Here is a 72,089-nt window from a genome sequence, read left to right on the forward strand (position 1 = left end):
TAAGCTACATCATTATGGCCACATTTAACACATGCATCCCAATTGTGATATTTTCTTCACTAATTGGTATTTGGACCAATCACATCAGATCTTTTTCAGAGTTGATCTGATTGGTCAAAAGACCAACTAGTGAAAATAAATATCAGAATTGTGCTGGCTATATATACGCAGCCCATGTCGATCAAATTGGTTGAGCATTCAAAAGAGTGAGTAAAGAGAAACTCTGTGTTTGTAGCCTTAGAGAGAGAGAAACTGAGTGAGAGAGCTCCTTCACTGGTGTAAGGAGTGGGCTTTGGTGTCAGGCTCCTGGATCCAAGTGCTCTGCCATTTTCTACCACTACAATGAGACCAAAAGCAAAATCAACAACCCACATCAAGATATGTAAAGTAAAATATGTTACCTAACTTTAACAACTAACTTACATAATTCTCTGCAATGCCATGGAATATACTGTGAAGGAAGATTCTGTTTGTGCTTTTCTAATAACCAATTCAACTGGGTTCATGCCAGTGACTGATTGAACGTACCTGGGAGGAATCCTCACCATCAGTATAAGCAATTTGGCAGTACGCCTAGAACATTGCTTTGAGAATGGAAAGGGATATCTCAGCTTGGAGAGAAGAAGCCTCTTGAGGTATTGGTCGATCACATGCATGAACCAAAAGTTAATGTTGAATTGTTATGAATAAGGGAAATCATGCAATATAACTTTTCTGTGTAAGCAGTATATAAGAGGACTAACGGGACTGCCCCGATGGCGTTCCCGACCATGTGTACTATGGTGCATTAAGTTTGTTGAAACCTCACCAGCTTGCTGATAATAATGTCCATAGTGGTTATTTACATGACAATTTGGCCTCACAAACTAGATTATTGATTCTGTCTGCAGTGCTTTCCAGTGAGGATCTGCGAGGAAAAACCAGTGGCACATTTTATGAAGGGCGAGGGAAATTCCCGTCTGACCATAAGACGACGAGGACCCGCCCAGACCCTTAATGTGAGCTGCCCAGGAGGAGACACATCATCTGCAAACATTTGAGGAACACGGCGAATGAATTTCAGTAAGTCAATTTAAATTAATTTGCATAAAAATAAAACTATAGATACTGAGGGACTACAGATGCTGAGGGACTGTAGAGACTATAGAGGAACCGTTGAAGATAAATATGACAGAAGACTAGAGCAAGTAATGGTACCATGGGAAAGCCCCGCTGGCAGCTGTCTGTAGGCATTTATTTGAAGTGTCTACGTGGTCTGCAGCCACTGATAATAGCACAAGGTGTTATTGAGCACAAGGTCTTATTTTATATGTATAGGAAGATACATATGGTGCATAGGAAGTAAAGACGAGAATCATTGAAGATGCACATGGAGTAATAAGGGAGATTATGGAGTGTGTTTGGAAATAGTACTAAGTGAATGTGAGTTGTGTGAGTGTGGAATGGACGTGTTAAGCTGATTTGAAATCTGCATAATAAATGGGTTGAAATTTGGATATTAAGCTGATTTGGATAATAAGAGATTATTAGTGTTAAGAGATGGAAATTTGGATAATAAGTGGTAAGCTGAGTTCAACAAAATATTGAAATTTGTAATAATAAGAAAATTGAAATTTAGATAAGAGATTTTATTAGTACTTAATAGTGAGTGAATGAGAGCTGTCAGGGGACTAGCTCCGGTGTGAAAGAGGTGCGTGTCTAAATGAATACCCAAACCAGTTCTGTGTGAGCTGAGTTTTTCGACGATAACGTTATCTAGGGATTCTGTCTGCTACCGCCCGTTGATCTACAGGTAGTGAGCACTGACAGGAGAAGCCATTGAAAAGTGTGAGAGGGTATCAGTTGAGATGGGTAAGGGTTGTTCATTGATGCCCTCGGACACTGTGATTTCCTCTAAAATGGTATGTGTACCTCTCTGGCTGGGTGCGCTATGATCGTTGCTGGTGGTATGGATGTAAATACCTAAGTTGATTTATAACGTTATATAGGGATTCTGTATGTGAAGTTATGCACTGCGGCCATCTCAGCAATAAAAACATTGACGTGTAGAGTGTACTCTACTTCCGATTATACAACTTCCGCTTTGTGGGGGACTGTCACCCCTTACAATGACACTAATGGCATCAGTCCCGCAACTGACCTGATAACTCCCACTGCTGAAACACTTTGCGATATCAGACAGATATCCTCGTCTCAGTTCGCAGGTACTGAAGAGGTTGGCACACGCGGACGCTGTGGTGACTGACAAGCCTCGACAGCCACTGAGCGTTTTGAAGTAGAAACACCAGGAGATTTGGTTGAAAGGTTACAACCATTCTTATAACAACATGGCCGCTGACAACTTGTACATAGGGTCCGACCTTTTCGTTTGTGCCTCAGATACTAACACCAACCGCTGGTGGGGGGGTCCCGAGACACAAAAGGGAGGCATAGTAGGCCAGACCCATGATGAGCTTCATCAAGGTTGGTGGGGGGGGGGGGGGTCGAGACTACGTGTTGTAAACTTCCCCATGAGAACAGAGGAGCGGATAAGCCCCTCGACGGGGATAACCTTAGAACACATCTAAGATATCACTGGGGTGTACCACACTCGTCGTAAAAGAGGTCCAGTGGACTTTCCACTTCCAAAACAAATGGCAAAAATAATAATTCCTTACTATGTGTAGGTTCAACTACAATGCAACTAGTAAAATGCTCTAATCATGTGTTCCGGTAGGATAACATTTCAATATAAAATGGTAGGATAACTGGTCCCCTTGAGTATCAGTACCAATGTCAGCACAGTCAGTCCAGCCACAATCAGTAAGAAGGTTAGAGACCTCAAGTCAAATTGCTATTGATAACAGCGACAGAGGCATTAGTAGTCACTCAGATTGCAACACGTGTAAGGGAATCTCCAGAACACTCTTCTGATTGTCAACACACATGCCACTAATAAATAGAACCCTCCATTCAGGAGGAAAGTTATTAGAAGTCAGGAAAACCATTATCATACCGCGTACAACTGGTTCAGTGTGTAGAGTACTTCCGTCATGAGGTTAGCTCCTCCGTGGATAACATAGCTATGAAATAGACTCCTTCATACCCATCACCGCTACAATGGTGTAAGCACAAATGCACACGTACAATGGAACATTTAATGATTATTTATGCTCGGATCACTTAAGGGTCCGAACAAAATACCGGCCTTTGACTTTACAGCTACACTACTCACCAGTTTTTCCACAGAGGTCCATAGGTCATCCCTGTAGACTGCCTGAAGCTGGTGCCTTGCAGCTGTAGACTTATCATGTAGTTATCAATTTAGGATAGTGCCCTAAGCAACACACCGTGAATTGGGAGCGTCCTAGATATGACATTAGACAATGCCATGATAGGGTCATTTTGCTAAGACCTTGGATGTACAGTTGAAGTCAGAAGTTTAAATCAAATCAAATGTATTTATATAGCCCTTCTTACGTCAGCTGATATCTCAAAGTGCTGTACAGAAACCCAGCCTAAAACCCCAAACAGCAAGTAATGCAGGTGTAGAAGCACGGTGGCTAGGAAAAACTCCCTAGAAAAGCCAAAACCTAGGAAGAAACCTAGAGAGGAACCAGGCTATGAGGGATGGCCAGTCCTCTTCTGGCTGTGCCGGGTGGAGATTATAACAGAATATGGCCAAGATGTTCAAATGTTCATAAATGACCAGCATGGTCAAATAATAATAATCACAGTAGTTGTCGAGGGTGCAACAAGTCAGCACCTCAAGAGTAAATGTCAGTTGGCTTTTCATAGCCGATCATTGAGAGTATCTCTACCGCTCCTGCTGTCTCTAGAGAGTTGAAAACAGCAGGTCTAGGACAGGTAGTACGTCCGGTGAACAGGTCAGGGTTCCATAGCCGCAGGCAGAACAGTTGAAACTGGAGCAGCAGCATGGCCAGGTGGACTGGGGACAGCAAGGAGTCATCATGCCAGGTAGTCCTGAGGCATGGTCCTAGGGCTCAGGTCCTCTGAGAGAGAGAAAGAAAGAAAGAAAGAAAGAAAGAAAGAAAGAAAGAGAGAAAGAGAGAATTAGAGAGAGCATACTTAAATTCACACAGGACACCGGATAAGACAGGAGAAATACTCCAGATATAACAGACTGACCCTAGCCCCCTGACACATAAACTACTGCAGCATAAATACTGGAGGCTGAGACAGGAGGGGTCAGGAGACACTGTGGCCCCATCCGATGATACCCCCGGACAGGGCCAAACAGGCAGGATATAACCCCACCCACTTTGCCAAAGCACAGCCCCCACACCACTAGAGGGATATGTTCAACCACCAACTTACCATCCTGAGACTACAAATTATTAACATGGAACAGGCGCTAATAGATATTTTTTTCTCATGCTTATATGATATCTAATTTCTATTGAGGGAATTCATTCTGTATATATTAGTAAAGGTTATGTGAGTAAATACGCTCAAGGCCGTGAACCCACTCTCAGAGGGATATGCAAAAAACACATGCATATTAATACACACTTGTATATGTGTGAAATAGGAAAAATATCAGCACCCACCAACCCTCTCCATAAAGGATACACTTACTCTACAAAAACTGAAGCTGTGGCTCTTAGTGACAAATTTGTTTTAAGAGTTTTTTTGTGCATTATCATCAATGAACAGCTTTTATTAAAGCTAATCTAGTACTTTTTGGGGAATAGGTTAGGTAGTTTAGGCAGCACACTACCACTTCCACACTCCATTCCCTCAGTGGGCAACAGCAACCTTAACTAGGTGTTGAGCCTGGTTGATAAGCACATCAGGTGCTGCCAATTAAGGATCGTCAGTCAGTGTCCCAGCTTGCGAGCCTGCTGGTTCATTTCGTGGCCATGAGGCCTTTCGTTAGGATTTTAAATCCTTAGTTTAGGCATGCATGTTTGTAGTTTTCCTTTTTGTAAATATCTGCATCCGTCACCATCTGAACATAATATTCCGCTTGGGCTCGGCCAACCCAAAATAGGTCAAAAGAGACAGAGCTGCCCCTGGACCAATGTAAGGTTCCTGTCTCCCTAGGAACATGCACTTTCAACACCTAGGCACTGATTATTCACATAGATGCACATCTTAAATCAGGTTACAGACCAGTGTACTAAGTTTTGTAACATACTGAATACAAATTCTAGTCATCTAAACCAACCTTAAACTTGACAAGATATTAGCATACTTCTCCAATCAACTAGCTAATTGTTTGGATTTGACTACTAGCCTAGATCTCTCATCTCCTGGACCAAAGATTAAGAAGTGGCAGCAACTTTCCTCCACTACAAGGATTCCTCAGATGTTTTGAACAGATTTAAACAACCCTGTAAATATTTCCACCCACAACTGTGGACACACATTGTCACTGGTGATGTCCCTGTCTCTGACTTGGATGTCATCAAGCTAGGTGTCTCTTACAAGTCTCTGACCCCTCCAACTCCTCCCCAAAGAGGGACATTAAATTCCTCAACCTAAGGAAACTCAACCCATCCCTCTTCCAGGAACACATCCAGCTCACCTTTGAGTTTAATTGCAGTGAGCTGGCCCTCGATGACATGGTCAATCTGTATAAGAGCACTCTGAGTAATACCCTGAACATCCTTGCCCCTGAAAAAACATGTGAAGTAACATTCCAATTCTCGTCCTCTTGATTCACTGATGAACTGTGCAGGATGAAGACTCATTGCTGTAAGCTTGAGAGACATTGGAGAAAAGGATGGTCTCACTGTCCACCTATAAAGACCACCAGGCAAGCTACTCTGCTGCCTTAAAAGCAGCACAATTGGCAATATAACAGGTAACCCCAGAACCTTGTTCTCAACCATCAACTGCCTTTTTAACCCTTCAAACTCATGCTCTCCTGCAGCCCCATCTGAGCAGTGCAATCACTTCTCAGATTTCTTTTTCAAGACAATGATTGACACCATCAGGACAAACATCATGGCCTCTAAGACGACCTGCACCCCACCTCCTCAACACCCAACCAAGACTGCCCCACCCATCAGCAACTTTACAGAAGTAATTTCCTCTGCTGTGCAGTGAATCATGTCTGAAATGAAGGCCACCACTTGCTCCCATAACCCTACCCCACATCCCTACTCAAAACCTGCTCATCTAGCCTACTTATGTTTGTCACCACCCTGATCATCAAGTCCCTGCTGACCGGAGAGCTATCATCGATCTTCAAAACAGCAGTCACACCCTTACTGAAGAAACCCAACTTTGACCCGGATATCCTATCCAACTACAGGCCCATCTCCAACCTCCCCATCTCCAATAGGAAGCAATACATCACTATTGGAGAGTCCAGATCTGAGTAGACTGCAGACATGCGGCATCCCACAGGGGTCAGTGCTGGGGCCTATCCTGTTTTTAATTTACATGCTCCCTCTCGGGCCAAATCCTCAGACTATAACAACTGCTACGCTAACAATACCCAGGTTTACATTAACTCCACACTGGACACATCTCTGCTCCAGTAAAACTCAGCAGCTGCCTAGGGCATGGATGAGAGAGAACTTCCTCCAGTTGAACAGTAGCAAGACTGAGGCTACGCTTATTGGGACACCCAAGCAGGTCACCAGTGCTGGAAACACTTGCTCTACAATCAACGGCCAGACCATCTATCTGTCCTCTCATCTCCAACCTGGGAGTCAGGTCTGAGCCTTTGTCTTTCGATGCCCACATAATGAAATATGTAAAGTATAAGTTTTCCTTCTAAAAAACATTGCCCGGGTCATACCATCACTCTCCCAGCCAGATGTGTAGAAACTCATCCACGCCTTTTTCTTCTCTCAGAACGACTAAGGCAACATGCTGTTTTGAGGGGGCCACACTACAGAGGCTCCAACTAATCAAGAACAGTGCTGCCAGGGTCCTGACTAGGACCAAGAAGTCAGACCATATCACCCCGATCCTGGTCCAACTCCACTGGCTACCGGTCAACTACAGGATCGACTTCAAAATCCTCCTGCTTGTATTTAAAGCCTTGAACGGATTGAGCCCTACCTATATCACCGACCTCACCTCATCGAGCCACCTTGCACTCTCCGCTCCAGCCAATCCCTACTGCTTCAAGTCCCCAAGACACGTCTCTGAACTATGGAGAACAGAGCCTTCTGCTCCCTTTACCCTCGCCTTTGGAATACTCTCCCTGTCCATCTGAGCTTTTAAAACGGGCCTTAAAGCCAAATTCTACAGACTCTTTCTCATAGTCCTAGTCCCAATCTGAAATGTATTTAGTGCCATCCCACTATTGCTATTTTACCTGCCTTGATTCTAAATGTGTTTTATTGGGGAATGGCCGTGGATGTCCGGCCTTTTCTGTGCCTCCTTGGGGACCAATGGGGGACGGAGAACCCACATCAATAGAAACCCTCCGAGCAGGGTGGGATGCTGGAGCCTCAGACACCCTCGAGGCCTGATGTGAGAGGGAGCCCAGGGGTAGAGGCTTGTGGTAGAAACCCCCTGGACCCTCAGGAGACAGGGTAGATGATGGAGCAGGAAATCTCTGGAAGCAGGTGGGCGAAATGGTTGGTCAGCAGGATGTCCAGCTCAGACATATTCCTCAATAAGCTGAGTTTCCACATTGGAAATTTGGCCAGTCAATTTTATCCCGGAACTGTGCAAAATAGATGCAGCTCCTACATGGGATGAAACGTTCACCGTAGCCTCGGAAGGTGGTAGCTGCCAATCTGGAAAAATCAGCATGATCATTACACAGGTGCACCTTGTGCTGGGGACAATAAATGGGCAGTTTTGACAACGCCACAGATGTCTCAGGTTGAGGGAGCATGCAATTGTCATGATGACTGCAGAAATGTCCACTAGAGCTATTGCCAGATAATTTAATATGAATTCCTCTACCATAACGTAGTTTGAGAATTTGGCCGCATGATTAACTGGCCTCACAATCGCAGACTACGTGTAACCATGCCAGACCAGGACCTCCACATCCAGCTTCTTCACCTGTGGATTGTCTGAGGCCAGACAACTGATGAAAGTGTGGGTTTGCACAACCGAACAACTTTTGCACAAACTGTCAGAAACCATCTCAGGGAAGCTCATCTGCATGCTCGCCATCCTCAGCCGGGTCTTGACCTGGCTGCAGTTTGGCGTCGTAAGACTTCAGTGGACAAATGCTCACCTTCAATGGCCACTGGAACGCTGGAGAAGTGCGCTCTTCACGGATGAATCCCAGTTTCAACTGTACCAGGCAGATGGCTGACAGTGTGTATGGCGCTGTGTGGGCAAGCAGTTTGCTGATGTCAACGCTTTGAACAGAGTGCCACATGGTGTGGTTATGGTTTGGGAAGGCATAGGCTTCGGACAATGAACACAACTGCATTTTATTGATGGCAATTTGAATGCAGAGATACCGTGATGAGATCCTGAGGCTCATTGTTATGCCATTCATCTGCCGCCATCACCTCATGTTTCAGCAAGATAATGCACGGCCCCATGTCCCAGTTCTTCCATGGCCTGCGTACTCACCAGACAGCTACCACTTTCAATTCAAATGAGCTCGAAAAAAAGTGAATGACATTTGTTTTGTGTGACTATAGAGACATGTTCTAATTGAGTGAGGCGTCAAAGCGGACAACCCGCCCGCCCGGCTTCAGTTGGGTCATTAAACTCAAAACAATACATTCTAAAATAAACCTTGCACACTCTCCTTTGAGTTTAGACCATTTGTTTTTAGACTATCCATAGAAAGGCTTGCTGTCCGTGGTGCTGAAATCAATTGCTGAAATGCTGCATCTATCAACCAAAAATGCTAATTATTTGTGATGCTTTATTACACAGTATCTCTTTAGTAAACAAAAAATACAATAACATTTCATTAAAAACCCATGCACAAACTGCACCCTGTACTTTTTCAGAGACAAATTGATATAATGGAACTTTCAAGTGAATGGAATAATCAATGCTGGATCGCAAATCAATCAACAACAAAAATCGGGGGGGGGGGGGGGGATATTAAAATTAATTTTCTGAGTGAGATGGAGTGCAAATAAGACACGCGAACCTTATTGCCTAACACTAACAGAGGTGAGTAGCCAGTTGCTATCTAAAACAGCACTGTCTTTATGAAGCAGGCAGAAAATATGGACATGCTTCAGAGCTATTATTATTGCCCTCAAATAGTATTTTGTGCACACATCAGGTCTTCAGTAGAAAGTGTCAGGTCAAGTCCATGGTAAGAAGTTAGAGTGCAGTGCCAGGCCCATAAGCCAATAGGAGATGAAGTACCCTAGAATCCATCGTGTGGGGATAGAGCATGTCTTCCAGCGGGACAGTAGATGAACAATGGGGTTTTGGGGTAAGTACAAGAAGACAGTCCTGGGTGTCCTCCGCTGCTGCCCCTTATTGGATGTGGGTGGTGACCTTCGCTGAAGGAGAGGCTCGTAGAGTAAGAGCAGGTGGGCACTGATCCAGAAAGGTACAGGGGAGGCAGAAGACAGAAACCGGGTCAAAACCTGGAGAAATCAGTAAAAGAGAACATTAATTGACTAGATGAGCTGCCTGTATTTCATAAATCTTCAAACACGCAATTTGTTTAACAATGTGATTGGTTGATCCCCAACTAGACCTGTTGAAATCCCCTTACATAAACATTTTCCACTGATTTGTTCCTTACCTGCACATGCATGCAGAATGTTCCAAATCCCAGGAGCATTGTAGCATGCACCACATGTAAAAACACCCCGGGGCTGTAAAATCCAGGTGTGGGTTTGTCTGGCCGTTTGTTTGTCCCACAGCCCCAGTCTCAGACACCTGGCTGGGTTATCCCTATAGTACATGTAGGCTGCCACCATGCCCAGAGTTGCCATGGGCAGCGCCAGCAGGAAGTTGGGTATCTGCTTAAGCTGGAAGTAGCGCAGGAAGCCCACATCCCAATACACATCCTGGATATGGGAGTAGAGCAGGGGGAGGGGGTCGCAGGCACCAGAGGGGTGGGGGTGCGTTTTCGTCAGGGACCCTGTAGCCTTTATCCTCAGCAAGCTGGATGAGGGCAGGGGAAACCTGCTCCAAGGAGAGGGAGGGTGTACAGAACGCCCTGTACCCATAGTACTGGAAGACCAAGAAGGGGAGGGCAATAACTGCTGTGCCCAATGCAGCCGTGAACAGGTGACGAGCGATGATCCAGATGTAGTGGAGGCATTTGCTGTGTCTGTTATTGTCCTTACGCAGTTCCCCAGATCTTGTAGAGGGCCTGTTGCAGGGGCAGATACAGCAAGAATCCTACATTCACAAGTCCATTGGCTCGTGCAGCAGTGGCTATACTCAGAGCCAGGCAGGCTCGGAGGGTATATCCTCTCTCCAGGAGAAAGAGGCCCCCGAAGGTCAGTGCAGCAAACAGGCTCTCTGAGTAACCAGCCATCATGAAGACATTGGCAGGGGTGAGACAGTAGAGCAAACTGGAGACTAGAGCAAGACGCCGGTCCTGCAGCACCACACGGCCGAGTCCATACAGTGCTACCACACTCAGCAGGAAGAGGGCGCTGTTACCCAAGGCAACAGCCAGTAGCAGGCGTCCACGCAGTGTAAGACAGCCACTGAGGGGCAGTAGTATAGTCTCTGCAAGGCCCCGCAGTATGACAGGGAACAGGGGGAAGAAGGCATAGTTGTGCTCATACAGGTAGCCCCTCTCAGCAATGAAGAGGAAATGCTCTGCATCCCAGTGGGAAAGGCCCCCTAGAAACCATTGCACTGCACGGTCCAGAAGCAGAGGCTCCTCCTCTGCACGTGGAGTGAATGCATCAGCTTCGTGATCTGGGATTGCAGCATTTAGGAGAGCCTGAAAGGGAGGCATAGCAAACATGAGATGATAAGCACACACCAATGACACTTTTCTAATTTACTAACATCCAAGTCTTTCAGTCTGTGGACGCCATGCTGTAGTTAACCAGCAACTTTTGTAAATAAATCATAATTATTACTGACCTGTATTAGTAGTGACAAGCCTCTTGTGGTTGCGGCGAATTGCAGAACCGTCTTCACGTCCATCTGTCATTACTATGAACAGCCTTACCCATAACAATATCTAGCGCGAGCTAGCTTGGTGTGGATGGAACGAAGGCAACACAATTTAACCTCTACAAATACCTGAAATAGACGGTGGCAAATGACAAAACGTTGACATTCATTTACACAGGGCCTATTTTTTTGCTTAATTTTTTTTTTTAACGTTACACATCTTTACCTTTTTGATTAGAGAAGCCAGGTCAGAACCATAGACCATAAGGTCGGAAACCTTCACAATCTATTGTTGGAACCAGTTGGTCCGCAAAATGTTACTTCCGGGGTAATTCTCTATTTCAAAATAAAAGTTGGAGTGAAAAAGCGATCGTCTCAAGCTGTTAAAAAGGGGAATAATATTAGCTTTGAATGATGTTCAGTTATCATTATTGCATAATGAAATTCTACTATAACTTATGACCTTTCACACATCAACTAATTATGATACCGTATAGATTTATCATTTATCAACAATGGACTACTTTGTCTTGATTCAAATCCTAGAAACTAGTCATAACCAAGGAAGCTGAGACAAAGGGGGATTGCACACAAGTGTGCACGATTTTATCCCAGCCCAGTACTAACAAATAACCTGATTCAGTTTATCGATTAGTTGAACCAAGTGTTATAGTACTGGGCTGGAATAAAAATACAGCACACCCAGTACGTTCACAGAGCCAGGGATTGTAGAAAAATTGTACATCTGAGAAAGACACTGCAAGTCCAATGGAACAAAACCAAACATCTTACGAAGATTTAATGTACATTTATTCTTACCACGTGGAACATATAGTATAAAGATTTCATACTGAATAAATGATATTCATTGAACCAAAAAAAGGGAAAAGGAGGAATTTACATGTTTTTAGCTACATAGCCTGAAATACAAATATCCATATCTCTGGAGAAAAGAATTGTCAAATGTGTTTCTCTTCATCTAGAGTTTTTTTGTTGTACCAGGAGAACAGATTTGATCCGAGTCTGCCGTAAGGAGCCGTGGAGTGAGAGGCCGGAGGAGAGAGGGTCTATCAGCAGGGACTGGATGACAGGAACCAAACTCATGGGTCACCTTCCATTATCAACAAAAAGTGTGGGAATAGTGACAGAGAAAGGAAGTGTAATGTACAACATCATATATATACACCACAGCAAAGCTGCATCTTTAGTTGAAAACCAGTCCTAAGAGGTGATTTATTTTACAAGGGTCAACTCATACAATCAAGGGCTAAAGAGAGGAGGTAAGGGTGTTGTAGTAGGTTCTCGGTACTTTGGGGAAAGCCTTTTTAGCTTTTAACGTCAAAACTAAAATTACTTTTTAAAACTCTAGTAGAGCTGCATTGTCAACGTTTTTCTGTATGAAACTTGTTTACAGAATGCCTGACACTCAAGAGCAGTACGGTACAGAAAATGGCCTACAATCTACTGCACAGGCCTCCCAGTGAAGGTTTTCTCAACAGCCAACTGAGTTGTAGGCTGACTGCTAAGCATCCAATTAGACACTATACCATCAGATCAGGCTGTTCCTCAGTCTGTTTTACCTCCAAACATGAACCAGAGTCTGACTCAATCACTGTGCTCTCGAGGAGAGCGCAAGGGCACACATTATGCACAAACTTACTGTAAACAAGACAGCAACTTTGGTTACAGTTTGTTTTTCAGCTATTTATTCATCTTTATTAAAAATACATCCCCCCCCCAAACGTGTGGAACACTCCTAAACCCGGGTTCCCGCTCTGTCATCTAGTTGGCATTAATGTTGCAAGTTGTGTCAGTTTGTGGAGTCTCTGGTTTGTAAATCCACCACTGCAGCTTTGTGACGTCCCTTCTCCTTGAGTGAGAACAGCGAGAGAAGGCTCAGAGAATGGAATCTGAAGGGTTTGCATAAATTAAAAACAGTCACTTGAACTTCCCCTGCCCCCTACACACATACAAGCCAGGTTGTAACCAGGGGGTGAGGGGGGACGAAACCAAGAGGAGGTGGAGCCAAAGCTCCCTACAGCTGTCATGACTGGCCAATCAGAAAGAGTACATCGCAGATGACGTGAGACACCACCGAGTTCATGAGAGGTGACACTGAGAGGTCAAGGAGGCGTGACTCGTAGAGTGTGAACTCTGAGTGGTTCTCCTCCACCTTGGCTAAGGCGTGCAGGGCCCGGGCCGCCCGCCGCATCATGTCATTACTGGTGGGCTCAAAGTGCATCTCCTGCAGGTGCAGCAGAGAGCTCTGGCTCTGCTGTAGCTGGGTGGCCGCCAGGCTGTCCTCCAAGAAGCCCAGGAGGTTACCCACGCTTCCCTTCTGCACGGCAATGGCGCGCGCTGCCATGCTGTCTCCCTGGGCCAGGTTGGCCAACAACACCACCGACATCTCCCTGCAGACGGCCACCTTTCTCTCCCCAACCAGCCGCACCAAGGTCCCATACAGCTTCTCTAACCGACCCAACGGCGGCGTGGCCAGGACCAGGTCCACATTGTTGTCTTGGACGCTCAGCTTACTGAGAGTCTCCAGGACCAGTCTCTGGGGGGACATTGCGCTGTGGGGCCCCAACGTGGGGAAGGGGTCCTGGGCCTCGGCCGAAGGGCACACGGCCCAGTGGAGGAGGCCGTCCAGCAGCGGAAGGCAGATGCTCTCGGGGTAGATGGAGAGGTCCAGCTGGCCAGAGATGTTGGCAAGAGTGACCAGGCAGTTCTCCCTCAACAGCGACAGGCAGTCCCACCACCATTCGTCCCTCTGGCCAAGGCAGTCATCAGACTCCTCCTCCTTCTCGTAGGTGAGCGGGGCCTGCTTCCTCTCAGGGTGGCGGTGGTGCAGCAGCACTAGGCGACCCAGCAGCAGCATGAGGCCAGGGTGTTTGGACATCTCCTGGTCGTTGCCAGGCACGAAGGAGAGGCTGCGCACGATGTTGGAGACGCAGATGCAGCGGCGGGCTAGAGCGTCCTGCCAGTTAGCCAGCATAAGCAGTGGGCCCTCGTCCTTGCTGTGAGGCTCGTCCTCCACCACACGCTGGGGGACTTGTTGACGAGGAGGGCCGCTCGGTTTGTCGTTCTCCTGCTGGCTCTGGGGCTCTTCCGTCTGTGACGTTTCAACTGTCTCAGCGTCTGAGTGCTCGGACATCCCCTCCTTAGGGTCGGCTGAGGTGTCGGTTGTTGTTGAGGCCTTCTCTGTGGATGATGGCTGGGAGGGCCGATGATCTCCTCCACCTTTCTGCTTGTCTTTCTCTGTGGGGGTAGCATTGTCCTTGTCCCCCACCATCTCTGTTTCTAGCCTTTTCCTCTTGGCTGTTGGGACGACCAGCACTCGTTCTCGTGGGACCAGAAATTCCTCCCTCCTCTCAAAGTGGGTCTGGATGTGTTCTGTGCCGTCTCCCCCACCGGCGCTCCAGTGGAGCAGCCCACTGTCAAACTCCTGCACTTTTCCTCTCTGGGTTGCCCTGCCTGCCGGAAACGGATCCTTCTTCCTTACCATCTTCAGGGGGAGCTTGTCGAACTTGCTAGCCTGTTTGGGTCTCTCCTGGGGGGTAGCTGGGTCCGATGAAGAGCTGGGCTGCTCAAAGTTAGAGAAGCTCTTCTCCTCATCTTCAGCGTCCTTCTCTTTCAGAGTGTCCCGTTCTGAGCACGACTCCTGCTCATCCTCTTGCTTCACCGGAGCCTGTCCCTCGATTGTCGTCCCGGCCGGCTGTTTTGAACGCTGCACCACCACCTCTTCTTCCTCATCGTCGTCATCCTCCTCTCCGTCTATGTCCTCTAACCCTGATTCCTCATCTTCCGTGCAGCTCCAGTCTCTGTCCAGGGCGTCAGGGTCCAGTAGAGTCCTCTGGCCGTGGTCGCCCACCTCGTACTCGCGCAGGATGCCGAAGATCTCGATGAGGCAGCGCCGGAAGTACTCCACCACCAGCTCCAGCAGGCCAGGCAGCTGAGGAGGAGGAAATGTAGGAGAAGTTCAAAAGTTTGCATTGTATGATATGATGTGCATGACATAAAATATGGAAAAGGACTTGGGAATAGGTGAAATTGTATAATTTGTGAAAGGATAAATGTAAAAACAAAAGAAGCCCTAAATAAGAAAATATTACACTTCTGATTGTATAGGTTTACCATGTAGGGTTTTTATTAAAACCTCTATCCCACATTGTGGCCAGTGTAATAATAATTTGGTGGGTGCTTATGTCCTATTTCACACATGTACAAGTGTGTAAATTGTTAAGTGTTTTGCATATCCGACTCTCCCCCAAGACACCGTCAGAGAGTGGGGTCACAGCTAGTGTCTGTCAAAATTAGGTTTAAGCACCTTGCTCGGGGATTCGAACTAGCGACCTTTTGGTTACTGGCACAAATATCTAACTGCTAGGCTACCTGTCTTGTTAGCTCACCAAATTGAGGTTGAAGGTGGAGATGCTGTTGTCGTCATACAGGAGGATGTTGATGGTGTCGAGGGCCCACGTGCTCTCAGCCAACAGTCCAGACTTGAGGGACATCATCACCCTCCAAGCCTCTGGGGTCCCTATGGAGATATACAAATACAGTATTTTAACTCATGCTGATACCCTTCACAGTACTGATGGACCACAAAATACAAACACTTTCATAGAGAGCTGAAGCAACCTATCATTGGGATCACTAAATACTGTATACTGCATGTATAATAATATTGTGGGTGGAGTTCTGGGTTGTGATAGCCATACCGATATCTTTCGTGGTGAGGCGTCGGCGTGGTTTTAGGACAGGGTGGGTGGCCTCCACTGAGCCTGGGGGAAAGGGCATATCTCTACGGATCAGAGGGGACTGCACAGACTGGGGCACTATGTGAGAGGCAGGGACCGGGGGCCCTGCCTTTTGCATCTTGACGCCACTGTGCATGTAGGGAGATTTACTGGGCGACGTCCGGCTCGGCATGGGGGAGGGACTGGACACCTGTGGAATGTGGTTCTGCATGGCCTGAGCGGATTGGTAGTTGGACTGCAGGGTGCGGGTCATGGGCGGGCCCGTCCCTCCAGGGACGTAGGGGGGCTGCCGAGGGCCCATCTGACCTGGCCCCCATTGGCCCTCGTGGTTCATGCGCTGCTCCGATGACATAATTTCCTCCGAACCGCGGTTCATGCCGGGGTATCCGGGTCCCTGGGCTGAGCCCCCTGGGGGGCCACCCTGCCGGTTGGGGTAATTGCCGGGATAGTTCATCTCCCCGCGGCCCTGCCACACACCACCCTGGGGGCCGTCAGGGCTTGGCTGCATCATCTGAGGGGGCATGGAGGGCTGGGCGTTGGGCCCAGTGGTGGCCTGCATGCGCTCTCTGTTGAAGGGGAAGGGGAACTGGCCCTGGGGACCAGGCAGGCGGCGGTCAGTGCCGGGGAAGGAGCCGCTGCTGTACTGTGGTTGGTACATCTCTGGCTGGCCAGCAGGGGGTGCAGAGGCCGCCCCTGGCTGCTGCTGCGGTTGTTGCTGCTGCAGCCCTGCACTGAAGGGCCCGCTGTACATCTCCCCCTCGTGACGCTTTGCTGGTGGGTAGCCCCCTTCCACGGGACGCTTGTAGTTCTGCACAGAGCAAAGATGTTTAGGTAGGTGGTGCCATTACATTGCATCAGATGAATGTTGATGACTATTACTTTCCCACCTATGGCTATTACTCATCTATACAGTAAGTACTACTTTTGGGGTAATAACAGATGGCTACTGGTTACCAATTTACAGCGACGTCACACTTCCAGTGCATACACAGTGAGTTGGAGTCATCACCTGTTGTTGCTGTGGGTACATTCCTGGCTGTTGATTGGGATAGGAACCACCAGGGGGAGTACCATGGCCAGGATATTGATTACCATAGGAATCATTCCTGTAAACAACCACAACACATCAGCAAGACATTCCACATAAGCCAAGTGCCTAATATTGCTACAGTATACGGCTAGTGTGCCAATAAACCCTCATTGTGAAAAACAACCCCATCTTTACAATATTGCAGGACTATAAATGCTGGGACAGTCAGTGCATGGTGTCTGTCTGCACAAGTCTGTGACAGACCTCGCCTGAGATAGAGGGGTGCTGGTTGGTGAACTGACCGTGGCTGCTGCTGTGATGGGTAGCGGTTTGGCGAGTACATCCCTGTGTCGGTGTTGGCAGGCATCAGGTTTGGCTGCGGTGCACCAGATCCCATGCTGCCCTCTGGACCCATCCCCTGCTCTGGCCTGGTAAACACCACAATGTTGGTTGACCACACTTAGTACAAATTATTTCCATTAAAAAAAGGAAATGAGCAGACTGCTACAGTCATGATGGTGTCTATAGAATTATACTCAATATGGCCGCCAGTCCACCCATCGTAGACACATTGACTTGAATGTGGATGTCCTTTCTAGTAATTATATTTCTACGGCCTATAAGCGTGTGTAGGGTCTTACCTCCTCTCGTAGCCTTGTCCGTAAGGGCCTGGTCCATACTGCTGTCTCTGAGCCATCGACATGTTCCCCATAGCACCTGGTGGAGGCCCACGGTTAAACTGTTGCTGCTCAGCCATCCCACTGTTAGGACCCTGACTGGCAGGCAAGAACTGCTCCCCAACTGGAAAGAAATACACACTCCGTCAGCAAGGGACCCAGCTTCCCAGCACCATCAGTTTCTAGGGATCTTTCTTGTAGCCTCTTCTACCCACCTTTCCGCATGGCACCAAAGGGGTCTTTGTTAGGCCCTGGACCCTCATAGGGCCCTGGACCCATGCGACCTGGCATCTCTGGGGTGCTCATGCCAGACTGGTAGCCAGAGTTAGAGGTCATGGAGTTCCTTCTGGGGAAAGTAGGGTCACTACCGTCAGCAAATGGGTCCTGCAGCGCCACATTGCTCCTAAAAGATAGAGGGACGTTTAGTGGGTAAATAGGGGTTTATCAAAGCAGATAGCAGAGTTGGGGTGAATTCCATTTAAATTCATTAAGTAAATTAAACGTCCAATTGAAGAATTGAATCTCCTGAATGCAATTGATAACTCAAAGAGGATGAGATTGAAGCTCTGAGACTCACCTGGCCCCGGTTGGCATCTGGGTGGGGTGTGGGGTGGAGGCAGGTGTGGGGGGCTTGAGGTCGCTGCCCTCGGCCATGGAGCTGCTGGTGGACTGGGGGGTCTGAGGGCCCTGGAGAGAACCTGATCCAGCTACCGTAAAAATAAAATAAAAAATAAATAAAAAAAGGGACATTTCAGTTAGTTGACTTTCATCAGGTGGTTCGAGCCCTTGGATGCTGATTGTCTGAAAGCCGTGGTATATCAAACTATATACCACAGGTATGACAATAATGACTATTTACTGGTCTAATTACATTGGTAACCAGTTTATAATATCAATAAAGCACCTTGGGGGTTTGTGCTATATGGCGAATATACTAAGGCTACGCGTTGCGTCGTGTCTAAGAACAGCCCTTAACCGTGGTATATTGGCCATATACCACACCTTATTGCTTAATTATACAGGTCATTCAATCGACATTTCTACCGAAACTAGACTGTGGCGACATTATCTACATGAACGCAGCTGCCACTTCATTAAAGCCGTTAGATACATTTAACATAGTGCACTTAGTTTTTATTATAGCGTCAGGTTCAGTACACGTCACTGCATTCTTTACCAGGTCCTCTGAATTCAAGTAGGTCGATTCATCGCTTTATTTTGATTTATAAAGTTCTCTTACAAAAATACCCAGTCTCAAGGATGGCTAACTCTGGAAATCTCTTCAGCCTCCTCAGAGTTAGGTAAATCTGCGTTTATTTTCATGTATCGAACAATCTACAGAGTTCCCTACAACTGGATGTTCTGGTGCCTCTCGGGCAGTTCAAAATGTTGATTGGGGACCTCTTTCCTGATGAATGTGATTTTTTTACAAAAATATATTTTTATATTGTTTTTTGTAAATTATGCGTATGCAGGGCTCCCTTGTGAAAGAGATCTGGGTCTCAATGGGACTCCCTGTTCAAATCAAATACATTACCTCCAAAAAAGATTTTTAAAAAACCAACTTTTTGCAACGAAAATGAGCGTTTCACATTGGACAAGACTAAGTAGTCCCAACCAGTTTCAGTCCGCTTTCTAACGTTTGATGCCTAATAATTACGACCCACCATAGTGTGGATAACCGTCTGCACTGACCTGGGGAGGGTGGCTGGACCTTGGCCTGGTTGGCCTTCTTGTTGTCAGTGATAATCTCAGGAGGGGGGTCCTCCCCGCGTTCGATCTTGCACTCGAAGGCGTACAGACACTGGATGTACTGCTTCTTCAGGGAGCTGGCGGCGCTGCTTGACGTGCCAACGTTCAGGTTGGTGGACAGCTCACGCCACTTCTTGTTCTTGTTCACCTGGACATGGAGCATGAAGACAGGGACATTAAAACAGGGACCAGAGAGAAGGGGATGAGCAAATAAGAACCCAGAGATTGTGCATGGTGTGTTTGTGCGTGTGTTATACTTATTTATTGAACCTACACTACCGTTGAAAAGTTTGTGGTTACTTAGAAATGTCCTTGTTTTTGATAGAAAAGCACATTTTTTTGTCCATTAAAATAACATCAAATTGATCAGAAATACATTGGTTGTAAATGACTATTGTAGCTGGAAACGGCAGATGTTTTATGGAGTATCTACATAGGCGTACAGAAGCCTATTATTAGCAACCATCACTCCTATGTTCCAATGGCACGTTGTGTTAGCTAATCCAAGTTTATAATTTTAAAAGGCTAATTGATCATTAGAAAACCCTTTTGTAATTATGTTAGCACAGCTGAAAACTGTTCTGATTAAAGAACTGACATTCTTTAGACTAGTTGAGTATATGGAGCATCAGTATTAGTGGGTTCAATTACAGGCTCAAAATGGCTAGAAACAAAACTTTCTTCTGAATCTCGTCAGTCTATTATTGTTCTGAGAAATGAAGGCTATTCCATGTGAGAAATTGCCAAGAAACTGAAGATCTCTTACAACGCTGTGTACTACTCCCTTCACAGAACAGCACAAACTGGCTCTAACCAGAATAGAAAGAGGAGTGGGAGGCCCTGGTGCACAACTGAGCAAGAGGAAAAGTACATTAGTGTCTAGTTTGAGAAACAGATGCTTTACAAGTCCTCAACTGGCAGCTTCATTAAATAGTACCCTGTAAAACACCAGTCTCAACGTCAACAGTGACTTCGGGACGCTGGCCTTCTAGGCAGAGTTCCTCTGTCCAGTGTCTGTTATTTTGCCCGTCTTAATCTTTTATTGGCCAGTCTGAGATATGGCTTTTTCTTTGCATCCCGGAGTCGCCTCTTCACTGACGTTGAGACTGGTGTTTTGCAGGGTACTATTTAATGAAGCTGCCAGTTGAGGACTTGTAAAGCATCTGTTTCTCAAACTAGACACTAATGTACTTTTCCTCTTGCTCAGTTATGCACCAGGGTCTCCCACTCCTCTTTCTATTCTGGTTAGAGCCAGTTTGCACTGTTTTGTGAAGGGAGTAGTACACAGCATTGTACAAGAGCTTCAGTTTCTTGGCAATTTCTCACATGGAATAGCCTTCATTTCTCAGAACAAGAATAGACTGACAAGTTTCAGAAGAAAGTTATTTGTTTGTAGCCATTTTGAGCCTGTAATCAAACCCACAAAAGCTGATGCTCCAGATATTCAACTAGTCTAAAGAAGGCCAGTTTTATTGCTTCTTTAATCAGTACAACAGTTTTCAGCTGTGCTAACAATTGCAAAAGGGTTTTCTAATGATCAATTAGCGTTTTAAAATTCTAGATGGATTAGCTAACAACGTGCCATTGGAACACAGGAGTGACGGTTGCTGATAATGGGCCTCTGTAGATATTTGATTTTTTTAAAATCATTTTTTAAATTTTTTATCTGCCGTTTCCAGCTACAATAGTCACTAACAATGTCTACACTGTATTTCTGATCAATTTGATGTTATTTTAATACCCCAAAAATGTGCTTTTCTTTCAAAAACAAGGACATTTCTAACGGTTGTGTATATTTATCCAGGAATTCCCATTGAGGTCAGAAGACCTCTTTTATAAAGGGAAACCTGGCCAAGAGGGCACCTCAATAGGGACATAAATAGACCAAACACACTACAGTGCATGCATGCATAGTACAGCACAAACCTACACTGACCTGTGCGAAGCCTCCAATCTCCTTGACCGAGACGTAGAGTCTGAAGAGGTCTAGGGGCTTGCGGCCCACAGCAGGCAGGTTGGTCATGCCCATGGCTTTTTCCTCGATAAAGCCCAGGTAGCGGTCCACCCACATCTTCCTCTCGAGCTCGGGGCCCAGCTCGTACAGACGGGTGATCTTCTCGTTGGTTGTCGTGGAAGAGCTCGACTTCTGGAAGGCGGCAAGAGAGAGCCGTCATGAGGGAAAGGGTTGGGTTATAAACCCATTGGTCTTATTTCCCTTTAGTAGCTAGCTCATTGGCAACTGTAATAACCACGGAATAAAGTCAAAAGTATTATGGTAACGTGTGTTAACAGTTTACAAACAATATGGTTTATAACGTAGTTTCTTTTAACGTACACACAAGCCCTTAAAAAAATTGTCCCAAGTGGACAGACAGACATTATCCTATCACCTTGGATTTAGTCGGTTCCGCTTTTGGTGTTCCATCCACTTTGTTGTTCATCTTTTGGCCCTGGTTCATTTTCCCATCCATACCAAACTCTGGACTTGGGGCTAAACCTAGGTACAAGGGTACATTGTGGGGTTGAGCACTGTTCAACAGCTTTTGAACAACAATTCTCGGGATCAGGACATATACCAAACAACTGCTGAACGACCAGAGGCAGCTGACATTTTTTTGTATTCTAATTTCAGAGCATTACAGACTAACAAAGATTCCCCTATAGAACATATTCATACCGCGGCAATTGTTCATTGACCAACGTTATCTTCAAACAGGATAGGAAGTGCTCTGATGAAACCAATGCAAAAACTTTCCTCAAGTGTGATTTAGATTAACAACGACTGCACTAAAACAATATTTGTTTTGGAAAACTCATCCGTCTATGCTAGAACTTTCAGATGAGAAAGGTCTATTGTGAAAACACTGCAGACAAATTGCATCAAGCCTTACTTACTGGCCACCCCAAAGCAAACCTTTGCCACTGACCACCGTCCCAACCAAAGTCATCCTGCCATATCAGAAATACCTGGGGCACCATGGAGCAACAGTATTGGACAACAGTACTCACCACTGGAGTTATTGGCCATGTTGGCCCCCATAGGGAAAGGCGAGCCGCCCTGCGCGTTCATCATGCCAGGCATATTGTTCATGGGAGGGCCATAGGGGGCGCCAGGGCCCATCATGCCAGGGGGCATGTTGGGATAGCCAGGCATCCTGAACGATGAGGGACAACCACACTTTTAACATGTAGCATGATTTCAGAGTGAAAAACATTCCTCTCCTGCTGAAAAACAATCAGTTATGCAACAATATCACTAAATAAGCGTGCCATTGCAAGGGGGGAATTCTTGTTCTTGATACAAAAATGTCTAGTGACTTTGTACACCTGTGAAGACTGTAAAGCCTAAAGAGAGAGAAAATATGCTGAATCTGCATCTGAAGTTTCCAATGCTTTTAATGTGTTTGGATGTAATGTGAGAGTCAGGTATTACTCGTAGTGACAGGGGCTGGAGAACATCTCGTCTGCCTCTGCCCATCTACCTCTCAGTGAGTCTGTCTTCATCTCATCTGCTCTCTCCTCTGTTCTTTATTTCCTGCTGCTCTAATCACTCCTCCTCTCACTGCCTTCACAGGACCTTCAACGTATAGGAAAATCTACTAGTTAGGACCAGATATCACATACTCAACACATTAACAATGATTAAAAAAAAGAACATATTGGGTGGAGGCACACACCTGTCTATATAAGGTCCCACAGTTGACAGTGCATGTCAAAGCAAAAACCAAGCCATGAGGTCGAAGGAATTGTCCGTAGAGCTCAGAGACAGAATTGTGTCGAGGCACAGATCTGGTGAAGGGTACCAAAAAAAGTCTGCAGCATTGAAGGTCTACAAGAACACAGTGGCCTCCATCATTCTTAAATTAAAGAAGTTTGGAACCACAAAGACTATTCCTAGAGCTTGCAGCCCGGCCAAACTGAACAATCGAGGGAGAAGGACCTTGGTCAGGGAGGTGACCAAGAACCCGATGGTCACTCTGATAGAGCTCCAGAGTTCCTCTGAAGATGGGAGAACCTTCCAGAAGGACAACCATCTCTGCAGAACTCCACCAATCAGGCCTTTATGGTACAGTGGCCAGACAGAAGCCACTCCTCAGTAAAAGGCATAACAGTCTGCTTGGAGTTTGCCAAAAGGCACCTAAATGACTCTCAGACCATGAGAAACAAGATTCTCTGGTCTGCTTAAACAAAGATTGAACTCTTTGGCCTGAATGCCAAGCGTCACATCTGGAGGAAACCTGGTGGTGGCAGCATCATGCTATGGGGACGTTTTTCAGTGGCAGGGACTGGGAGGCTAGTCAGGATCGAGGGAAAGATGAACGGAGCAAAGTACAGATAGATCCTTGATGAAAACCTGCTCCAGAGCGCTCAGGACCTCAGACTGGGGGCAAAGGTTTATCTTCCAACAGGACAACGAATAAGCACACAGCCAAGACAACGCAGGAGTGGCTTCGGCACAAGTCTCTGAATGTCCTTGAGTGGCTCAGCCAGAGCCCGGACTTGAACCGATCGAACATCTCTGGCAAAACCTACAAATAGCTATGCAGCGACGCACCCCATCCAACCAACAGAGCTTGAGAGGATCTGCAGAGAAGAATGGGAGAAACTCCCCAAATTCAGGTATGCCAAGCTTGTAGCGTCATACCTAAGACTCAAAGTATTGAGTAGAGGGTCTGAATACTTTGTAAATGTGATATTTCAGTTCTTATTTGTAATAAATAATCAAACATCTCTAAAACTGTTTTTGCTTTGTCATTATGGGGTATTGTGTGTGTCTTGATTAGGGGGAAAAAACAATTTAATCAATTTTCGAATAACATACTGACCACATCCCCCGCGTCGCATGAGCGAGCATTGCAAAATTAATAAACATACCGTAAATTCCGGACTATAAGCCACAACTTTTTTCCCAGGCTTTGAACCTCGCGGCTTAAACAATGACGCAGCTAATATGGATTTTTCCCACTTTCAATTTTTTTCTCTCCAAAAAAACACATTCTGTGACGTGCTCAGTTTTTTGGCGGCATGAAGCTTTCATTAGACCAATGAATTTGCCGAACGGGTTAAGGTCAAACAACTTTTTTGTTTACTGTTTAGATTAAATCGAGCCCTCAGGAGAAATGCATATGATGCAGCTTTCAAGTTGAAGGCGATTGATCTGGCTGTTGGAAAAGGAAATAGAGCTGCTGCACGGGAGCTTGGTCTTAATGAGTCGATGATAAGACGTTGGAAACAGCAGCGTGAGGAATTGACTCAGTGCAAAAAGACAACTAAAGCTTACTGCTAATTTTTTATTACAAGCCGTGTTTCGTTAAAGCCTATTTATTTTTGTTACAAGCCGTGTTTCGTTAAAGCCTATTTATTTTTGTTACAAGCTGTGTTTCGTTAAAGCCTGTGTAAAGTTCATTTGTTTCAATGTACCGGTAGGCACCTGCGGCTTATAGACATGTGCGGCTTATTTATGTTCAAAATAATAATTTTGTTTAAATTCAGTGGGTGCGGCTTATATTCAGGTGCGCTTAATAGTCCGGAAATTACGGTATACATGTTATTCAATCATTGCATCCAGACTGCTCGCGCGTGTCTGCGTAGCCAGACACTAAAATAGAACTTGGTTCTATTTGTGACGCTTGACGCACTGCAAGTCCTGCCTCTCCCATCTCCTCACTCACTCACATTGTATATAGACTTATTTTTCTACTGTATTATTGACTGTATGTTTGTTTTACTCCATGTGTAACTCTGTGTTTGTATGTTGTCGAACTGCTTTGCTTTATCTTGGCCAGGTCGCAATTGTAAATGAGAACTTGTTCTCAACTTGCCTACCTGGTTAAATAAAGGTGAAATAAAAATTGGTTTATAGGAGCATATACCCACATGGGTGATTGAAAGATAGATGAGGTCCACACTCCAGTCCAGTCAGTAATGGTAATGCAACTTAAAGTTGGTTGCCAACCACCATATAAAGTCCAAAGAAGAAGCCTGAAGGAGGAGCGATTACTAGAAAAAAATCTTGGTTTACCCTTTGGATTAATTGTCGGAGTAGAGGACCTTGTGCATTTCAGGTAAAATAACAACCCAATGTTTATATCCCAGGACAAATTTTTATCCTTTTCGACCTGTCCCCAAATTAATATTGTTGGTTTCGATATTTCAACCTGCGTGTCCTGATCGCGTCTAGTGTGGGTGGACAAAATCAACATGCGCACGAGCTGTCTGGTCAGCATGTAAGGCTGTAACGTAACACAATGTGGAAAAAGTCAAGGGCTCTGAATACTTTCCGAATGCACTGTACATGTGTAATATGGTTTAGTAAAGAGTATAGTGTACCTGCTGTGTATGGAGTTGGTAGCAGCGTGTTGCATGACTACAGCTGCAGCCTCCTGGGCCTTCCGGTTGAGGCCGGGGGGAGGGCACATCCCTGAGCCCACCTGAGGTGGCATGTTACCCATGCTGGGTGGCATGTTGGGCCCCATGTTGGGGCCATAGGGACGCACTCCCACCTGGCCCGGAGGCATTCTACCAGGGGGGATGCCTGCATACGGCAGCCCCCCTTGCCCAGACATGGGGTTGCCAGGGCCAGGGTTCATGGGGTTGCCCATGCCAGGGTAGTTGGCATTGGGCATGTTGTTGTATCCAGGTTGCCGGGGATAACCTATAGTAGAATGGACAAAAACAATGTGTGTAAAAAAATGTATGTTAAAATTAAAATAAACACTGCTCAGGTGACATTGGGAAGACTAGTTATACGCGCAAAACAACAAACTAAATCTTTAATCAACTTGGGATTCTATTGTGAAAGGTGTACATGACTGCTAATGTCTGTTGAAGTTGTGCAAGGCACTATACCGAGCTGGCAGTGGATTTGTGCACACTGAGCTATGAGCCTGCCATCACAGTGGCAGCTCTACTGAGAGGGGGGCTTTGCTATGTCAGCTGACTGTTCTCCATGGCTAAAAATAGCTGTGCTAGGCTCAGGGAGGGAGGGATGAGCTGATAGGAGGGAATTCCTATGAGGCAAAAATACATATTCCATGGATTTGGCTGGGGGAACAAACAAGAAGCAACTTGACAGGATGGTGAGATAATTAAGTTGGGAAGCATTTATACATTGGCAGTCAGAGGATAACCAAAATGTTAAAGATCAAAATGATTACAAGTGTATTTGGTATATCAACTGAGTTGTTATTTTTCAAGTGCACCAAATGTTGATATTTTGCCACCAGCCCCTTTCCTTTGTTGCAGTGTAACCCACAGAACTCACCTTGTGGGCCATACTGCCCACCCTGAGGTCCGTAGCCCCCCATGGAGTTGTTCTGCTGCTGATAAGGTCCCATCCCAGGGTGCATCTGGCCTCCAGAGGCCTGTCGGGGTGACAGGGGAGAGGCAGACTGTGGTGAGCCGTAGGGGGGCATCTGGGGGTTTCTCTGCATGAACCCTGGCAGGGTCAGAGAAGAGAGAGTAAAAGAGACGTTAATCCTCCAACAAAACACTGGAAATCTCTCATAAGACACATCAGAAGGCTTCGGTACAGAAATTTTCCAGTATTTACTTAGAACGTACATGGTAAAATGGCAATTACATGTAATATTGTTTGAAGTACCAGAAAGTACCTATTGTTACCACACAATTCTCTGGTAAGTACCAGGTACCATAAAATGAAGTGCAGCCTAAGTTTCATTAAAACAGAACACTGTCAGTGGTCCCTGCAGAACGGGGTAGTACTGTGTGAGGTGATTCTCAGTTAGGGTGAACTCACCTCTGTCCTGGGCCATGGGAGACTGGCTCATGGCGGGGTGCAGACTCCCGTCAGACTGTACACTCGATGGTCTAGGGGGCATCTGGGTCACTAAACAACAGAAGGGTCGTCTCAGTATGTAAATAAGAAGTCTGAGTAGGAACAAGGCCACAAATGTCACTACTTAGTTAACAATATTTTAGGGACACTTAAGTTAATCCAACAAAATGACCATAGTTTGAAACAGTGGAGCTACTGCAGCCAAGCACAGTTTTCTGTATCGTTTTAAAAGATTATTGGCTGCAGTAGCTCCACTGTTTCAATCTATGGTCATTTTGTTGTCATCGTGCATGTGTCCTAGTACATGTCAGAAAAACCCATGTATGTGTGCGCACTCGTGTACGTGTGTTCACCTGGCATTGTGGCGGGTGAGAGGGGTCCCGTGCGGGAGGTGGTGGCACTGGCAGGGGAGCCGGCGGGCGACGGCGAGGGCCCTCGGATGCCTGGCAGATGGGGAGAGGTGTGGGGCGAGAAGGGCGACTGGGCCAGGTTGCTCTGCTCGCCCTGGCTGCTTGACACACCTGAAGTGCTCACGCCAGGACTCAGAGAGCCATCCGTGCCCGTGGGCAGGTCATCGATGGAGCCTGAGAGATCCTGCAGACACACAAGACAGGAGAGAACAGGGCCTATGGTGAGGAGACGCTGTGGAAAAACGCCAGCCTGATGGAATCGACATGACAGCCATTAGCTGACTGTACAGTTCGCAGTGAGACGTCTTGATAACGACTCCATGCACTTCCTGTAGCTCTGTCTACTAGCACAACGAATCACATACAGGATGCAAGCACAATTTAATCTCCTCAGTGTTGGAAAGCATGGAAGCACATGTTCTACTAGGTTTGGAGACATGTGACACACACAGTTATGGTTATTGATCTTGTCGAGGAAAAGAGGGAGCATATTAGAGCAGGGGGTTGTCATGGTTATGGTGGATGTGTGCAGACTCAGCACGGAGCCACCCTGCCATGTACATTTGATACAATCTGATACCGTCGCTTTCGTTCTCGTATTATCCAGGCCCGAGCTCTGCTCAAATTTACTAATATTCATCTCCCAGACTGCCACACAACATTTCTGCAAGTTCCCTACGCATGCCCAATGACATGTACAGACACACACACTCAAATGCCATACAAAATAAACACGGGTAGCATTAATTAACCACAACATCAGTTTGATTATGTTAAGACAAAAATCGGTCACATGGATTCACGCGAACATGTTTCAATGCATTATGATTTCAGAACAATGTAATAATTTGATTTATAGACGTATAGTATACCTTTGCACAGGTTGGGTGAGGACTCACCGGTAGGCTGGACGGCCGGCCTTGCACGCTGACGTCCTCCGAGCCACTTTTGGGCTGGTTGGAGGGAGGGGCGCTAGACTGGGAACTGAACGAGTCCTGGGATATCTCCTGGGGGAGAGAACGAGACAATCGGTATTGAAGAGCATTCACATACACACGTATGCGCACATGAGAATACAGTGACAATACCAATGCCTTCCATCTGCTGAGCAAGTATGGCAACCGGTACTGCACGTTCAATGACGATATCAAAAGGTACCTCAATCATAAAACAATCACACACACACAATTCAGTTGTACCTGCTGTGGTGGAGGAGGGAAGCGTTGGTAAGGTGACTGCTGTGACTGTTGTTGTTGCTGTGGAGGATTCTGGGAGTAGGATGCAGGCTGGACCTGTGGATGCTGGCTGTGACCTGGTGGTTGCTGAGGGGGTTGAGCGGGTGTCTGGGGTTGCTGCTGCTGTGTGGAGAGCTGCTGTGGGCCCTGCGTGGGTGGATAGCTAAGCTGGGGCTGCGACCCTGCTGGGACCTGGGAGCTGGCCTGCTGTGGTGGCTGGCTGGGAGGCCCCTGCTGCTGGGGGTAAGGAGGCTGACCAGACTGGGTTTGAGCCTGGGCCGGGCCTTGGGAGTAGGGAGGTTGAGACTGCGGGGGCCCTTGGGATGGACCTGGCTGTGGGCCCTGGGACTGGGGGGGCATATGGGGCTGCGGATAGGGCGGCCCACCCTGGGCATGTGAGGATGACGTCTGTGAAGGGTGGGACTGCTGAGGGTAGGCTGTCTGACCACCCTGCTGTCCTGGAGGTGCCTGGGGGTAGGGCCCTTGCTGCTGGCCTGGGTGTGAAGCCTGGCCCTGTTGGCTGTAGTAGGGCCCTTGGCCCTGAGGCCCATAGCCTCCTGGTCCCTGCTGTCCATAAGATTGCATCTACACACAAATACATATCAAAGTTAGAAATCATGCAAATGGGGAAGCATATGACAAGCAAGCCATATAGTAGTGTGTGAAGAGAAGGAGGGCTGATTTCTGTGTGAGATAATGTAGGAATAAGTCAGCTTGATGACACCACTGACCTGCTGCCCGTAATGCATGCCTCCCATAGCCCCAGGGGTGCGGCCCTGAATGACCACCGGGTATCTCTGGGAGCTAAGTGGACCGTATCCTTGGCCTGGGTATGCATGACCCTGCTGGGCTCCTGGGGGAGGCCCCTGCCCAGGCTGTTGGGAGTATGGACTGCCCACCCCGTACGGCTGGCCTCTCATTTTAGCCATCGGATCCATTGCACCTGGGGGCTGTGGAGCAGAAGATCAAATACATGAACAACACTTCATAACATGAACACTATAAAAAAAAATATGAGGTGCGGGTGACAGGATGTACCATAGATCACAAAAGACTTGGATACGGGCAGATGACTACACTATAGTTTATAGGCACTTTATCTAGCAGGGGTCTCTCATGCAAACCAACTCACACATTTCAAGCTTCTCAATACAGCAAGAGCTATAGAGACGCATTTTCCCATCCTGATAGGTACAAAAACAAAAAATATAACAGAAGGCAAGTCCATAGAACACGTGAAAGCATTACAAGAGCAAAGAGAACGAGAGGAGATTTATTCATTACATTTTTCCCACGGTCATTAACCTTTTATGTGCGATAGTTATGGAGCTATATCTATATATATATATATCTACACACTGCTCAAAAAAAAACAAAGGGAACACTTAAACAACACAATGTAACTCCAAGTCAATCACACTTCTGTGAAATCAAACTGTCCACTTAGGAAGCAACACTGATTGACAATAAATTTCACATGCTGTTGTGCAAATGGAATAGACAACAGGTGGAAATTATAGGCAATTAGCAAGACACCCCCAATAAAGGAGTGGTTCTGCAGGTGGGGACCACAGACCACTTCTCAGTTCCTATGCTTCCTGGCTGATGTTTTGGTCTCTTTTGAATGCTGGCGGTGCTTTCACTCTAGTGGAAGCATGAGACAGAGTCTACAACCCACACAAGTGGCTCAGGTAGTGCAGCTCATCCAGGATGGCACATCAATGCGAGCTGTGGCAAGAAGGTTTGCTGTGTCTGTCAGCGTAGTGTCCAGAGCATGGAGGCGCTACCAGGAGACAGGCCAGTACATCAGGAGATGTGGAGGAGGCCGTAGGAGGGCAACAACCCAGCAGCAGGACCGCTACCTCCGCCTTTGTGCAAGGAGGAGCAGGAGAAGCACTGCCAGAGCCCTGCAAAATGACCTCCAGCAGGCCACAAATGTGCATGTGTCTGCTCAAACGGTCAGAAACAGACTCCATGAGGGTGGTATGAGGGCCCGACGTCCACAGGTGGGGGTTGTGCTTACAGCCCAACACCGTGCAGGACGTTTGGCATTTGCCAGAGAACACCAAGATTGGCAAATTCGCCACTTGAGCCCTGTGCTCTTCACAGATGAAAGCAGGTTCACACTGAGCACGTGACAGACGTGAGAGTCTGGAGACGCCGTGGAGAACGTTCTGCTGCCTGCAACATCCTCCAGCATGACCGGTTTGGCGGTGGGTCAGTCATGGTGTGGGGTGGCATTTCTTTGGGGGGCCGCACAGCCCTCCATGTGCTCGCCTGACTGCCATTAGGTACCGAGATGAGATCCTCAGACCCCTTGTGAGACCATATGCTGGTGCGGTTGGCCCTGGGTTCCTCCTAATGCAAGACAATGCTAGACCTCACGTGGCTGGAGTGTGTCAGCAGTTTCTGCAAGAGGAAGGCATTGATGCTATGGACTGGCCCGCCCGTTCCCCAGACCTGAATCCAATTGAGCACATCTGGGACATCATGTCTCGCTCCATCCACCAACGCCAAGTTGCACCACAGACTGTCCAGGAGTTGGCGGATGCTTTAGTCCAGGTCTGGGAGGAGATCCCTCAGGAGACCATCCGCCACCTCATCAGGAGCATGCCCAGGCGTTGTAGGGAGGTCATAGAGGCACGTGGAGGCCACACACACTACTGAGCCTCATTTGACTTGTTTTAAGGACATTACATCAAAGTTGGATCAGCCCGTAGTGTGGTTTTCCACTTTAATTTTGAGTGTGACTCCAAATCCAGACCTCCATGGGTTGATAAATTGGATTTCCATTGATTATGTTTGTGTGATTTTGTTGTCAGCACATTCAACTATGTAAAGAAAAAAGGATTTAATAAGATTATTTCTTTCATTCAGATCTAGGATGTGTTGTTTAAGTGTTCCCTTTATTTTTTTGAGCAGTATATATTTTTTGAGCAGTAATATATATATATATATATATATATATTTGAAGTCAGAAGTTTACAAACACTTAGGTTGGAGTCATTAAAACTTGTTTTTCAACCACTCCACACATTTCTTGTTAACAAACTATAGTTTTGGCAAGTCGGTTAGGATATCTACTTTGTGCATGACAAGCTATTTTTCTAACAATTGTTTACAGGCAGAAGTTTACATACACTAAGTTGACTGTGCCTTTAAACAGCGTGGAAAATTCCAGAAAATGATGGCATGGCTTTAGAAGCTTCTGATAGGCTAATTGACATCATTTGAGTCAATTGGAGGTGTACCTGTGGATGTATTTCAAGGCCTACCTTCAAATTCAGTGCCTCTTTGCTTGACATCATGGGAAAATCAAAATAAATCAGCCAAGACCTCAGAAAAAAAATTGTAGACCTCCACAAGTCTGGTTCATCCTTGGAAGCAATTTCCAAACGCCTGAAGGTACCACATTCATCTGTACAAACAATAGTACGCAAGTATAAACACCATGGGACCACGCAGCCGTCATACCGCTCAGGAAGGAGACACGTTTTGTCTCCTAGAGATGAATATACTTGTGCGAAAAGTGCAAATCAATCCCAGAACAACAGCAAAGGACCTTGTGAAGATGCTGGAGGAAACCGGTACAAAAGTATCTATATCCACAGTAAAACGAGTCCTATATCGACATTACCTGAAAGACCGCTCAGCAAGGAAGAAGCCACTGCTCCAAAACCGCCATAAAAAAGCCAGACTACGGTTTGCAACTGCACATGGGGACAAAGATTGTACTTTTTGGAGAAATGTCCTCCGGTCTGATGAAACAAAAATGGAACCGTTTGGCCATAATGACCATCGTTATGTTTGGAGGAAAAAGGGGGAGGCTTGCAAGCCGAAGAACACCATCCCAAACGTGAAGCACGGGGGTGGCAGCATTATGTTGTGGGGGTGCTTTGCTGCAGGAGGGACTGGTGCACTTCACAAAATAGATGGCATCATGAGGAAAGAAAATTATGCGGATATATTGAAGCAACATCTCAAGACATCAGTCAGGAAGTTAAAGCTTGGTCGCAAATGGGTCTTCCAAATGGACAATGACCCCAAGAAAGAAATAAAAGCTGAAATAAATCATTCTCTCTACTATTATTCTGACATTTCACATCCTTAAAATAAAGCGGTGATCCTAACTGACCTGACAGAATTTTTACTAGGATTAAATGTCAGGAATTGTGAAAAACTGAGTTTAAATGTATTTGGCTAAGGTGTATGTAAACTTCCGACTTCAACTGTATGTGTATGCATGCATGCATATATCGCTCATCTCAAATGGAGGGCAGTCTGCCCAATCTTAAACACATCCCAGCTGTGCTTCTGTTTGGTTCGGGGCCAAGCTGGTTTCCCATTGGGGGGGGGGGCAATTCTGGCTCTGAATGAATGACATCATAAATGGAGGGAGAAGTGGCCTACTCACTGTTCTCTGTTATGATGCGAACACAACTATGAGTCAGGTATCATCTCAATGGAGAAAGGTTCCTTAAATCTCTAGGTTCCTTAAATCTCTAGGCCTCCATCTCCTCAACATTATAATTTCACTCCATGTAAATTACTACCCTTAGGCCTATCAGTTTAACTTGCTCAACTCAGAACAACCTAAACAAGGGTCGTCAAAAGATTACATGTCGATAACAACATTAATAACAACAAATGGACAAGCAAATGAAAACATAAGCATTCATTTACCATAGTCGATTCTTATGGGCTTGGATTCTTTATCTGTACCCTTGTCAATGCACACTGCTCTGAGACTTGAGACAGCTCTGGCACGTCACTGCTAAACAAAGGCCTTTAGAAACGGAGGGCAAAAAGCGTTTCTTGACATTTCCCAGCTTCCAGATAATTAATTGAAATAAATAAAAAGCAGCACATGGCTAATCTGCATAAGACAGAGTGGAGACTCCCTAGGCGGGGAGAGGCGGCTGGACGGTCTCTGTGATTGGCCAAGGGGGTTAGAAGGAATTCTTAGTCACACACAGAGACAGAGTGGCACATGAGATACAGCAGCTACTCATGCCACACACACAGCTCATGTTCACCTCGCTATGCAGTGTCAACACAGGAATACATCTGTATGTCATTGATAGATGAACCCATCAAATGGGACATAGTGGATGACGTCTCCCTAACATGTTCACATTGGCATGCATTACCATTACCAACCTAACAAAGATCCTATTGATGACCAAAACATTGTCAGGTAGAAGTTTGTTAGGGAGAAGTAAAGGTGAGTGAGTATTACTGCTTTAATATGCTAGTGAGTAATGGCATGTAACCAAAGACAGCTGGGCATCCATCAGATAGGCCACACTGTAGTCTCGAAGCATGTATAATATTTCATGACAGTTGGTTAGTTCTGGGCGATATTCATGCGTAGATAAATCTGCTCTGACGACCTCAGCTTTCCATGATAGTTAAAGTGGTCAAGCCCAAATATGATTGCGCCAGATTGTGTTCTCAGGTACTGCAGCAAGTTCTTGTTGTAGCCTACATAAAGGTTTCCCAAACTTAGTCCTAGGGGCCCCCCTAGGTGCACGTTTTGGTTTTTGCCCTAGCACTACACAGATAATTCAAATAACCAACTCACCATCAAGCTGATTATTTGAAATCCGCTGTGTAGTACAAGAGCAAAAACCAAAACGTGCACCCAGGGATGCCCCAGGACCGAGTTTAGGAAACTCTGGCCTACAATGGGTCAAATTCAGTTGCTTCCAAATGTGAAAAACCCTGTCAAAATGGTCTGCGCAACCTGAACTTGTCAAATAATGTTAATTTAGCAATGTCTTTATTTCATTCATATCACACCCACAGTCTTTGATCCTTCAAATTGTTATTGTGTTAAATGTTTACATTTTTGTGATGGATTGCTCATCTGGCATCTAGTGTACACATCTCAACCACTAAGAAAAATTCCTTCGTTTCAGATTTGTAGCTCATAAATGCATGGTGCAGATACAAAAACTACTTAAAAGGACTGTAATAATACATTATTAACTTGAGTGATTTACCTTGTCATTTTACTTTGATCCAAAATGAGAGGAGATGGTGGATGCTTAACAATGAGGGTCAAGATACTATAGCCATTTTCATCAGCCTTTCTTTATAGGATGGTGCAAATACGGTTACGAACTTATACGTGTAGGCTACAAAGTTCCGTAAACTCTTCTATTTGTCATGTTGGTCGCAGTTTTGTTTATGAATCTAGAAATTCAACAGGTATGGGTTAGGCTATACCATGTAAAAAAAATAAAAATTAACAGTGGCACAGAAAATGGCACACAATATCAAACTGGATTGACAAAAGTTAAGTGACTAACTTGATCAATAGGCCAAACTCCGACCATCTCTTCTTATTATAGAATGCCTGTGGAAACTGGCATGTCATACGTGTGGGAAACAGATGATTGCAAAGTAGTAATTTAGAGAAATTGTCAAAAATGTGTTAAGTATGAGCAGTCATGGATTTGTGCAGTGTGGAGGAGTGAACTTATCAGGATGTTTTTTTTTTTGCATTACAGCATATGCAATTATAAATGGCCAAGAGCACAGGATGAGGAGCCAATCAGATCTCAGCTAGCACGTCAAACCAAGACCAACTGTCTACTGGGTTTGACAGCAGGATTTTTACCTCCACAATTCAAATCCCAGAGCAAAGCAACCTGCAGTCAGTCACTCAAATCACTAGGCCAATGTTTACAAGCAGAATGCAGTGGTGGAAGCAGTTCCTGGCAACAGGGCGCCAAATTACACTCATAAATAAATAGGCCAGTGTGTGTTGATTAAAATGTAACATTTTACATCATTTAGTTACTCGTACAGTCCACTTAAAATCACTTTCAAACACACGTGTACGCTTTTGAGTCTAGGCAACATCAGTGTTCTGGGCTTGCAAATGATGTGCATTTCCTTCACAATTTCCATAATGATCAAAACAGACTTGTGGACATAAAAAGGTATAGTCTATTCATAAACATTAAACTGTATTGCAAAACGACTGACGTTAGCAGTGCAAACGATAAGAAATACCCTATTAAGGAATAACTGTTTAATTACGTTATATACCGTCCTGCCGAGAAACAAGTCTGAGTAATGAATATAGGCCTTTAGAGCTTTTTCACCTCTTTCAAGATTCGGGCCTCCATTCTCTGAACGTTCGAAGTTCAATCTCAAAAGGAGGATTGCCGAAGAAGAGTTGCCTGAAAGTGATAAAATTCATACCAACTAAATAAATACTGTTTAATGAGGTGGTGTTGGAAAAACGAGAGGCAGCCATTTTAGAGTGTCTTTGCAAGCGAACTGGCTCGCAACAATGGCTGGCCTGCTACGTTGTGAACTACATACATAAGATTACACCAAATGTACAGTAATAAAGATTCGGTGGAACATGGGCCTTTACCTGGCTTCTACCTAGGGATTGCCCTGTACTTCCAGGGCTCATAGGCGGCGGATGATGGGTCCTTTGTTGCCAACCCGGATTCCCCCCTCCATACTGACCGCTACTGCCCGTGTCTGTTGGTCCCTTACTAGCTCCTTCCTGATTACTATATTCACTAGATGGGTAATTCGGATATACCCGCGTGGAGCTTGGAGAGGTTAGGAGCTGGTTGAGGGTTGGGGTAGACGTTGGCTGTGGATTCCCCATACTATATCTCTGATTGTTGTACGATGCTGCCATTGCTGTGGGTCCTCCTGCCGATTGCTGCTTAACGTTAGCTGGCTGTCCCCCAGCTGCCGGAGCCTGGGTATTACGCGAGGGGTTCATGCCGTATCCTTGGCCAGAATAGGGAGTTCTGTTCGGGAATGGATTGTAATTGTTAAACTGGTGGTTAGAAAAGCCATGGTCGTGTGAATTGGGTTGATATGGGTCCATCATATTGCTCGACTGCACGGCTGGACCTGCAGCAGCTGCCATGCCAGGGCTTTGTTGTCCGCCATGTTGATGAAAAGGGGCCCGGCCGTAGTGTTGACTGTATCCATAAGAAGGTGGAGGAAAACCGGACCCATGGTGGTGTACCATCGCGGGATGGTTATTCCCCTCGGATCCGATGGAATCATTCTGATTATTAATAGTCCTGGACGGGTTCCCATTCCCGTTCTTCATCTCAGGTTCCCCTCCTCCCCCTGCATTTCCAACATCGACCCCGTCCTGCAGATCCCCCCGGCCCGGAGATCCGCGCTCTAATCCCGACTGCTTGTTTTCCTGCTGCTTTTCCCCCAGTATAGAATCCTCATTTGGGTCTCGATCCGGCTTCTTTAGTTCGGAAGGCGGGCTTGTGTTGAGAGTGGCGGCGCTGGCGACCTGAGCGGCCATAATACCCCCCTCTCTCGGCGAGTCAGTCACAAGCAAACGCTAACATTGAATATAAATAATTGTTTATAACCATTTATCCTTGTCCCGACTCATTCCCACCCCTTTCACCGGACCGAATCCGGTTGTCTCCTGATTCCGATGTGAAAATAATTGGACACGTAATAATAAACCTCAAGGATGCATAAACAGACATATATTCTGGGGGTTCTATTACTGAGCGAGAGTAGACGCAAGGAACGGAGCGAACCAGCACGAGGCTCCGCGAGATACAGCCATTTTACTGAGCCGTACAGACAGAAGTAAAGTACGGATTGGCGCTCAGTGGGAACACGGAGTGGATTCGTTCATTTTTACATTACAATACGGGCACACGAGTTGTTGCATTTGTAAAGTGATGTTTGTGTTTTAAATGTAACTATTCTCAAAACATGCATCATTTCTTTGTTCCATTCTATCAACAGTTTCTGAACAATTCAACATGCGTCAAGCAGGCACCTGATGATTGAGTAATTATGTTTCATGATTTGGAAGTCTGAATAAGGGCAAGGACTGAGGGGGTAGCATTTCACTAGTGTGGATGTGTCACCGTGTGCGAACTGCGGAGCGCATACTATGGGATGAGGTCGCAAGAATGAATGAGGAAGTGAAAATAATTAATAAGATAGTCACACAATTCAGCTACAATCTGGTCATGTTAGCATGTTCTAAATATCAAAATTCAGTTTGGCCTAAAATTAATATTAGCTCAGAATTTTAGAGGGAAAACCTTGCCTGAACGAGACTAATGCACCCTCTCACTAATTCCACGCCCTCTCCTTACCCACCCCCTCTCTGTCTGTCTGTCTGTCTGTCTCTCTCTCCTAACGGCAGCCGCGCAAGCAGAAACACTCCTCTTGTGAGTGTGGGGGATGGGCAGTGAACACAGCTTTCTCAGCCGCCAACGTTGCACTACGTTGGCCAACCCTGACCTTGCCCTGAGGTGGGGAATCCCACTCACAACAAGCGTTAGTCTATTTTTTTTTAATTAACATTTTGAGTGTATTGTTCTTTGAGTGTATCAACCTTATTTCTTAAGGGGTGAGGGGTGAATTGGGTTGTTGCATTTAAGGCATATTCTGATCAATGTGAGGTTAATCTACAGTCCCCCCATGCACACACAGTTGTAAAGGGAGAGCTAATGAAAAAGGCAGTAAGTGGCAGTCAGGAGACACAATCACATGTATAAACATTGACAACACACTTCATGAATGATGGTATTTTGCCCAGTACTCTAAAATTAACAAAATCCCTTGAGCAAGGCGCTTAACCCTAATTTGCTCCAGGGTTGGCGTACTACTATGGCTGATCCTGTAAAACAACATATTTCACTGCACCTATTCGATCTATGTGGCAATAAAATATCTTCTAGATTTGTATACCAGACAAGCTAAGTTACTTCTATGCTTGCTTCGAGACAAGTAACACTGAAACATGCATGAGAGCATCAGCTGTTCCGGACAACAGTGATCAAATCAAAAACTTTATTTGTCACATGCGCCGAATCCAACAAGTGTAGACCTTACCGTGAAATGCTTACTTACAAGCCCTTAACCAACAGTGCAGTTCAAGAAGAGTTTACCAAATAGACTAAAGTAAAAAATAATAATAAAAAGTAACCCTAAGAATAACAATAACGAGGCTATATACAGGAGGTACCGGTACCGAGTCAGTGTGCGGGGGTACAGGTTAGTTGAGGTAATTTGTACATGTAGGTAGGGGTGAAGTGAATATGCATAGATAATCAACAACGAGTAGAAGTAGTGTACATGGAGGGGGGGATGTAAATAGTCCAGTGGCGATTTTATTAATTGTTCAGCAGTCTTATGGCTTGGGGGTCCGGTACCGCTTGCCATGTGGTAGCGGATAAAACAGTCAATAACTTGGGTGACTTGAGTCTCTGACAATTTTATGGGCTTTCCTCTGACACCACCTATTATATAGGTCCTGGATGGCAGGAATTTTGGCTCCAGTGATGCACTGGGCCATACGCACTACCCTCTGTGGCGCCTTACGGTCAGATGCCATAGCAGGCGGTGATGCAACTGGTCAGGATGCTCTCGATGGTGCAGCTGTAGAACCTTTTGAGGATCTGGGGACCCATGCCAAATATTTTCAGTCTCCTGGGGGTGGAAAAGGTTTTGTCATGTCCTCTTCACGACTGTCTTGGTATGTTTGGACCATGATAGTTTGTTGGTGATATGTACACCAAGGAACTTGAAACTCTCAACCTGCTCCACTACGCTGAGCTGTAGTCAATGAACAGCATTCTCACATAGGTGTTCCTTTTGTCCAGGTGGGAAAGGGCATTGTGGAGTGCGATTAAGATTGCGTCATCTGTGGATCTGTTGGGGAGGTATGCAAATTGGAGTGGGTCTAGGGTGTCCTGGAGGATGCTGTTGATGTGAGTCATGACCAGCCTTTCAAAGCATTTCATGGCTACAGATGTGAGTGCTACGGGCGGTAATCATTTAGGCAGGTTACCTTCGCTTCCTTGGCACAGGGACTATGGTGGTCTGCTTGAAACATGTAGGTATTACAGACTCTGTCAGGGAGAGTTTTAAAAGGTCAGTGAAGACACTTGTCAGTTGGTCCGCACATGCTTTGGGTACACGTCCTGGTAATCCGTCTGGCCCAGTGGCTTTGTGAATGTTGACCTGTTTAAAGGTTTTGTTCACATTGGCTACTGAGAGCGTTATCACAGTCATCCAGAACAGCTGGTGCTCTCATGCATGCTTCAGTGTTGCTTGCCTTGAAGCGAGCATAAAAGGCATTTAGCTCGTCTGGTAGGCTCGCTGTCACTAGGCAGGGTTTCCCTTTGTAGTCCGTAATAGTTTTCAAGCCCTGCCACATCCGACGAGCATCAGAGCCGGTGTAGTAGGATTCAATCTTAAGCCTGTATTGATGCTTAGCTTGTTTGATGGTTCGTCTTAAATCTTAAATCGTAGGTCATACATTTTATTTTCCAATGATTGCACGTTAGCAAGAAGAACGGATGGCAGTGTTTACTCACTCGCCTACGGATTCTCAGAAGGAAGCGGACCCTCCGCGGACCCTTTTATTCAAGCAAATTACGGGGATCTGGGTCTATTCCAGTGAAAGCAGTATATCCTTCTTGTCGGACTCATTAAAGGAAAAAAAGTTTCTTGCAGTCCGCGGTGAGTAATCGCTGTTCTGATATCCAGAAGTTATTTTCGGTCATCACGCTCTCCACAGCCGATGTGAGTAAGACCTTTCAAATAAGTCAACATTCACAAGGCCGCAGGGCCAGACAGATTACCAGGATGTGTACTCCGTGCATGCGCTGACCAACTGGCAAGTGTCTTCACTGACATTTTTAACCTCTACCTTTCTGACTCTGTAATACCTACATGTTTCAAGCAGTGCCCAAGAACACTAAGGTAACCTGTCTAAATGACTACCGACCGGTAGCGCACACATCTGTAGCCATGAAGTGCTTTGAAAGGCTGGTCATGGCTCACACCAACACCATTATCTCAGAAACCCTAGACCCACTCCAATTTGCATACCGCTTCAACAAATGTGAGAATGCTATTAATTGACGACAGGTCAGCGTTCAACACCATAGTGCCCTCAAAGTTCATCACTAAGCTAAGGACCCTGGGACTGAACACCTCCCTCTGCAACTGGATCCTGGACTTCCTGATGGGCCGCCCCCAGGTGGTAAGGGTAGGTAACAACACATCCACCACACTGATCCTCAACACGTGTGGCCCCCTCAGGGGTGCGTGCTCAGTCCCCTCCTGTACTCCCCGTTCACTCATGACTGCACGGCCAGGCACGACTCCAACATCATCGTTAAGTAAACACACTCCATTACGGTGTACATTTTAGAACATCCCTAGGGCTACTCCCTATGACAAAAGTCCTGTACGGACATTACTTTATTGCACATCATATAAAGCAGTGGTCTCCAAACGGTCGATCGCTATTGACTGATCGATCTCCAAGGCATTCTAAGTCGATAAACCTTACGTTCCTATTTTTTGAATTCGTCTTGCGCTGTTGGTGGTATGTGCACCCGATTCAGCTGTCCTGTGCGCCGGGTGGACAAGGTGTTCCCATTTTATTTGTCAGAAGGTACAAATTCTGCCTTCCCGGGGGGGAGCACTATATGCCCACTGCTGGCCAATCAGATGGCTCAGATTACCGTGTCTGCAGTAATGTAGCAGGCATAAAAGAAAGTCCCGTGTGGCTCAGTTGGTAGAGCATGACGCTTGCAACGCCGGGGTTGTGGGTTCAATTCCATGGCGGACCAGTATGGGGGGAAAAAGTATTAAAATGTATGCACTCACTACTGTAAGTCGCTCTGGATAAGAGCGTCTGCTAAATGACTAAAATGTAAATGTAATGTAAAAAGTTTGCTGATGACACAACAGTGGTAGGCCTGATCACCGACAATACAGCCTATAAGGGAAGAGGTCAGAAAACTGACCGTGTGGTGCCAGAACAATAACCTCTCCCTCAACGTGATCAAGACAAAGGAGATGATTATGGACTACAGGAAAACGAGCACGCCCCCATTCTCATCGACGGGGCTGTAGTGGAGCAGGTTGAGAGCTTCAAGTTCCTTGGTGTCCTCGTCAACAAACTAACATGGTCCAAGCACACCAAGACAGTCATAAAGAAGGCACAAGAAAATCTCAGGAGACTGAAAAGATTTGGCAAGGGTCCTCAGATCCTCAAAAAGGTTCTACAGCTGCACCATTGAGAGCATGCTGACGGGTTGCATTACTGCATGGTATGGCAACTGCTCGGCTTCCGTCCGCAAGGCACTACAGAGGGTAGTGCGTATGGCCCAGTACATCACTGGGGCCAAGCTTCCTGCCATCCAGGACCTCTATTGCAGGCGGTGTCAGAGGAAGGCCCTAAAAATTGTCAAAGACTCCAGCCACCCTAGTCATAGACTTTTCTCTGCTACCGCACGGCAGGCGGTACCAGAGCGCAAAGTCTAGGTCCAAGACACTTCTAAACAGCTTCTACCCCCAAGCCATAAGACTCCTGAACATCTAATCAAATGGCTACACAGACTATTTGCACTGCCCCCCCCCCCTCCCTTACGCTGCTGCTACTCTCTGTTATTATCTATGCAAAGTCACTTTAATAACTCTACCTACATGTACATATTACCTCGAGTAACCGGTGCCCCCGCACATTGACTCCGTACCGGTACCCCCTCTATATAGCCTCGCTATTGTTATTTTACTGCTTCTCTTTAATTATTTGTTACTTTTATTTCTTATATTTTGGGGTATTTTTCTTAAAACTGCATTGTTGGTTAAGGGCTTATAAGTAAGCATTTCACTATTGTATTCGGCATGTGACAAATAACATTTGATTTGATTATAACGGCAGTCGGGATATGACCTTTCAAGGTACTACAGTCTGCCATTATTTTTACAATGTTAGCACCATCTGTGTCTGCGCCTACATCCCCAACTGATATGAGAAGAGGCGTCTATATAGAGGTCCATACTAAATATCAATCTTAAACGGCCATTTTTAATACCAGGGAATAATAGCAAAAAAAACTGGAAGGATTTTGACCTTTCACTAAGGACAAAAGGTCTCAGAGGAGAGATGGAAAGAATTGTCCCCGTTCTCTCAAAGCCACTATACTGTTAATACATAAGGGAAGAGGCAGGAGTTTTTGTCCCTTTGGAAGACATGCAGGGCCTTCCCATCCCAGAGAACAGACACAGGGCCAGTTGTGCAGAAACACAGATTTACTGTGGCTTCCTCTCCCCTCCTGACTTAAGTTTTTTTTGTTGCTTTGGCCACCTGTAAAAGCTGGAGTATAATTTTTTAAGGGATCTAGGGAAGGGGGTTTGGATACACTGGTGCCATCTCCTGGCCAGAAAGAAACTTAAAACAAATACAGTACCCAAGATCTCCTATTTATACTTAACAAAAATATAAAATGCAACATTTAAAGTGTTGGTTTCATGAGCTGAAATAAAAGATCCCAGAATTTTCCCTTACGCACAAAAAAGCTTATTTCTCTCAAATTTGTTTACATCCCTGTAAAATAACATTTCTCCTTTGCCAATATAATCCACCACTTCAACAGGTGTGGCCTATCAAGAAGCTGATTAAACAGCATGCTCATTACACGGGTGCACTTTGTGCTGGGGACAATAAATGGTCACTCTAAAATGTGCAGTTGTCACAACACAATGCCACAGATGTCTCAAGTGTTGAAGGAGCGTGCGATTGGCATGCTGACTACAAGAATATCAACCAGAGCTGTTGCCAGAGAATTGAATGTTCAGTTCTCCACCATAAGCCGACTCCAACGTTGTTTTAGAGAATTTGTAGTACGTCCAACCGGCCTCACAAGCACAGACCACGTGTAACCATGCCAACCCAGGACCTCCACATCCGGCTTCTTCACCTACAGGGATCGTCTGAGACCAGCCACCCGGACAGCTGATGCAATTGAGGAATATTTATGTCCGTAATAAAGCCCCTTTGTGGGAAAAAACTAATTCCGATTGGCTGGGCCTGGCTTCCCAATGGGTGGGCCTGGCTCCCAAGTGTGTGGGCAGGCCCACCCATGGCTGCGGCCCTCCCCAGTCATGTGAAATCCATAGATTAGGGCCTAATTTATTTATTTCAATTGACTGATTTCCTTATATGAACTGTAACTCAGTAACATCTTTGAAATTGTTGCATGCTGCCTTTATATTTTTGTTCAGTACACATAACTGTAAATAAAGGTATATTGTCACATTAGACCAGAGTTATGCTTGGCCGTCTCCTTCACCAGCCATGTGTTTTATCAAATCAAATGTTATTTGTCACAGGCGCCGAATACAACAGGTGTAGACCTTACAGTGAAATGCTTACTTACAAGCCCTTAACCAAGAATGAAGAAAAAGTGTAAAGAATGTATTTACTAAAATTAACTGAAGTAAAAAAGAAATAAAGGAGCAACAATAAAACAAGAGTAGCGAGGCTATATACAGAGGGTACCGGTACATAGTCAATGTCAATGTACGGGGGCACCGGTTAGTCGAGGTAATATGTACAAGTAGGTAAAAGGTAAAGTGACTACGCAAGGACAGAGTAGCAGAAGCGTAAAAATGGGGGGTGGGGACAATGCAAATAGTCCGGGAAGCCATTTGATTACCTGTTCGGGAGTCTTATGGCTTGGGGGTAGAAGCTGTAAGAAGCCTTTTGGACCTAGACTTGGTGCTCCAGTACTGCTTGCTGTGCGGTAGCAGAGAGATAGTTGCAGAGGGAGGTGTTTAGTCCCAGGGTCCGTCCTTAGTGATGAGCTTTGAGGGCACTATGGTGTTGAACGCTGAACTGTAGTCAATGAATCGCATTCTCACATAGGTGTTCTTTTTGTCCAGGTGGGAAAGGGCAGTATGGAGTGCAATTGAGATTGGGGGTAGTATGCAAATTGGAGTGGGTCTAGGGTTTCTGGGATAATGGTGTTGATGTGAGCCATGACCAGCCTTTCAAAAGCACTTCATTGCTACAGACGTGAGTGCTACGGGGTCGGTAATCATTTAGGCAGGTTACCTTAGTGTTCTTGGGCACAGGGACCATGGTGGTTTGCTTTAAACATGTTGGTATTACAGACTAGGTCAGGGACAAGTTGAAAATGTCAGTGAAGACACTTGCCAGTTGGTTAGCGTATGCTCAGAGTACACGTCCTGGTAATCTATCTGGCCCTGCGGCCTTGTGAATGTTCACCTGTTTAAAGGTCTTACATCAGCTACGGAGAGTGTGATCATACAGTCATCCAGAACAGCTGATGCTCTCATACATGCTTCAGTGTTGCTTGCCTCGGAGCAAGCATAGAAGTTATTTAGCTCGTCTGGAAGACTTTTGTCACTGGGAAGCTCACAACTGTGCTTCCCATTGTAGTCCGTAATAGCTTGCAAGCCCTGCCACACCCGATAAGCGTCAGAGCCGGTGTAGTACGAGTCGATCTTAGTCCTGTATTGACGCTTTGCCTGTTTGATGGTTCGTCGGAGGGCATAGCGGGATTTCTTATAAGCGTCCGGGTTGGAGTCCCACTCCTTGAAAGCGGCAGTTCTACCCTTTAGCTCAGTGCGGATGTTGCCTGTAATCCATGGCTTCTGGTTGGGGTATGTAGGTACGGTCACTGTGGTGACGACGTCATCGATGCACTTATTGATGACTCTAAGTAGGGTTAGTTTTGACTGCCAATATCCTGATAGTGTTCTTGTTTTTACATGGAATAAAGGTTTACAAGAAAGCAATTCTTCATGGATAAAACATATCAACATTAATCTATTTATTGGTTTCCCAACTAGCCTCTGGACACTGCTGGTATGAACTGTTTTCTGAGCATACGAAAGTCAAGATTACTTTTACCTTTCTAGATGTACAGCAGCATTCGTTCCATTTGATCTGACTCAAGCTCCAATCTGAATTCTCCCTCATCTAAATGTGTCACAGGTCTGGGGTAGATAGGGAGATAATGCTCAGTTTGAGATAGGTGCAGACCAGGAGAGGGTGAGGTGGACTATTACACAGAGCTATAGGTCCACACAAACACACGAGGGCACATCTGTAAATGTCTGTTATACATGCATGTAAGACCAACTCTTCAAGCTTTATTCATTTAAAAAACACTTATTAACAGTTGATTTTGCTGATCTGCAAAGGGATTCATACCCAATGTACACACCTTACAGACTGAAGGGCTGACCAAACTGCCCTCACACACCAGGGTATTTCTCATTACAAAAAGTATATAATTTCCTGTAGTCCATAGCTCCTGGATTTGTCCATGTTTTTCAATGGCAGAATAAGAGATGAGCATTTGCATCCAACTAAACAACACACTGTAGTCTGTACTAACACTGGAATAATAACCAAGGCACAAAGCCAAGGATATTTCGATTCAAATTCTAAACCCAGATTGATCTAATTATTGGATTGTGGGGTAAGAAGCAGTTGGCTTGGACTCTGTTTACAGTCTGATGCTTCTAACCCTTTCTCCTCTATATAACCAGAACCAGCCATATCAAGCTAAAATAGTGATCATTTACGTGTTGAGTCAAAAGTGAAAGAATAGCATTTGCTGCATTTGACACACCACTTCCACTGGACAAATGTACTGTCAGTCCTTTGCTGGCCCAGTGCAAGCAACATGGAGGTCAGCAGCATCCATTGATTGGTGTCTGGTGATTTACAGATCCATCATCACCTCCTCCACAGTCTTTTCACCATCTCCAACATACCCGTCTTGCACTCCTAGAGTTCTAGGGGTAAAATGTAAGAAAATCCAATCAAAATGATATTTGTCACATGCACCATAAAACAACAAGTGTAGACCAACAGTGAAATCCTTAGGAGTGTAGACCAGTCATCTATGGTAAGCAGCACTCTACAGGCAGATCTGTTAAGAACAGAACACACTATTCAAACTCAAATAATTGTCATCACTTGCTGAGAGTGCTTGAAAAAAATGATTAAAATGCAACACACAATATCAAATCCTTTCTGGGTAACTATTAAGTACCTTACTGAGAATGTTTCTTTTTTTACAATTTTTAAATAAAAACAAAAATAGATTCTTAGCAAAGATCAATTTCTCAAGCAAGAATTTTGCGAGGACTGTCTGGGAGTGGTCTAAGTGGGGAGGGGAAAATGGAAAACTAGCCGTTATTGGCAGAAAGGTTTGAAACTCTTATCGGTCTATTTAAGTGATAATGCCCTAGAAGCCGGTGTTTGGATTAATGATAATGGTGCCGGAGGAGATGGCTACCTTTTTATGGTCCCCTAACCATTGTGTGTGTTTTTTGACGTAATTTGTGAACATAACGTTATTTTATACATAATGTTTCTGCCACCGTCTCTTATGACCGAAAAGAGCTTCTAGATATCAGGACAGCAATTACCCACCCCGTACTTTAAGATTTTTTATTTAACGAGTCGGACACAACGGATTTACTCCAGACACCCGACAAGGCCCTTATCCCCGTCATTCGCTGGAGACAGATATCAGGGACGTAGGTCTGGGTGCCTTGCAAGGATCAGACGGCGAGTGGGTAATCTGCCTTTACCATCGGTCCTATTAGCCAACATACAATCACTGTATAATAAAATAGACGAACTACGAGCACGTATATCCTACCAACGGGACATTAAAAACTCGGTTTGAACGACGATATGAATAACATACAGCTAGCGGACTTTACACTTTTTCGGAAGGATAGAACAGCCGCCTCTGGTTAGACAAAGGGTGGCGGTCTATGTACATTTGTAAACAACAGCTGGTGCACGAAATTTAAGGAAATCTGGAGGTTTTGCTCACCTGAAGTAGAGTATCACATGATAAGCCGTAGACCACACTATTTACCAAGAGAGTTTACATCTATATTTTTCGTAACTGTCTATATACCACCACAAACCGATGCTGGCACTAAGACTGCACTCAATGAGCTGTATATGACCATCAGCAAACAGGAAAACGCTCATCCAGAGGCGGAGCTCCTACTGGCCAGGGACTTTAATGCAGGGACACTTAAATACATTTTACCTAATTTCTACCAGCATGTTAATGTGCAACTAGGAGGGGGGCGGGACTCTAGATGACCTCTACTCCACACAGAGACGCATACAAAGCTCTCCCTCGCACACCATTTGGCAAATCTGACCATAATTCTATCCTCCTGATTCCTGCTTGCGAGCAAAAAATTAAGCAGGAAGCACCAGTGACTAAGTGCATCGATGACGTTGTCCCCACAGTGACTGTACGTACATACCCCAACCAGAAGCCATGGATTACAGGCAACATCCACACTGAGCTAATGAGTAGAGCTGCCGCTTTCAAGGAGCGGAAACTGAATCCTGGACTTCCCGACGGGCCGCACCAAGATGGTAAGGGTAGGTAACAACACATCTGCCACGCTGATCCTCAACATGGGGGCCCCTCAGTGGTGCGTGCTCAGTCCCCTCCTGTACTCCTTGTTCGCTCATGACTGCATGGCCAGGCTCGACTCCAACACCATCATTAAGTTTGCTGATGACAACAGTGGGAGGCCTGATCAACGACAACGATGAGACTGACCTCCTCCCTATAGGCTGAGACCTGGCCATGTGGTGCCAGGACAACAACCTCTCCCTCAACGTGATCAAGACAAAAGGAGATGTTTTTGGACTACAGGAAAAGGAGGATCGAGCATGCCCCGATTCTCATCGACAGGGCTGTAGTGGAGCAGGTTGAGAGCTTCAAGTTCCTTGGTGTTCACATCACAAAAAAACGATCATGGTCCAAACACACCAAGACAGTCAAAAAGAGGGCACGACAAGATTTGGCATGGGTCCTCAGATCCTCAAAACGTCATACAACTGCACCAGTGAGAGCATCACTGCCTGGTATGGCAACTGCTCGGCCTCTGACCGCAAGGCACTACAGAGGGTAGTGCATACGGCCCAGTACATCATTTGGGCCAAGCATCCTGCCATCCAGGACCTTTATAGCAGGCAGTGTCAGAGGAAGGCCCTAAAAATTGTCAAAGACTCCAGCTACCCTAGTCATAGGCTGTTCTCTCTGCTACTGCACGGCAAGCGGTACCAGAGCACCAAGTCTAGGTCCAAAAGACTTCTTAACAGGTTCTACTCCTAAGCCATAAGACCCCTGAACAGCTAATCAAATGGCTACCCAGACTATTTGTATTGCCCCCTCACCCCCCTCTTTTACGCTGCTCCTACTCTGTTTATTATCCTTACATCCTCAATTTAACTCCACCTACATATTACCTCGACTAACTGGTGCCCCCGCACATTGACTCTGTACCGGTACCCCCTGTATATAGCCTCGCTATTGTTATTTTACTGCTGCCCTCTAATTATTTGTTACTTTTATTTATCAATTGTTACTTATCTATTGTTTACTTTATTTTCTTAAAACTGCATTGTTGGTTAAGGGCTTGTAAGTAAGCATTTCACTGTAAGGTCTACACCTGTTGTATTCGGCGCATGTGACAAATAACATTTGATTTGGAGAATATATTGGCAAGGTGCTGTTAGGCCCGAGACGAAGTCGGCAAACCATGCCAATATATCCTCCAAACACCGCCTTCAAGGGCATTATCACTTTTATACAACGGGTTACCAACATATTAAAATAATATCTATTTTTTTAAATTGGGGGATTAATTTATTCATAGCATTTCATCCTTCCACGAGATATAGTCCTGACACAAATCTAGGGTTTGCTCCCCAAGTCGTTAAGTCTTTTTGTTCTGTATCAATGGATGCGACCCAGTCGTTATATTGCCATACTTTCTTGCAACGTTCTTATCCCTTGCTTGCTAGCTAGCCAACTACGGCTAACTTAGTCATGTCAAACAGCACAGCCATAATAAACAGCAAAGTAGCTGCATTTGCTTAAGCTGTTTTTTTGTGACATTTATTTGGATACATTCATAAGACTGAGCTAATGATGCTCGATTTAACCTGGCATAGAAAATGTGCTCTCGTCAGAACACTTGTTTAGAGGAGTTAGCCTAACGCATCGTCCGGGTTAGGGTTTGGCCGGGGTAAGCTTCATTGTAAAAAATTATTTGTTCTTAACTGACTTGCCTAGTTAAATAAAGGCTAAACTAAAAAAAAATAACTTCAAACTGAAGCTGAAAAGACCACAAACTAGCTGCATTTCATTTCACCTGTTTTCTATTGACATTTCTTTGTATATACCCATATAAATGATGCCGATTCATGATTGACTGGCTGAGAAAAGCTGGCTGCCTGTCTCGTCCCCACTCCTGAACGTTCATTACTATGGGACTGCTGAAGATCAAATTTCAATATTGAAACAATGTTGCAAATGTCAGAGAGACAGACAGCAAATCTCCATTATTGAAAACCAATTGCTAGCCTAAAAGAAATAAGCGATATCGTTTTCATGCTTTTTACAGTGGAGACCAAGTTTATAAATTGTCTGGCTGGGCTGATGAGACACTGGATTGAGCAGTGAGATGGAACAGAGTAAATAGGCATTTCAACATCATAGCTTTAGCCAGTGGTAACTTGTGGAATAGACACCGGCTGGAATGCGATTTTAACCAATCAGCATCCAGGATTAGACCCACCTGTTATATAACTAATAAACCACCTCGTGCTGTCACCAAGCAGACTAACATTCCATCCCATCAAAACAAGCTGACATTTCAGGTGGTCTTTTCAAACAGCTCTTACATTAAAAGGGTATTATACTTTTAAAGTATTATTCCAACCTCAGTGTGGAAATATGTGGAGTATCTTCCACCTTTAAATGGACCAGAACTCTATTGACATACAGTACCAGTCAAAGGTTTGGACACAACTACTCATTCAAGGGTATTTCTTTATTTTTACATTGTAGAATAATAGTGAAGACATCAAAACTATGAAATAACACATATGGAATCATGTAGTACAAAAAATGTTATATTTGAGAATCTTCAAAGTAGCCACCCTTTGCCTTGACGACAGCATTGCACACTTTTGGCATTCTCTCAACCAGCTTCATGAGGAATGCTTTTCCAACAGTCTTGAAGGAGTTCCTACATATGAGCACTTGTTGGCTACCTTTCCCTCACTCTGCGGTCCAACTCATCCTAAAAACCATCTCAATTTGGTTGAGGTCAGGTGATTGTGGAGGCCAGGTCATCTGATGCAGCACTCCATCACTCTCCTTGGTCAAATAGCCCTTACACAGCCTGGAGGTGTGTTTTGGGTCATTGTCCTGTTGAAAAACAAATGATAGTCCCACTAAGCGCAAAGCAGATGGGATGGCGTATCACTGCAGAATGCTGTGGTAGCCATGCTGGTTAAGTGTGGCTTGAATTCTAAATAAATCACAGTGTCACCAGCAATGCACCCCCACACCATCATACCTCCCTCTTCCATGCTTCATGGTGGGAAGCATCTGTTCACCAACTCTGCGTCTCACAAAGACACAGCAGTTGGAAGCAAAAAAAATCTCAAATCAGACCAAAGGATAGATTTCCACCAGTCTAATGTCCATTGCTCGTGTTTCTTGGCCCAAGCAAGTCTTCTTATTGGTGTCCTTTATTAGTGGTTTCTTTGCAGCAATTCGAACATGAAGGCCTGATTCACGCAGTCTCCCCTGAACAGTTGATGATGATGTGTCTGTTACTTGAACACTACGAAGCATTTTTTTGGGCTGCAATCTGAGGCTGGTAACTCTAATGAACTTATCCTCTGCAGCAGAGGTAACTCTGGGTCTTCGTTTCCTGTGGCGGTCCTCATGAGAGCCAGTTTCATATCACTTTTATTTTTAAAATTTTACCTTTATTTAACTAGGCAAGTCAGTTAAGAACAAATTCTTATTTTCAATGATGGCCTAGGAACAGTGGTGATTTTTGGTTTTCACGACTGCACTTTAAGAAACTTAACGTTTTCATTTTTCCGGATTGACTGACCTTTATGTCTTAAAGTAATGGTGGACTGTCATTTCGCTTTGCTTATTTGAGCAGTTCTTGCCATACTATGGACTTGGCCTTTAACCAAATAGGGCTATCTTCTGTATACCACCCCTACCTTGTCACAACACAACTGACTGGCTCAAATGCATTAAGGGGAAGAAATTCCACACATTTACTTTTAACAAGGTACACCTGTTAATTGAAATGCATTACATGTAATTGAAATGCATTACAGGTCATTGAAATGCATTACCTCATGAAGCTGGTTGGACCGCAGAGTGAAGGAAAAGCAGCCAAAGTGCTCAGCATATGTGGGAACTCCTTCAAAACTGCTGGAAAAGAATTCCAGGTGAAGCTGGTTGAGGGAATGCCAAGAGTGTGCAAAGCTGTCATCAAGGCAAAGGGTGGCTACTTTGAAGAACCTCAAATATAAAATATATTTTGATTTGTTTAACACTTTTTTTGTTACTACATGATTCCATATATGTTATTTCATCACTAATATTGTACAATGCAGAAAATAGTAAAAATAAAGAAAAACCCTTGAATGAGTAAAATTGCTTTGTTTCATAGGTTGAGAATGTGAAATAGACTGGTTTAATAACAAACACATAAATCAATATAGCAGCTGTGAGTAAAGGATACAAGGTGAACTTAAAGTCTGCTCCCACAGCGGCTGACATCATTGCATGCCAGGTTCCTCCCCTCCAGGTCTCCAAAGCAGTAGACATTGGCTTTGTCCCCTGTCCAGGAGATAGAGCAAAGTGCAGGATGTCAGTGGTTAAGTGGCAAAACATGTAAATGCAAGCTTCATCCTCCAGGTTAAGACTACAGTGTTTTACCCTTACATTACCTTCTAAAATGGACCAATATTTATGAATTTATTTTTATTTCGCTTTTATTTAACATTACATTACATTTACATTTAAGTCATTTAGCAGACGCTCTTATCCAGAGCGACTTACAAAATGGTGCATTCACCTTATGATATCCAGTGGAACAACCACTTTACAATAGTGCATCTAAATCTTTTAAGGGGGGGGGGGTTAGAAGGATTACTTTATCCTATCCCAGGTATTCCTTAAAGAGGTGGGGTTTCAGGTGTCTCCGGAAGGTGGTGATTGACTCCGCTGTCCTGGCGTTGTGAGGGAGCTTGTTCCACCATTGGGGTGCCAGAGCAGCGAACAGTTTTGACTGGGCTGAGCGGGAACTGTGCTTCCTCAGAGGTAGGGGGGCCAGCAGGCCAGTGGTGGATGAACGCAGTGCCCTTGTTTGGGTGTAGGGCCTGATCAGAGCCTGAAGGTATGGAGGTGCCGTTCCCTTCACAGCTCCGTAGGCAATCACCATGGTCTTGTAGCGGATGCGAGCTTCAACTGGAAGCCAGTGGAGAGAGCGGAGGAGCGGGGTGACGTGAGAGAACTTGGGAAGGTTGAACACCAGACGGGCTGCGGCGTTCTGGATGAGTTGTAGGGGTTTAATGGCACAGGCAGGGAGCCCAGCCAACAGCGAGTTGCAGTAATCCAGACGGGAGATGACAAGTGCCTGGATTAGGACCTGCGCCGCTTCCTGTGTGAGGCAGGGTCGTACTCTGCGAATGTTGTAGAGCATGAACCTACAGGATCGGGTCACCGCCTTGATGTTAGTGGAGAACGACAGGGTGTTGTCCAGGATCACGCCAAGGTTCTTAGCACTCTGGGAGGAGGACACAAGGGAGTTGTCAACCGTGATGGCGAGATCATGGAACGGGCAGTCCTTCCCCGGGAGGAAGAGCAGCTCCGTCTTGCCGAGGTTCAGCTTGAGCTGGTGATCCGTCATCCACACTGATATGTCTGACAGACATGCAGAGATGCGATTCGCCGCCTGGTTATCAGAAGGGGGGAAAGGAGAAGATTAATTGTGTGTCGTCTGCATAGCAATGATAGGAGAGACCATGTGAGGATATGACAGAGCCAAGTGACTTGGTGTATAGCGAGAATATGAGAGGGCCTAGAACAGAGCCCTGGGGGACACCAGTGGTGAGAGCGCGTGGTGCGGAGACAGATTCTCGCCACGCCACCTGGTAGGAGCGACCTGTCAGGTAGGACGCAATCCAAGCGTGGGCCGCGCCGGAGATGCCCAACTCGGAGAGGGTGGAGAGGAGGATCTGATGGTTCACAGTATCAAAGGCAGCAGATAGGTCTAGAAGGATGAGAGCAGAGGAGAGAGAGTTAGCTTTAGCAGTGCGGAGAGCCTCCGTGACACAGAGAAGAGCAGTCTCAGTTGAATGCCCAGTCTTGAAACCTGACTGATTAGGATCAAGAAGGTCATTCTGAGAGAGATAGCAGGAGAGCTGGCCAAGGACGGCACGTTCAAGAGTTTGAGAGAAAAGAAAGAAGGGATACTGGTCTGTAGTTGTTGACATCGGAGGGATCGAGTGTAGGTTTTCAGAAGGGGTGCAACTCTCGCTCTCTTGAAGACGGAAGGGACGTAGCCAGCGGTCAAGGATGAGTTGATGAGCGAGGTGAGGAAGGGGAGAAGGTCTCCGGAAATGGTCTGGAGAAGAGAGGAGGGGATAGGGTCAAGTGGGCAGGTTGTTGGGCGGCCGGCCGTCACCAGGTAGGCTAGTTGAGAACAAGTTCTCATTTGCAACTGCGACCAGGCCGAGATAAAGCATAGCAATTCGACACAAACAGCAACACAGTTACACAAGGAATAAACAAAACATAGTCAATAATACAGTAGAACAAAAGAAAACAAAAAGTGCAAACTATGTAAGTTAAGGCAATAAATAGGCCATGGTGGCAAAGTAATTACAATATAGCAATTAAACACTGGAATGGTAGATGTGCAGAAGATGAATGTGCAAGTAGAGATACTGGGGTGCAAAGGAGCAAGATAAATAAATAAATACAGTATGGGGATGACGTAGGTAGATAGATGGGCCGTTTACAGATGGGCTGTTTACAGATGGGCTATGGACAGGTGCCGTGATCTGTGAGTTGCTCTGACAGCTGGTGCTTAAAGCTAGTGAGGGAGATATGAGTCTCCAGCTTCAGAGATTTTTGCAGTTCGTTCCAGTCTTTGGCAGCAGAGAACTGGAAGGAGAGACGACCAAAGGAGGAATTGGCTTTGTAGGTGACCAGTGAGATATACCTGATGGAGTGCCTGCTACAGTGGGGGGGGGAGTAGCTGATTTTGTACATTTGCCCACTTACTATTAAAATTATAGACTGATAATTTCTTTGTAAGTTTATTTGAACAGTGAGACAGAACAAAAACAAAAAAAATCCAAAAAAACGCATGTCAAAAATGTTATAAATTGATTTGCATTTAAATGAGGGAAATAAGTATTTGACCCCTCTGCAAAACATGACTTAGTACTTGGTGGCAAAACCCTTGTTGGCAATCGCAGAGGTCAGACGTTTCTTGTAGTTGGCCACCAGGTTTGCACACATCTCAGGAGGGATTTTGTCCGACTCCTCTTTGCAGATACTTCTCCAAGTCATAAAGGTTTTGAGGCTGACGTTTGGCAACTCGAACCTTCAGCTCCCTCCACAGATTTTCTATAGGATTAAGGTCTGGAGGCTGGCTAGGCCACTCCAGGACCTTAATGTGCTTCTTCTTGAGCCACTCCTTTGTTGCCTTGGCCATGTGTTTGGGTTCCTCCTCCTCCAAACACAGCGAGTTGAGTTGATGTCAAAGAGCTCCATTTTGGTCTCATCTGACCACAACACTTTCACCCAGTTGTCCTCTGAATCATTCAGATGTTCATTGGCAAACTTCAGACGGGCATGTATATGTATTCTTGAGCAGGGGGACCTTGCGGGCGCTGCAGGATTTCAGTCCTTCACGGCGTAGTGTGTTATCAATTGTTTTCTTGGTGACTATGATCCCAGCTGCCTTGAGATCATTGACAAGATCCTCCCGTGTAGTTCTGGGCTGATTCCTCACCGTTCTCATGATCATTGCAACCCCACGAGGTGAGATCTTGCATGGAGCCCCAGGCCGAGGGATATTGACAGTTCTTTTGCTTTTCTTCCATTAGCAAATAATCGCACCAAATGTTGTCACCTTCTCACAAAGCTGCTTGGTGATGGTCTTGTAGCCCATTCCAGCCTTGTGTAGGTCTACAATCTTGTCCCTGACATCCTTGGAGAGCTCTTTGGTCTTGGCCATGGTGGAGAGTTTGGAATCTGATTGATTGATTGCTTCTGTGGACAGATGTATTTTATACAGGTAACAAACTGAGATTAGGAGCACTCCCTTATAGAGTGTGCTCCTAATCTCAGCTCGTTACCTGTATAAAAGACACCTGGGAGCCAGAAATCTTTCTGATTGAGAGGGGGTCAAATACTTATTTCCCTCATTAAAATGCAAATCAATTTATAACATTTCTGACATGCGTTTTTCTGGATATTTTTGTTGTTATTCTGTCTCTCACTGTTCAAATAAACCTACCATTAAAATTATAGACTGATCCTTTGTCAGTGGGCAAACGTACAAAATCAGCAGGGGATCAAATACTTTTTCCCCCCACTGTATGAGTGGGTACTGCTATGGTGACCAGTGAGCTGAGAAGGCGGGGCTTTACCTAGCAGAGACTTGTAGATAACCTGTAGCCAGTGGGTTTTGCGACGAGTATGAAGCGAGGGCCAACCAACAAGAGTGTACAGGTCGCAATGGTGGGTAGTGTATGGGGCTTTGGTGACAAGACAGATGGCACTGTGATAGACTGCATCCAGTTTGTTGAGTAGAGTATTGGAGGCTATTTTATAGATGACATCACCGAAGTCAAGGATCGGTAGGATGGTCAGTTTTAAGAGGGTATGTTTGGCAGCATGAGTGAAGGATGCTTTGTTGCGATATAGGAAGCCGATTCTAGATTTAATTTTGGATTGGAGATGCTTAATGTGAGTCTGGAAGGAGCGTTTACAGTCTAGCCAGACACCCAGGTATTTGTCCACGTATTCTAAGTCAGAGCCGTCCAGAGTAGTGATGCTAGACGGGCGAGCAGGTGTGGGCAGTGATTGATTGAATAGCATGCATTTAGTTTTACTTGCGTTTAAGGGCAGTTGGAGGCCACGGAAGGAGAGTTGTATGGCATTGAAGCTCGCCTGGAGGTTCGTTAACACAGTGTCCAAAGAGGGGCCAGAAGTATACAGAATGGTGTCGTCTGCGTAGGGGTGGATCAGAGACTCACCAGCAGCAAGAGCAACATCATTGATGTATACAGAGAAGAGAGTCGGATTACGAGTTTAGACAAAGTGATCACGGTTGTATTCACTAGTAGGCACGAAGTGGAATAAAAATATCTGAAACAGAGCGGTACTGAACTTTATGTCCCATATTAAATATGACCGAGAAACAGCAGATGCCCAAGAACCAGTGAACTTCTAAAAAGTCTCACCTGCACATTGAGAGGCACAAAAGAGACAAGGCCGTAGTCTTGTATGACCCCTGCGAGTTTCTCATTTAGTTTGAGGAACTTCCTAAAGAAAGGGTCAGCAGCCAAGTGATCCAGCAGATATGTCAGGTCCATAACATCTGTGTAGAAGTCCAGGTTGAAGGCTATCCCAGAGACAGAAAGTGCAAAAATGAAACAAATCCCCCAGCTAAAGACAAACTTTCAAATCAAAACACTTCTGAGGGAAACTGAGGGAATATAGCCATACAAAGCACATATTCATCATCACTCAGGACGTCTCATCAAATCAAAATGTTATTGGTCACAAACACATGCTTAGCATCTCACCCAGTTTGCCGTACTGCTCGATGAGGTCCATCCTGGAGAGGACGTTGACGTGGGGTAGCTCCACCAAATGAACTTAGCTGGGTCAGCGCAGTAATGAGAGTCCACAAGGTGCACTGCAGTCAGCTGAGAGTGTTTAAAGAGGGAGTGTTAGTGAGACTGTGCAGGGATTCAATTATCTGGCGCAGGTTATCCCGGTGGGGCGAGTTTGCACCGGGTGAAATATGATGACATTTGTTTTTGAAACGGGCTCCCCCCTCGGAGGTGAGCCAGGTGCCCTGTTCAAAGCCTAGGCTAGATTATTAAGCATGTGGAGTAATGAGTTGGCTTCTACTTTTATTAAAAGCAAAAAAGTGATTGCTTTTAATAAAAATGCTTTATCTGCCTTCCCAATGAAAACTAGTTTGAAAATTCAAACATATATTTTATGGAAAGAGATGCATTTCTGAACAATGAACCATGCTGTTCGAATTGAGAAGGGCGCTCCTCCCTCACCGATTTTGCCCATTAACATCACAGGCCATTGACTGGTGCACCGCTGCTCAGGTTATTAGAACTCGCTCAGTGATATGAGCACAACCTATAGGCCCTATGACTCAACACTAATAAAGCACATGCCCATAAAACACCAATACAAATAGCTAGACCTACTTGTCAAAGCCCCAAATTCTCCATCAATACAGCAAACAATACATTTCTTAAGTTAGGCTAAATTATACTGAATGTGTCTTGCGTGGATTGACATACTACAATGAGTGTTTATTTTGGGTAATCGTTCATACTAGGAATCACAACATTCCAGCACCAATGGGCACAAACATCTTAGAATCCTGAAGCATCTCACCCTGAAGTTCCACTTGGCCAGCTGAGAAAATATGTTTTTCACTGAGTTCTGGTGGGTGTACAGCTCCACCTGACCAGGACAGTCAAACAGGAAGTAACAGTCACTATGTTCCTCTAACTTGGATTCCAGCCAGTCCAGATTGGCCTCCAGGTACTCCATGCAGTACAGGAGTCCACCATTGGGCCCCAGCTTCAAACCCTCCATCTAGGGTGACCAGCTCTGAAATATCCATGGCATAGGAGCCCTTCATTTGCAGGGTCCATGTTCACCACAACTACCTTCCGTCCCAAGTGACTCAAGAACTCCTGCATCCCCCAGCAGTATGTGGTTTTACCTGAGCCAGGAGGTCCAATGACCACCTGGCCAAAGCGTAAGGATGGAGGCTGCGGGGGCTTGGTGGCCATGATTACTTCTCCAAAACTGACTTGTTAGGTTCCCATCTGAGGAGAAAAATGGTACATGCCCATCACTGACCCCTGTCCTGAGCCACTAACCACCACATATGGTCCTTGCCTCAGGTTAGCCCCTTCATAGAAGCTAACTCCATTTAGCACCTATTAATGATAGTATCTTCTGGCCAGGGGAGTTTTGTTAGGTGCCCCGACACTTGTTCTGAACATTAACATGCATCATTTACAGTACGGTTTTGGAAACATAAAAAAGGTATGCATCTTTCATATCAGCAAGAAATTATTTTCAATAAATTAAAGGTTAAATTACTACGCACCTTTATAGGGTTGCGCTGCAAAAACACCGACAGCGCCATTGCATTTTGGTACACCAGAATTACATTCATTCCCAATGAAACACCGAGTTTGCCTTGCGTTGCAGAGGCAGTCGCAGTGCGTTCAGTCGTTGGATTTATCAAATGTGTGCGTCAAACTGTATGCGTAGACTGCTTGACAAACGGTAGCAGAAGCTGAATGTTGAACTTTTCTTGCATACATATCCTGATGATACTGCATACCATTTTGCGCAATGACGCTGTCGGTGTGTTAAATAGTCTATTATTGGGCTAGCTTGTGTTAAATAGTCTATTATTGGGCTAGCTGAGGAACGCTCAACTCAGTTCTCTTATATCGAGGCGGAGTTGAGTTTTGATAACGTTTGATAGCAACAACAACATCCGCCTCGATTAAAGAGAACGGAGTTGAGCGTTCATCAGCTATTACGGGCCTAGCGCAGGGTTTCCCCGAACTCGGTTCTCGGGACCCCAAGGAGTGCACGTTTTGGTTTTTGCCATAACACAACTGATTCAAATAATCATCAGGCGTTGAAAAAAATATAAACCAATTATCAGGATTTGTATCGGCTGTGCAGTGTTAAGGCAAAAACCAAAACGTGCACTCCTTGGGATCCCGACGTGGACATAATATGTGGAATGTTCCAACAACTTCGTAAATAACAAGGTTGCCAACAAACAACAAAGTTATATAAAGGCAGCATAAAATACCAGGTAGGGAGTGGGCAATATTGTTGAGTTTTTCCACACACCACGTTTATTCCGAAAAATGTCTGTCCTCACTCTGGTAGCCTATGGACAAACAATAAGAATAAAATACGTGGTGAGTTGATGCCTATTCGGCAGCTAGTTAGCTAGGTGAATTGATCATGCTACTTTGTATGCGTTTGTTGGCATCCTTGTTATTTACGAAGTTTTTGAACAGATTCCTGATGGAACGTTCCACAAATTATACCTACCCTGGGAAACTTGCCAGGTTAGCGCAGAAACGTGTAAACATCTTTCACGGACTAACATCTTTAATTTAATATGCACATTTTATAATTTTGCTAGTTAGTACCAGTGGTGGAAAAAGTACACAATTGTCATACTTTAATAAAAGTAAAGATACCTTAATAGAAAATGACTAAAGTAACATACTACTTGAGTAAGTCTTAAAGTATTTGATTAAATATACTTTTCAAAAGTAAATGTAATTGCTAAAATAGTTAAGTATCAAAAGTAATCATTTAATGTTCATTTTAGTAAACAAACCCGATAGCACATTGTTTAATGTTTATTTTTTTTTTTAGGAATGTAGTGAAGTAAAATTTGTCAAATCTAAAAAGTACAGATACCAGCCAAAACCATAAGTAGTACTTTAAAGTAATGTTACTTAAGTACTTTATAACACTGGTCAGAATAGCATTCTATGCACAATGTCATGCGAAGTGATGATGCTCTAGCTAGCTATTCATATTGCAGCTAGCTTGCTAATTAGCAGCGTAGTAAAATTATCAAGACAATAAGTTAAAATAGCTAGCAAAATGCTACTCAAAAGACATAAGCACAAATAAGTGTTGTAAATGTTACAGTACGAGTGAAATGTACTAACCAGCACCAACTTCGCCACCTGCCGCCGTTAAATTTAGTTATTGGAAAACCTAGACAACACTGCTATGAAACAGGTAATAAATAACTACTTCTGGGTCACGGTTTCCGGAATCCTTCAGAATAAAAGTCCCACCCTGTATACTTAGTAAAGGAATAGTTAGGGCCAAAATTAACACAACTATCGATATCTTTGACTTTTTAATCATACAAAGAACTACGTATTTCTATAAGATATTATGTAAGAAAAAAATGTTCAAGCCTAAATGGTCAACGTTTTGTGTGTACGTGTATCATTAATTGCAACTTAAAAAAAGTATATTGTAATGACCTGACTAGATCATAAAGGAACACTTGTCCAGACAGAGGATTGAGTTTACGAATTTACGGTTTATTAACCCAACTTTACACAGGCTACTGTTTGGCCGTAGCCGACGCCAAATAAATGAAAGATACCCCACAAACCAACCGTGACCTTCTCTTGTGAAGCCCAGACGTAAGAGAGAGAACAATGGCTAATTCCCCTGCCCAACCCCCCTCCACGCCACTCCGCCAACCACCAGGATGCCCGGCATCTGAACATTCCAGGCATTCCCGTGATTGGCAGATAGCAGGTTGATTGGCATGTCGGACCCCGCGAACACTGGGTACTGGTAAGTACAACACAACCAACTAATAGCCTAACATATAACACACAGCTGTCTGTACGGGTCGCAACAATATGCTTTATGCTATTTGCCTCATGACTCCTGCGTGCTTTGTTAACTATGAACTTGCTTATTTAGCATCACTACTCTGGACTGTTCTGACCTAGAATATGTGGACAACTACAAAAACCTAGGTGTCTGGCAAGACTGTAAACTCCCCTCCCAGACTCATATTAAACATCTCCAATCCAAAATCAAATCTAAAAAGTAAAACTAAATACATGCTATTCAATCATCACACTGCCCGCACCCAGGGGCGGAAATCCCGGGGGGGGACGGGGGGACACGACCCCCCCCATCCTGGGAAAAATATGATTTGTCCCCCCCAATATATCACTGAAACATAACTATGTAATTTAAATAATATTAATAATACGCAATGAAAGCAATTGTGCTGATTATAGACACTTAATAGCGCGTTTTTAAGTTTCAAAAGATTGCAACCCCCCCCACCCTTTGCCTCACAATGGTTTGATCCACTGCCAGTTCCTTAGCTTGCTAGGTAACAGAGAGGTCGTATCTACTGTCTGAAAGGCACTCAATGCACGTAACTGACGTGAGGTTAATCCAGTCAATCGCGCACACACACTAGCTGAATATGCAGAGCTAGCGCGCAAATATTAACTATTAAGCTAGCTAGTACCTATTCCATTTATGTGGCGTCGTCAAAGATGGAAATCAGCATGCAGATGATGTAAGTTAGTGCTTCAAAGTCCCTGTGATAAGGTTAGCGATAAACTGAAATCCAAACTGAACAGAACTACACTCTCTTCTACCATTGTCTTAAATATATTTAATGGTCTCGTTGCAAAAGCTAAATTGTCGCAAGTGAACTTTTATTTATTTATTTTATTTCACCTTTATTTAACCCGGGTAGCAAAGATTATAGCAAACACCACCGAAACTGAATTGGTGCTCGCTAGCTTTGCAAATTCAGCTATTGTTGGAAGCCAGCCAATATGAAACAAACTATTAAAATTACAAAAGGTTGCAGCATATGTTGTGTAAATGGTGAACTCATACAGCTGTCAACTCTTGTCATTTTAATCCGTTTCACATTTGCTAGCTACCTTTTAGATCGAAGCACCAATAGAATGATTGAAGATGATAGAAGCCCATCTCCTACTGTAAATAACCTACACACTGTGTGTGTAGCCAGCCAGCCAGCCAGGTAGAAAAATGGCAGAAAAATAAAAGACGGACATCAGAGTATTTTTCAATACACCAAAACGCATAGTAAGAACCCTAGTAGCCTAATATCTCAAAGACTAGTTGATAAAATGTTCATAAGAAAGAAATGAAATTCTAATGGAAATGTTTCACAATGATGTCATTAGGCAGAGCAGGCAACAGATGGCAGAGTTGGGGACAGATATGCAGGGTCAGACTGGCAGACAGGGAGTCTCAGGTAAGTTTGTTGAGTCTTTGTTTGGCAACATTATGAAAGGTTCTCATTTTTTTTTAAACTTGTAAAATAGGAACATAATTGGAAAATGCCATGGATACCCCCACTCTCAACTTAAACTGGTGACTGAACTAAGATTTGTTAAAGGCAATGGTATTGCTGTTGTGATTAGTTGTGTAGTTTTGGGTACCGGTAGTTAGGAGTACGGCAAACACCTTATTTCTTTGGTTCCTCAATATACATTTACCATATTACAATGTAGGCTATGTTTTACAGCACTACTTTTGGTGTCCCCCTCAGGAATTGCTCTTGAGAAAATTTCATGTAATTGTCCCCTCCAAAGTTGATATCAGATTTTCGCCAATGCCCGCACCTGCTCTGACTTAGAATACGTGGACAAATACCTGGGTGTCTGGTTAGACTGTAAACTCTCCTTCCAGACTCACATTAAGCATCTCCAATCCAAAATCAAATCCAGAATCGGCTTTCTATTTCGCAACAAAGCCTCCTTCACTCACGCCGCCAAACTTACCCTAGTAAAACTGACTATCCTACCGATCCTCGACTTCGGCGATGTCATCTACAAAATAGCTTCCAATACTCTACTCAGCAAACTAGATGCGGTCTATCACAGTGCCATCCGTTTTGTTACCAAAGCCCCTGCGGCCTGTATGCTCTAGTCGGCTGGCCCTCGCTACATATTCGTCGCCAGACTCACTGGCTCCGGGTCATCTGTAAATCTATGCTAGGTAAAGCTCCGCCTTATCTCAGCTCACTGGTCACGATAACAACACCCACCCGTAGCACGCGCTCCAGCAGGTATATCTCACTGGTCATCCCCAAAGCCAACACCTGCTTTGGCCGCCTTTCCTTCCAGTTCTCTGCTGCCAGTGACTGGAACACATTGCAAAAATCGCTGAAGCTGGAGACTTATATTTCCCTCACTAACTTTAAACATCAGCTATCTGAGCAGCTAACCGATTGCTGCAGCTGTACATAGTCCATCTGTAAATAGCCCACCCAATCTACCTACCTCATCCCCATATTGTTTTTATTTACTTTTATGCTCTTTTGCACACCAGTATCTCTACTTGCACATCATCATCTGTTCATCTGTCACTCCAGTGTTAATCTGCTAAATTGTAATTACTTCACTACTGTGGCCTATTTATTGCCTTACCTCCTCAGGCCATTTGCACACACTGTATATAGACTTTATTTTTTTTTTCTTTCAATTGTGTTATTGACTGTGCTTGTTTATTCCATGTGTAACTCTGTGTTGTTGTTTGTGTCGCACTGTTTTGCTTTATCTTGGCCAGGTCGCAGTTGTCAATGAGAACCTGTTCTCAACTAGCTTACCTGGTTAAATAAAGGTAAAATAAAAATAAATACATTTACCCAACCGTGGGACAGACTGTTTGTTCCCACACTCGAGACCCTGACTCTCTATTCTAACCACCTCTCACTGGCTTTGTCTTCATGTTACCTGATGAAATTGCTGTACAATATGATCTTGTTGCCGTCTAATACACATTCAAATGTCATAAATCATCACTGCAGAGCTCTCCCTGTCCTCTGCAGTGCCCTGATTGTATTACTGCTGATGCTATCTGGAAATGTGCATCTACACCCTGGCCCATCTACTGTTGCTAGCCCCAATTATAACTTGTGCTCTGATATCTGCTTCACTGATTTCTGCTCTTGTAAAAGCCTGGGTTTTCTGCACGTTAACACTAGAAGCTTAAACTGTATCAATTGAAAGTGTGGGTTCACAGCTCCGGTCCAGATGTGTTGGTCATTACTGAGACGTGGTTTAAGAAAGTGTTTTGAACACTGATGTTAACCTTTCTGGTTATAACCTTTTTCGGCAAGACAGATCTCCCAAAGGTGGTGGACTGGCAATCTTTACCAAGGAACACCTCAGTGCTCGGTTGTCTCAACCAAGTCTGTCCCAAAACAATTTGATTTGCTGGTTTTAAGCATTAAACTTTCAAATAGCTCTTTGTTGACTTGCGAACATAGACAAGCGAAAGCAATTTACCTACACATTGTACTCTGTCCAGCATACATAGCAAGCACACATATGAATTGCCTACTGTAATCAGATTTTCAGATAAATATACATATACAAGATGTACACCAAATGATCCAAATCTCCAGTAGCTTATACCTTTGAATTAGTCAAACATTTATTTTCTGAAGCTTCATTTGTTGTGGTAGCATATAGAAGAACACAGAGCACAAACATACAGAATTTCCATCGATGCGATGACAAACATTCACCTGGTGAAATTCCCAGTCCACCTAAGTGCCTACCATCGCCACTAACTAGAGAGGATTATGATACAATAAGAAATGGATTCTGGTTTAGTGGTGGGATTAAAGATGTTTACAACAATCAGGTGACATCTCACAATAATTAAAATAATGTATCAATGGCTACTGTTTCTTTTGTTAGACAAGAATTGCTTAACCTCTATTAGCAAACAGATGTTCTGACAAAGGTCTTAGGAGCAGTGTTCAATTGGTGGTGTTTTGAGGTAGTGATAATACCTGTGAATGTGAAATCATCACATTGGGTAGCCATAGCAATTGACATGAAAAACAGAGTGACACATGGTACAGCCATAACATTAAGTTGTAGAATAATGGACTCCTTACAGCTATATGAAATGGAGCTTGAAGACGTTATGCACTGACTTCAAAAATACCTGACATGTCATGGAGTTGTGGTGGATATTAGCCTCAACTATGAATTCTGTCATCAATGCCCTACATTTATAAAACAGACCGATGGCAGCATTTCTGATATCTATGAATGTTTGTTTTCCAAAGCATTCCCTTTGGAGGAAGTATTAATCGATTTTGTCTCAAGGGTATGAGAGAGTGTATGTTGTATGAGTTGATGGAAAACAAAGTACTTAGAAAGTTGGAGCTAAATAATGAATGAAAGCTCTATACTTTCATATGAATTTAAGATAACTTATTCATTTTGAATGACTTCAATGAAATAAGTCACCTTATGAATTATTGTTTTTACAAAAGTTATTAAAAGCATTTATTTTATTTATTACTAATGAGTTCAAGGAAGCCATGAGTTTGAGGACAATCAAATTTTATGGAATGCCTTTTGTGTAATGAAAAATCATCTTATCAATTATATTGGAGGGTTTAATGAAAGACAATCTTTATGGACATATTCTGGATTTGAAATAATAATAATCTGTTAAATGTTATATGGGGCATGATTCTCAAAAATGTAATTTTGTCTTTCAGGAACTGAAAGCCTGGGACATTTGAGACGCGATGTGCCTCGCCAAGGGTATTTGCTGAAATCAGAAAAAGAACCAAGTGGAAGTTGTTGATCTTTTTGTAAATATATTGTTTAAATTCATGAGTATTATTTTTAATAAATTAGCAAAAAATTCTAAAAACCTGTTTTTCAATTTGTCATTATGGGTATTGTGTTTAGATTGAGGGAGAAAATGAATTGAATCCATTTTAGAATAAAGCTGAAAGTAACAAAGTGGAAAAAGTCAAGGGGTCTGAATACTTTCCAAATCCACTGTAATTTGTAATTGATGAAATATCAGTACATCAGTGTTTTGGAATTAGTTGCTTATTAGGCTATATATCGATGTGTGCCCGATACCACCCTTCATCTCTGATTCTCTGCTGGGCACACAATATCAAGTGCGTCCATAGCCGTGGGAAGATGTTTGGGGATAGGGGTGCTGCACATTTTTTGGTCCGTGCTATATCGGTCCGCTAATACAGGACTAGTAAAGGCCCAGTGCACTACTTTTGTGAGAGAAAAAAAGCATATATACAGTACCAGTCAAAAGTTTGGACACACCTACTCTTTCAAGGGTTTTTCTTTCTTTGACTATTTTCTATATTGTAGAATAATAGTGAATACATCAAAACTATGAAATAACACATATGGACTCATGTAGTAACCAAAAAACTGTTAAACAAATCAAAATATATTTTATATTTGAGATGCTTCAAAGTAGCCACCCTTTGCCTTGATGACAGGTTTGCACACTCTTGACATTCTCTCAACCAGCTTCATGAGGAATACTTTTCCAACAGTCTTGATGGAGTTCCCACATATGAGCACTTGTTGGCTGCTTTTCCTTCACTCTGCGGTCCAACTCATCCCAAACCATCTCAATTGGGTTGAGGTCGGGTGATTGTGGAGGCCAGGTCATCTGATGCAGCACTCCATCACTCTCTTTGGTCAAATAGTCCTTACACAGCCTGGAGGTGAGTTTTGGGTCATTGTCCTGTTGAAAAAAAATGATAGTCCCACTAAGAGCAAAGCAGATGGGATGGGTATCGCTGCAGAATGCTGTGGTAGCCACAATGGTTAACTGTGCCTTGAATTCTAAATTAATCACTGACAGTGTCATCAGCAAAGCACTACCACCTCCTCCATACTTCATGGTGGGAACCACACATGCAGAGATCATCCATTCACCTACTCTGCATCTCACAAAGACACGGCGGTTGGAACAAAAAATCTCAAATTTGGACTCATCAGACCAAAGGACAGATTTCCACCGGTCTAATGTCCATTGCTCGTGTTTCTTGGCCCAAGCAAGTCTCTTCTTATTGGTGTCCTTTATTAGTGGTTTCTTTGCAGAAATTTGTACATGAAGCTCTGATTCACGCAGTCTCCCTTGAACTGTTGATGTTGAGATGTGTCTGTTACTTGAACTCTGAAGCATTTATTTGGGCTGCAATTTCTGAGGCTGGTAACTAACGAACTTATCCTCTGCAGCAGAGGTAACTCTGGGTCTTCCATTCCTGTGGCGGTTCTCATGAGAGCCAGTTTCATAGTAATTTACTTTTAATACTGTTAAAAATGTCATTGCTATAATATGTGCTACCCTTATTCCTTCTTTCATATTGTTAAACAAAATTTTAAGTCTACCAACATTTCCTCATAAAATGTTACAAATTTCGACAATTGGTATAAAACATTTTACCATCATTGCGGGACTTTTATTTTGAAGGAAAATCGCTGAGGTCACGGCCTTATTCTTGCAGGTGGAAGGCAGGTCTAGCCAACTACTACTGGCTAAAATAATTACTTCTGGTTCAATCATACTATGGTCAAATTTACAAATGTGTAATTCATTTAGGAGACAAGATAATATAATTTAAACAAATTCATTGTATGATAAATGCTTTAATATAAACAAAGCATGAATTCTAATGGGAAAAAAAGGTAATAATAGCAATAAGAAAAATTATCAACTTGTAAATACAGTGTTGTCATCTTTTTGGCCCAATGCTTATACCTGGCTGCCAGCCTCTGTACTTCAGGCTGGTTTTGGGATGGCGTCTCAATAAGAGATCTCCTTGGTCTGTCTTTGGGTTTATCATACACCGTGGATATGCACAAGTCTGGTTTGGCCTTTTCACAAAGTAGGAGCTCAGCTTCTCTCCATGGTACCTGCACAAAACAGCATATTGTAATCAGGGGTTTTATTTGCCTAGATGTCAACAAGAATAACTTGTAATATCCCTTAACTTTTTGTTACTTTCCTACATATCCAAGTTACAAAGGCCATAGATTTAATTGTTATTGTAATTATTGTGATAGTAAATGTTCCACTCACCCAAAGCCCCTCTTGCATTTGGGACGCTGTCCTTCATTCTCCAGGGCTTCTGGAATCCCTGCCTGACTGTTACCCAGGCCCTTTCCCTCCTTCCAGCCCTGCTTCTCCATCACCCGGCGACCAACACCCTAGACAACGACAACAACATACAAAGATCAGTACTAGTCCTAGTACCAGGCTGTGGAAAAAGCCATTCCTGCTTTTATGAGGAATTCAGACCACACCAGTTACATTCTGCCCACTAAATGAGAACAGAGTAATAGGTAAATGGGTAGACATTCCAGCAAATGCCATTGGTAGACATTCCAGCAGTACCTGATGCGCCTTAAGGTCTCAAAATGGCCCCTGGAACATAATGGTTAAACAATGAGTATAATTTTTTTTTTACATTTAAAACGCATCTCCTGCAATTCTACACAGTTTGACATGACTTATGTCTCGATGAGTATATGGAGGGGTATTTTCAAAACACAGTATAAGTGAAAAGCCCCCTTCCCCCTGAATATTGGACATATTCCCCCCAATCCCCCTTGGCAATTTCGCATATGCTTCAGACACACTATGTGCTGAGTAAAAATTTTTCAGGCTGAAAATGCAAACATAAGCTTTTCTCGGCAGTGGCTTTTCTACCAAAACCAAAGTGTGGATTGCAGTCACTCCTTAGAGCAGTCTAATCTTGGTTTGCCCAGAAAGTCAGTTTGTCCAATTTCTGCCCTGCTAGAGCTACCCTTTTAACTGTAAATGCTGTTATTTAGAAGTCAAAACATCTAGGAGGAACAACGGCTCAGTCGCGAAGTGGTAGGCCACACAAGCTCACAGAACGGGACCGCAGAGTGCTGAAGCGCGTACAAATCATCTGTCAGGTGCAACACTCACTACTGAGATCCAAACTGCCTCTGGAAGCAACGTCAGCATACGAATTGTTCGTCGGAAGCTTCATGAAATGGGTTTCCATGGTAGAGCAGCCGCACACAAGCCTAAGATCACCATGCGCAATGCCAGCGTTGGCTGGAGTGGTGTAAAGCTCGCCGACATTGGACTCTGGAGCAGTGGAAACTCGTTCTCTGGAGTGATGAATCACACTTCACCATCTGCCCCAATGCATAGTGCCAACTGTAAAGTTTGGTGGAAGAGGAATAATAGTCTGGGGCTGTTTTTCATGTTTCAGGCCACTTTCTTCCAGTGAAAGGAAATATTAATGCTACAGCATACAATGACATTCTAGACAATTTTGAGCTTCCAACTTTGTGGCAACAGTTTGGGGAAGGCCCTTTCCTGTTTCATCATTACAATGCCCCCGTGCACAAAGCTAGGTCCATACAGAAATGGTTTGTCAAGATTGGTGTGGAAGAACTTGACTGGCCTGCACAGAGCCCTGACCTCAACTTCATCGAACACCTTTGCCGACTGCGAGCCAGGTCTAATCGCCCAACTTCAGTGCCCGGCCTCACTAATGCTCGTGGCTGAATGGAAGCAAGTCCCCACAGCAATGTTCCAACATCTAGGGTTGTCCACATACTTTTCGTTATGTAGTGTAGTTCCTTTAACATCCTGTGTTGTGTGTTAGGCTTTTTGAAACCTTAAGGAGCATCAGGTACTGCTGGAATGTCTTCCAATGGCATTTCCATTTTTTTTGTGAGAAATTACTGGTCAGTCAAAACATTTATAAAGTATAAATTGCCCACACTTTAGATAAGGCCACGCAAAAAAGACTTAACTAATGATTAGTAAACCTACATTAAACATCTTATGAATGGAGTAATCATTAATAAATAAACTATTTACTAATCCATTATAAATGCTTTATTAAGTGGATTGGCACAAGGACTTCCCTACCTTAGAACTTCTCAAAGTTGCCGATTGGCTGATCTTGTCCTCCAGACCTGTCCTCCAGACCTGTCTTCCAGACCCTCCCTCAGCCTCTTCTCATACCGCATGCGGACGTAGTCACGGGAGTCCACGTCACCCCATCTGTGTAGAGAGAGTGGCCCCCACTAGATGAATTCTCTATGTACACCATTACTACCTTTTTGCACTTTGTGCTGTTGTCTGTGCCTAACGATGTCTGTACCATGTTTGTGCCGCTGCCATGTTGTGTTGCCACCATGTGTTGTCGTTTTAGGTCTCTTTTTATGAGGTGTTGTCTCTCGTCTTGATGTGTGTTTCGTCCTAAATTTTGAATCCCAGCCCCATCCCTGCAGGAGGCCTTTTACCTCTTGGTAGGCAATCATTGTACATAAGAATTTGTTCTTACATTGGACTTGCATAGTTAAATAAAGGTTAAAAATGTTCCTTCAAATGTCTTAAGACAGTGGGCCTACCTAGTTCACTCGGATTTCAAATCAGTCAACCACGTTTCCATCCAGTTTTGCCAGGAAAGTCTCAACAGGTGTGATGGAAACAGTAAGTTTCGGTACAATTTCATAAAATGCCAAAAGATAATTTGTTCGTTCGACTTGGTGGGATCTTTTTGTGTTGGTAAAATTAATTATGTGAGAAATGGAGGAGGAAACGCCTTTAAGCGCAAATATTGATATTGAATTAAACTTGGAGTCACACGAGGACATGGTGTGTGGTTCTCCCACTACGGTTCAAAACCATGAAGTTTAAATTAGGATACAGATTAAATAAATTATGATGTAGGTGCTTCTACACCTGCATTGCTTGCTGTTTGGGGTTTTAGGCTGGGTTTCTGTACAGCACTTTGATATATCAGCTGATGTAAGAAGGGCTATATAAATACATTTGATTTGATGAACTTCACAGGGCGGTGAAAGTGCATGGTATGAGCTTGATGCTCCGCTCCAATAAATATTGAGGGTCTTATTCCAGTGACATGGTGATCGATGCTTGACTGCCGTTTTAACAAATCAAAACATTCTCGCTTTAATCTCATCATGTAGACTAGCCTACCTGTACTGTATCTGCAAACTGTTGGCTTGTGCCAAGACCTGAGTAGGCGCATTTGCTATTTAACGCAACATTTTTGTGACAAAACTATGCGATGGAAAGACATTGAACATTACATTTTTTATTCGGTACATGAAAACTTAAGTGAAAAAGTAAATTTTGTGTGCACTACTATAATCACGCACTGATTTGTATCTACAGTGTAATGGAAACATGCTAAAAATCGCTTAATCACTTAATACATTGTGGCCCAATTTTATATACACCATCCCAGCAGCATAAAAACTCATGAAGGAAGTACATTTTCTTAGAAATATTACTTTGGCCTGTGCTTTTTCCGAGCACGCTATTCATATAGCCTATGCCTATAGCCTATAGTGTAGTCTATGAATCATTTGATTGAGACTACACTAGGCGCACTTGATATTGTGCACCTAGCAGAGAATCAGGGGGGCAGCATCGGGCACACATCGAGATATAATAAGCAACTAATTCTCAAACACTGAACAATATGACATTTAATCGATTACCAATTACATGACCCTCCCCTGGACTAAATAAAAAAATACTTAACCTTCCCCCTGACTGAAATTGAAAAATCATTACCCTCCCCATCTCCTCCGAGTAACAAGGTAAGACCATTAGTCCCCAAACTACTAGAATGTAAAAACGGCGAAGGGCCATGTTGCACATTTTTGAAGATCAGCACACAGAGGGGCAGTGTTGCTACTGTGATCCTGAGTTCATTGAGTGCCTTGTAAGGGTGAAGGAGATTGAGGTGGAAAGTCAGGATCTCCATCTCCTATGTGGAGGCAATTTAAAAGAGTTGAGAGAACAAGTGACGCTGTATTAAAAGATAAGGTAGTGGAGGCCCCACAGCCCATTGAGAATGTCTGTTGCCAGTCAAGAGAACCGGATGGAATTTTTGGGGGGATTTTGTGGCGTTCATTACCACAGTTCTAAACTATACGACACAAGTGACAAAGAAATAAATTAACTGGTGAGAAAAGTTTCTGGGCCTGCAAGAGTTTTCAGTGGAAGATCTACAAAGTGTACTGGCATCGGAAGATATACCACCCTCCCAAGGCTCCTGA

General features: G+C 44.5%; 1 protein-coding gene and 2 pseudogenes across 4 annotated transcripts; all 3 read right to left on the reverse strand.

Moving 5' to 3' along the window:
- Positions 1 to 8,786: 8,786 nt before the first annotated feature.
- On the reverse strand, positions 8,787 to 11,599 carry LOC123743113 (GPI mannosyltransferase 2-like; annotated as a pseudogene).
- A 186-nt stretch (positions 11,600 to 11,785) lies between these two features.
- Positions 11,786 to 37,347, reverse strand: LOC106604989 (AT-rich interactive domain-containing protein 1A). 4 transcript variants are annotated; one of them, XM_045718305.1, is made up of 20 exons: positions 36,048 to 37,347; positions 29,386 to 29,604; positions 28,619 to 29,239; positions 28,319 to 28,426; positions 27,363 to 27,603; positions 26,971 to 27,060; positions 26,476 to 26,649; positions 25,542 to 25,866; positions 22,221 to 22,366; positions 21,602 to 21,708; positions 21,142 to 21,357; positions 19,155 to 19,359; positions 18,037 to 18,166; positions 17,675 to 17,862; positions 17,424 to 17,583; positions 17,085 to 17,210; positions 16,762 to 16,858; positions 15,714 to 16,560; positions 15,402 to 15,532; positions 11,786 to 14,944 (listed from the first exon to the last, which is right to left on the reverse strand). In XM_045718305.1, the coding sequence occupies exons 1-20, from the start codon at positions 36,960 to 36,962 to the stop codon at positions 13,037 to 13,039; spliced, it is 6,954 nt and encodes a 2,317-aa protein (XP_045574261.1). In that variant the 5' UTR covers positions 36,963 to 37,347; the 3' UTR covers positions 11,786 to 13,036. The 4 variants fall into 4 exon arrangements, with proteins under 4 accessions (XP_045574261.1, XP_045574259.1, XP_045574262.1 ...); XM_045718303.1 differs by having other exon boundaries at positions 28,292 to 28,426; positions 36,048 to 37,342; XM_045718306.1 differs by having other exon boundaries at positions 21,148 to 21,357; positions 36,048 to 37,339.
- An 8,223-nt stretch (positions 37,348 to 45,570) lies between these two features.
- LOC106605013 (GPN-loop GTPase 2-like) lies at positions 45,571 to 60,452 on the reverse strand (annotated as a pseudogene).
- Positions 60,453 to 72,089: the final 11,637 nt, after the last annotated feature.

This window comes from Salmo salar, chromosome ssa05 (assembly GCF_905237065.1).
Source record: "Salmo salar chromosome ssa05, Ssal_v3.1, whole genome shotgun sequence".
Classification (NCBI taxonomy): domain Eukaryota; kingdom Metazoa; phylum Chordata; class Actinopteri; order Salmoniformes; family Salmonidae; genus Salmo; species Salmo salar.

What these genes read in the sequence shown, in the direction of transcription:
- LOC106604989 (XM_045718303.1), bottom strand. Translation starts at nt 36,962, where the DNA reads ATGGCCGCTCAGGTCGCCAGCGCCGCCACTCTCAACACAAGCCCGCCT. An exon ending in CTCACCCGCCACAATGCCAG is followed by an intron (nt 27,061 to 27,362) that starts GTGAACACACGT and finishes TCTGTTGTTTAG; the next exon opens with TGACCCAGATGCCCCCTAGA. An exon ending in TGGGCAGTATGGCCCACAAG is followed by an intron (nt 25,867 to 26,475) that starts GTGAGTTCTGTG and finishes ATTCTACTATAG; the next exon opens with GTTATCCCCGGCAACCTGGA.